This window comes from Condylostylus longicornis, unplaced genomic scaffold, assembly GCF_029603195.1.
Source record: "Condylostylus longicornis isolate FDR11 unplaced genomic scaffold, ASM2960319v2 ptg000135l, whole genome shotgun sequence".
In the NCBI taxonomy this organism is placed as follows: Eukaryota; Metazoa; Arthropoda; class Insecta; order Diptera; family Dolichopodidae; genus Condylostylus; species Condylostylus longicornis.
Window position 1 is genome coordinate 2,879,373 of NW_026578103.1, and position 72,089 is coordinate 2,951,461.

A 72,089-nucleotide genomic window follows, 5' to 3' on the forward strand; every position below is an offset into this window, starting at 1 on the left:
TCAAAATCGTTCAAAGAGTTTTAACGTGTTTAAAATAATTCTCTAAAAATTCGGAAGCCAAAAAAAACAATTTGATATTGTGAATTTAATATAGTGAATTGTTTTCCCTTTTTTAATTTAAACTAAATATATATTTTATTTCCATTTTTGTATTTTAATATTAAAAATAAGTAATTCAAAAGTTATTAATAATAAAAATATTTTATTTCTTTTTTTCTTAAAGATAAAAAATAAAACAAGTAATTGTTGTTGTTTCAAGAATTAATTAGAGTTAAAGCAAAAAAAGGAAGTATTTAAAGAAAGAAATTTCTTTAATTTTTAACACAAAATAATTAAATTTAATTATTTAATTGCACCTTTGTTTTATTTTTTTTAATATATTACACTGAACAATAAATATATAGTAATTGTTTTATTAATATTATATTTTTTTCTGTTTTTTTAAAAACTTTGCTTCTCAGAACTCTTATTTATATGCCACACATAGAATCTTAATTGAGCCATCTTAAAATAAAAACCTTTAAAAACAAGATAATTCGTTCTAAAATTTTATAAAATTACAAAATCAAGTTATTTAACAAAATTTATAATTAATTTTTGTAATTATTTCAAAATTGTCAGACATTGTATATTTTATACATTTGTGTATATATGTTATGAACTAAAAGTCTTCATTTTTTAAATCATCTCTAATTAATAATTATTTTCAGTAGTTATTCATTATGCATAGGAAAGTACATAAATATACTTTTTTACTCCAAATATCATAATTTGCGTACGGCTTTAGAACATTTATTTATCTAAAATGCAAATTATTCAAGATGTACTTTATTGAGCAATACAAAATTTATTAAGAATAATTCGCCTGTTGAGAAATAAAACAGTGTATGATTCATATACTGTTTCATTTCTCAACAGGCAAATTGTCAAATTCGCATTAAGCCCGTGTTTTGATAGACGAACTTTGATATTAAAAGGCTCAATTAATATCAGGATTCTTTCAATTTGCTTATATTTTAGCTTTAAAAAATAAATTAAAAATATTGTAATTTCATTTTAAAATTAAATAATGTATTCAATCTATTGAAATATTCGTGAAGTGTCTAAATAAAATAATATAATTGAAGACTTTAATCAATGTATCCATCAGAAACAATGTTCATCAGATATAAAGTGATGCATGAATTAATAAAAAAAATTATAGTTAATTGTGCCAAAAATCGATATGAGGTAATTCTAAAGGAGTATGTATTCTTCATTTTTAATATTTAACAATATCTATAATGCCGTTATTTCAGAAAAATACATATAATTTCATCAGTATTTTTATTAAACATTATAATTTTAAACATAAAGTTAAATTCTCTAAATGTATATATGTATATGTCTGTTGAGTTTATCCAGCCTGGCGGCTAGATATCCCGGTTGAAATATAGTGGATTGCTTCTTCTACAACGGCATACTATATTTAAACTTTAAGAAAACAAGATAGCCGTTAAAATTTTGCGTTATTTAAAATCCGGTTTTTCCAAATTTTTTATATCGTTCTTCTTTTAGACCCCAAGTTGTGAAAGCCTTTAACAGCTTTTAGACTTTAATAAATAGTTAATTTCATTAGAAGAAAAGTTTTTTTTTTTCATTTCCACACCCTTTCAAGTTATCGCCTCTCGAAATTTGTAAAATTTAAATATTTGGCACCCTATACTTGCTAACAGTAAATTCCATGCCATTAAAAATTATAATTATTTTTCTCAACTCACGCAATTAACACTTAAAATCGAGCATGATGTTAACCTATCCTTTAATTTATTTTTGCTTTATTTTAAGACTGCACAAATCGTTCATCCTAAATGTATACAATCCTAGAAAATAATTTTAATAGTGTAGCCAGGGATGGCAAACCTTTATCGGAGTGCGTGCCAAAAATAATTATTTTAGAAAAATAAAAATACTCGCGTGCCTTAAAATAAACAAAATATATTTGTCATTTACACAAATATGTCGATTTATTTATAACTGACATAATCTTATTTATACATACATTATAAATATAGAATTTATGAGATTTTTGTTGTTGAATTGCTGCCGCTAAGTCATCAATATCAGAATGATAATTAGTTGCTTTTAAAGAAATACAGGCTTCACAAGCTTCACTTATTAGAGCGTGCCAGGGAAAGTAGAGACGAGTGCCACCTTGGGCACGCCTGCCTTAAGTTTGCCATCCATGAGCCAGTAAAGCAGTAGTGTTTTTAAAAGCAGTAATTTCACTTGTTGAAGGGAAAAGGGCTACAATACAAACCATTGGTTTGATCCAACTTTATATTATTTATTATTTTTTTTTTTAATCCAAATCATTTAATCCAAAAAATATAAGATCAAATCAAAACTACAAAGTCTGGTTTTTTCTAGTCAATCAAAACGAAAGTGAGGTTGTTTTTCCGTTGGCTAAAAGAAAAACTTAAAAACAAATTTTAAATTAATTTCAAACGAAAAATCAATAGAAATCAAATTGAATAGTTTTTTAGGTTACACGAAAAGTTCCTAAAACAAGAATCCTTAAAAAAAATACATGAAATTTTTAATTTTATTTCAGATCAATTTTTTTTAATTAACTTATTTAAATATAAAGGTAGCGCGAGCTATTAGTCGTTAATTCAAAATTATTATTATAATTTCATTTGGCAAACTACTATTTTAGTTGTTTTTGATTTTAATTTTCAATATTTTTTAAGTACTTAATATACAGTTTTAAAAACTCCAGAAAGTAATCGTGAGTGGATTAAATAGCATACGAAAACTTTAAATTGCGAAATACATGTATGTATATACTCAAACACAGTATATACATAAATTATCAGTAAAAATGTTAATTTGTAAGAGTATGGTCTAATGTAGCATAACGGAAAATCTTATTATTGTTGGTTCTTTTACAAAATCTAAGCTCATTTCCTTTACACTTTAATTTATACAAATAAAATAAATGCAATTGTTACATAAAAGCAAAATTTATTTATATAATAAAAATTTGGTTGTTACACTTGTTTAGTTACTATATTCATACATTCACACTTTCGTTGCTTTTTAGGGTTTTTTTTCATTAATATCAAGTAATAAATATTAGTGTATGCAATTCTATGCTTTTAATCCCACCTGTTTGTGGCTACGCTAAAAATATACATGCATACATTTAAATGTATGTATATTTATTTATAATAATATTTAATTAAAATTAATATTATACCACATCGATTTGTACAGTTAATATTTCGATAAACTTTTCTTAATTTTGTATATTTATTGGAGACTGATCTTTGGTTTGCATCAATCAAATCATCTTTCTACAATTGCGGAAAACAACAAGCAAACTTGGATAGTGGATATATGTATATACTATATGTATAGATGTATAGTGGCTTAATACATAATAAAACAGAATACTATAATAGTGGCTTAATACTTATATTGACTTTTGTTGACTCCACAAAGTATGTTTTCACTGTAGCTTTAATATTTTAAAAGTTATATTTAACTTTTGTATAATATAACGTTAGTTTTGAAAGGTTTTGTCTTTCTGCCACAAAATTCTGTAGGAGCGAATGCAGAATCTACATAGTATGATTTTATTGAAGTTTTAAGAATTGTTAATAGAATAAATGAATTGATATTTTTTATTTTTACTAGTTACCCTAGAAATATTATCAAACCTATAAATTAAACTTTTTTTATTAGAAATTCTTGTAAGGCAGTTCCTTCTTACTTACAATATATTTTCATCCTTTTTCTCAAATAAGGCACTATTGTTCTGAAGATTCATACTGGTTTAAAAAATTTAAAAATAAATTAAAAAATTAATTAAATTTATTGATAAATTATGAATAAAGTAATCTTGCATTCAAAATAAATAATCAAAACTATGAAAAAAAATTGCAATTAAAAAATTAAAATTTGCAAAAATCTATTCTTCTATAGTAATTAAATTTTATTATTGGGGAATGAAATTATTTTTATAAAATAATTATAATGTCATTTTGCTTTATTATTGAATCTAGTAATTTTCATAAAAAATCAAAAAAAAAAAAAATAAAAATGTCCTTTACAGTTCTTAGTGTTGTACATCATATTTGAATCCCTTTAAGCAATGCGGCAAAATCTCTATTTGCATTTCTCTTTTATTTTATTCTTTTTTTTTGATTATTGATTTCTTTATTTAAAGGTTAAAATTTAGTCATTTTTATTAGTTTTTTTCGTAATATTTTTTAGTATAACTATGTACTAAAGAACATACATACATATATGTATGTACAATTCCATAAAGATAGATAGCCATTCCAAATAAATGTTTTTGTTTCTTCTATCATAATCTTCCTTCAAAAATATTAATTTATCGTCCTTGAAATTTTCAAGGTCTCTTTGAATTGCGAAATTAAATTCGCCTTGTTTACTCCAGCCATTTTATTTTGTTCTTTTAATTAGGGGTGAAAGTTATATGGCGCCTGTATAAAAATCAAAATATTCTGTCTTCTAGAGGTAATGTAAAGTGAGGAAGTACTTTGGTCATGTTTCGGAAACCTTTGGTAACATTATTAAAAAAAACACTTAAAATTAAATAAAAAGAAAAGAATAATTTGTTGTTTTTGTTTGTGAAAAAACTTGTGCTATAAAATTAATAAAGAGATTTTGCTAATCTATTTTTAGGCTGCTTTGTTTTTTATGACAATATTTCTCTTATATTTTCTTAAACTCGTGTCAAATGAGATATCATCTGGAAATCACTTACTTGTTCAAGAGTACTTATGTCAAATTAAATATTTAATTGGAACATTTGAAAACTTACACATGAAGAAAAACGCATACACAAACATGTATCGTTTATTATTCATTTGTTGAAATTGTAGATTTACACTCACTATTAATTTTATTTTCAAATTGAAAAACAATAAAGGATTTTGAATAAGGATGTTTATTGCAACACATGAAATATACATATTTTTTTTAAATGTTTAAAAGACACATGTGTTAATACATGTATACATAGTTATATGCATATGAAAGTTTAATTTTTAAACTTAATATGGAAATCTGTATAATAAGTTGCGTATGCTATTCGACTTAAGATGCAAAAGAGAAACGTTTAATAATACATTAATTTACTTAATCGCCAAAAAGTTATTCTCAAAATATTCGCAAATATACATGCGACTCTGGGTACAAATTAATTTCAAATGTAGTTCATAAAAATGGGTTGTCAATTAAAGAGAGCGACTTTTTTTAACTCTTTTTAACTTTCAAAAAAATTTTACTTACTTGCTCTAAAAGTTACGTGCCTCCCGAAGTCACTAAAAATGTTATATTTTTAGAATTAACAAAGATTTACATCTTTACTTCAAAGATTTGCATCTTCTGCTGTGAAATATATAATTTTAATAATTTATAGAATCTCTTTTTATCTTCGATCAGAAATTGAAAATCAAAATTTATTTTTCTGAAATCAAATTAAATTATATCATCACCGAAATAATCGTTGAATTCGATCATTATATGCTTACCACTGTTGGCAGGTGAGATTTAGTTGAAAAATCGTACAAATTTGAAATAAATAAAGTTGAACCCAACCAAACCAACAAGTGAAAATAGTGCTTTTAAAAACAGTCTAATTATGTACTACGTTATTAAAATTACTTTTATTCGCATACGAAAATATTTCAAAGATTGAATTTATTTAGGATGATCAATGCAGGATTGGTCATCCTAAATGTATGCAAGCATTAAGGGGTTATTGCGTTTATAAAGAAAAATAATTGTATTTTTTAACGCCATGAATTTTATTGTTACCCTTTTGCATTTATAAAAATTCGGAAAAACTTGCAGTTTCAAAAATATAAGGTTTCGAGAATTAAAATTTTTCAAATTTCGGGGTGGGGATAACTAGAGAGCGAGTTGAGATGGAAAAAATTTTTTTCTAACGAAATGAACAATTTAGTAGTGTCTAAAAATCTGCTAATTTCAGACTTCTACAACGAGCCGTAATATTTTGGTATTATTTTGAAAAATAATATCAAAAATTTGAAAAAATAACGGATTTTAGATAAAGGAAAATTTTAAATGGAATTTTTTTTTTTTAAAGTTGAAATATGGTGCGCGGGGATAGAAGAAGCCAGCCGTTACTTTTCATTAAAGTTAAAAAATGCTTATATAACCATAAGTAATTATATGCTTAAAAACTTCTATCATTCTTGTTTGTTTTTGTTTTGGTCTATTTATTTTCAATTTTTTGACAACTCCTTTAGTTTCAAAATTACACTTTTGGGACGATTATACATCATCGACTTTTATATATTTTTTTAGTATGATATCAAAATTACAAAAAATATGGTTTTTATAATTCACAAAAAATTATCTCCAAAAAAATTGTCAAAATTCGGTCAGAAATTTAACAAAAAATGCAACTAAAATTAAAAATAGTAATTGCTATGAAAAAACGTGTAAATGAACATAAAATAAAGATGCTAACGTCTCCTTTAATTCTAGATCTTATCCGCAAACTATATACAACAATTGTTGGATGATATGATTTCGGTATGTATGTTAATGGTAAATTTGATTTGAATCATTGCTTCGATCCAAATTTAGTTGATACATATATTATTTTAACAAAAGTTCGAAATAATTTTTGTCTCATGTTCGCAAATGCAAAAAAGTAGCAAAAATAACAGCCGCTTTTTCTACTGCGAACAGCATATTATTGCAATAGATGGGTAACGAATTGAAATTCATGATTATCTTGAACTCGTTTTTTTATAGGATCGATTTTCTTTTAGACATTAAGTTGAGAAAGTGCTTTACTAGTTTAGTTAAGTGTTCTCAGTATCATTTTTCATTCCCTAGTAAATTCAAATTTAATATTAAATGTTTATGTGCTGAAAAATATTTACAAATTTACTCAGTTTGACATCATTTCGTTTTTTTTTTCTACAGTTCTATTAAATTGTTTTGAAATTAAAATTAGTATTGAGACTGTACAAAAACGTTTATTCTTTTTAATTTACGCTCTTCTTTCGAAATTTCCCAATTTATGTTGTATGTGTTAAATAAGCATGTCTTTTATTAGGAATCTAATTAGGAATCGAAAGCGTGTTGTATGGTTCTGGTCTAAATAGAATCAAATTATTTTTTATGTTAGCTGTTTTAAACTTATTTCCAGAAATTAAAATATTTTGCATATGTTGTAAAAATAAATACACAATTACAGTTTTCCATACATACAACATTAATATTATCAACTGTTTATTGTTAATTTATATGTATACATATTTAATATATGTTATGAACGTGTTATATGAATGAAAATAAATTAAGCTTTAAAATATTTTAATAAAAAATCAATCATCTTCCTTATTTTTTTTTGTTTTTGAAAAAATGTTTGCCAATGTATAAACATAAATTTATATAGTTGAACTTATACATAGTATTTAAAAAAAAATACAAAGACCACTAATAGCTAAGAGGTTAGAGCAAATTTGAAGAAATATGTAGATCTTTCCTTTCCTGTTATATTGATGTTTAAGCAAAGAAAAATAAATATAAAGAAAATTAGTGATAATGGCATTGACCTGAGGATACATCATGGTATTTACAATCATATGTACAAATGTGATGTATACACGTATATAGTATACATATAAACCTATGTACATACATTTCAATTACGAAACTTTATCGTTCATTTCTTTAAATAAAATTTTAGGGGTTTTGTTTTTGTGCCTGTTTTTATATTTTAGGTATATATACTTCTGTTCATTTTGTTTCCACGTAATTTAATACAAGATTAATACAATATGATTGTTTTTACAGTTTTAGTTTTTTCACACATTTAATAGACGTTTAATACTTATGCATGCATATTCACATGTTATGTACCTATACATAATCATAATAACGCAATGATTGCTCACTTTGGTATTTCATCTTTTTATTACAACTTAAGCCTATTTATCTTTTTTGTCTATGATGATCAACAGCTGTTTTGTTATTAGTAGTTGTAGGTATTTTCTTTGTTTATAAGGAGTGCTGATGGTAACTTAATTTAAACATTTTGACAAATATTTGTTAGGTGTTTAGATTTGACTTTCGATCAATTCGTTTAATTCCATCTGTGCCAAAACTAAAAACAAACGTTATGCACATACATACATACTTGTGTTTCAACCTTAATGTTATGAACAAATACTTGTAAACAAATGGTAATAGCACTAATATTTATAATCTTCAAGTACCTATACAATTAGGCTAATGTTTCACAGTTACCTTAATCTAATTAAAATAATACGTCGCTGATAAAATATCAAAAAGAATCTATAGAAGCACGTGAACAGAACATTATTATTATATATTTTCTTCTTTAAAACGTCATATTTTGTTTGCACACAGGTTTTTTTCTACATTGACTTAATATATACGCGCATATGAACATATACTCGTACTCGTATACTTACACATATAAAAATAAACAAATTTTTGTGTAAAAATATGGGAAACATTTTTTGGTACAGTCCCCTAAATATAGAAAGAATGTGAAATAAAAATGCCGTTAAAATAGCAAAATATGATTATTTTCATAAGAAATTAATCACGATTTATATAGAAAAGAAAAAATTGGAAAAAAGTTTCTTTTTCTACCGATTAGATTTTTTAAGATCGTATACACACACGCACATGCAATAATTAAACCAACCGGCATTAATAAAACCGGCAACTTTACTACACATGCTCACGCATACATATGAATTATATGTTACCGGTATATTTTTATATTCAATAATTTATCGTGGCGTTCAAAAACTTATAGGTCCTGAAATTTACATACATAAGCGTTTATGTTTAGCGCCTCATTTGCACTTTGATTGTATGAATTGTAATAACGATAAAATCTGCTACTCTTGCATTTCAGTTTTGATCTAATGGACCAAATAAAGTTTCTGTTTCTCTTAAAGTTTTGAATTTTAATCTTGTTTGTTAGGAAAACGAACCTGTTTTGTTTGGCAGCAGGACATTCATTAGAAAAATTTGTTTGGGAAAAATAGTTTATCAATTTTCTCCAAATTTTGTATTTCAGATTAATTTATTGGGAAAGAAGAATTAAAACTTCTTGGGGAAATAGGACCGCAGAAACCAAATGAATGACTAAGTAATTTTCTTGAAATCAAAACAAAATTTATATAACATTTTGCAATATCTTAGGAACTCTTTCACTAGTTTAACGCACGTTCATTATATATGTACATATATGTATACAGTGTATATGAATTTTATTTACATAAATCTAAAAATTTAAAATATTCTTCGTTAACACTAGACTTTTAAAGAAAAATAATTTAAAATAAATAAAAGGTTTCTTCTATTTTTAGTGCCATTTACTCATTTACATTATATTTAATTTTTATGCTCTCCTCATTTTTAAATAATGTCCAGGTTAGATAAACATTGTGTGGTCACGACAGCAATTCTTATGTATATATACTAAATGTATGTGTTAATTGACGAGAATATTTTAATTCATTTAAATATTGAGGAGCTTTGAATCTTTATATATTTTTGCTTATAACAAAAAATTTTTATTTCGGTTTTTTGTGTCTTCTTGTAGTGTGTTATTAAGACTGGATGATTAAGAGTTTTAAAATTTATGAAGAAAAAATTAAATGTGTCAATAACTTCAGAATTTATGACTTAAATGTGCTTATAAAAACGTTCTTGAGTATATACTTACATATGTATATAAACATGTGGGTTTTGTGTGAAAAAATGTACATAATGTACGTATAAATATAAAGGCACATTATAGAAAATGCTAAATGGGATTATTTTAGAAATAAGAAAATTAGCGACAAGACAAAATCAAAATATAATCACATGCATACATAAGTACATATGGTTATAATTAGCTGCTGTATATTTATGCAATCATTAAATTGTTTTTTATAAAGGTGGTAACTAAATTATCTAAAAAAGACAGTACCTACTAATATACATCTTATATTTTGTATATGCACATTTCGCCTTAAAAAATACCGCGTCTATTTAAAGGAAAAACAGGTTGTAAATAAAAATTGTTAAAAAAATGGACAAACATGCAATATAAATACAATCCTTCTAAATTAAGTTTTTTTTCTTAATTATTATGCATAATACGAGTAATGCTTGTTTTTTGATTCTTTTTTAAATTAAAATTTTGCAAATAAACAACATTTTAGTCGCAAAAATTTAAAAGCTCTTTTTCTACTTTAAATAACCCTTATAAAATAATTAGATTTGTTGTTGCTTTAATGTCAAAGCCATTCAAAAAAAAACATAATAATTTAATTTTTAATTATAAAAATAATAAGGAATTTTCGCCAAAAATAAAAATCTTCACCTGTTGGTAAAATATTATCGTCTTGTATTTTCAGAAGTATACTCGTATATACATGTACATGATTGCATTATTTCTTAAATGTTTTGTAAAAAACTGCAAAGTGCAAAAGAGACATAAAAATTAATATTTTATTTATAGGTACCTACATAATATAAAATTATTATTGAATGTTATTTATATTCTACTAAACTATATGGAGTTCTACAAGTTTGAAGATATAAGAAAATATTTTATAAAGATTCAAGTATTGAAATTATTAATGTAATAAAAAATTATTATTAAACATGTCCAAACAACAGACTGGTGAATAATGGAAAACAGAATGCAAAAGTAATAATGAAACAAATTAGTAATTGTGTCTTTTAATTAAATTGATCACAGTTATTATAATGTTGTCGTAAATAAAGTCTACAACTAATTCATTTGTATTTAGGCATGAGAATCAGGAATTCGGGATATGGCAGTTGTTCTTTTCGGAATTTAAGACTATTTTTATTTATTACACTTTTAAACACTTTTATTTTTTTATTTTATTTTTTATTATATTTTTATAATTGAAAATTTAAAAGCAAACTCCCTGGCTTAAAAATTTCAGTTATACTGCAATTTTGAAGACACATATTCGTTTATTAACACATTTCGTAGGCATACGCAAATTTACATAAATTAAAATATTTATTTAACTTATTATTATATTAAATAGTTTATAAAAAATAGAAGTTTCATAGACACGTACATATGTACATATGTACGTGTCTCAGTGTGTTTTTATGTATTTGCACTACATACTTCAATCTAAATAACTAAAAATATATATTACCGATAATTAAGAAAAGAAAAACGTACTTAAAGAAGACTGTAATTTTTTTGTATTTCAATATTTCTGCTTATTATCAAAAAGTCTTAATAATACACTCATTCATACAAAACATGCATAAGTATATAACAACAATTCTTTGCTTAAACACAAGAACTAAAGTAAAAATAGGAAAAAAATTAACTAAAATTTACTACAAATTTTTTCTTGCATTCTTAACATTTCAATTCATAAATTTTTTACTTCTCTTATCTCCTTTTTATTGTTCTATATAACTTCTATAATATTAAAGTCCTAGAATTAAAAAAAGCAAAATAAGAAAAGTACAAAATTTTTTAAACTAGGTACATTAAAGTCAAAACGAAAATTAAAAAAATTCCTACCTGTAAAAAGAGAAGATATTTGTATCATCCCGTCATATTGCGCTAGCTACATACATATACTTACATATTTTTATTTATAAGATTTATTATACTGAAAAAAAGAATGTATATAGTTATCCTCGGTTCTCTCACAGGTGTAAATGCAACAGGAATTTTACGTTGCCCATGTAGTTATGCTTGTTCAACATACATAATAAAATAATTTTATAAATGTCTACGTTTTCGAATAAAAAAGTTCAAAGAAAGAATCAAGAATAACGAATATACGTTTAGTTGTTCTTTGCTCTTTCGTCTGGCGTGACATTGGTAACTTTTGAACAATATTAAAGAAACAAAAGATAAACGTGAAAAAACGCAGCATAAAATTTTACTTGTGAAATAAAAAAAAAATTATTGTAGATTTTCTTTAAAAAAATCTATACATAATTTATTATTTTTTTTTCTTTTTTAAATTTTTATATACAATTAAAGTGTATAAATAATTTTAATTGCAAAATACATACATACATAAAAAACAATTTATTTTTATATAATGATCTTAAACAGTATTAGTGAAACTAACAATAAAATTGAAATTGAAATTAATAAAAGTATTATGTGTAATACAACAGCATTATCTACAATTCGAACGGATATAATTCGTAATAATAATTTGAATAATATAAATAATAATATTAATCATAATAATGTAGCGAGCATAAATTCAGAACATATTGCTGTTGATGTAATTGAAAGCGCGCCAACAATTATGGTGAAGCCATCAGCACAAAAAACAAAAAATGAAAATAATAATATGCGTGATATTATAGAGAAAGCAATTAAAATTCAAGAAAATGTCGATGATAGTAATGATATTAAAACAACAAATATAAATGAAAAATGTACTACAGGAGGACTTATAACATCTCCTTATAAAGGAGTTACAATAAATACAAAAGGTATATACATAATATATTATGCTGAAACAATAAAAAAAACAAGAAAAATAAATGTATATACATATCCGTGTATATATGTATATACATATGTATATTATATATACATATATAAAATATTTAAACTTATGATATCTTCGTTAATTTTTTTATTCCTTTTTGTTTTTAATAATGTCTCCTTCTCTGTGCATTGATCTACCCTTGCAATAATTATAATATTTAGCTTTAAGTACTTTATATACTTAAATGTCTATGATAACAGAAGGAATAGTAAATAAAATAAAATTTTGTTAAAATTAAAAAGTATTAATTAATTAATACTAGTTTCTATTTATGCATATTTATACAAAAGGTTAAAATTGTACAGCTCTCTTTTTAAATTAAATATTAAATTAATACTTTTATTTCCTTCAAATTATGTTTACCTATCCTACATGATGTATACATATATACAATAGGTCGTTAGAAAGTTGAAATACTATATGGTACAAAAATGAAGGAAGGACTTATTATTATAATACAAAATTATAATTTTTATGTTCATATGTATAGTTATAAATATTTTTATATGTAAATGTGTACATAAAACCATAAAGACAACGTAATATCTACAACAGACAACAGAATATATTTATAGGAACTATACATAAAATTTACTTTTGAATTATTTATTAATTTTTCTAAATATAACTATCTATACACCTATCCATATTATGCTTTTGTATATATGTATGTGTTCAAATATAATATATACATGTGAATAATGTATATATTATATTATGTTCATAATATTGCTGTATTAAAACATGCGACTGTACGTAAATATAAATAAATAATTATATTATACATATAAATTTTATAGTTTTAATTTATATGAGTTGTAATTCTTATAAAATTCAAGCACTAATTATGTTTTTTTAAATAATTTCAATGATTATTGTCCTGTTCTTGTGATATAAAAATGCTCATTAAAATTTTTATTACTACAAATTTCTTACTCAACTCTTTCTTTTTTGTTTATTTTCTTTAATGTTAAATATAAATTTAACGCGAACATAGGTGTATTTTCATGTGTTACAATTTATATTTAATTGTATACAATTAAATAGAGAAGCACGTTTTCGCGTTTGTGTCACTTTGATTTTTAAATTATATAGAAAAAAAAATTATTTTTCTTTAATATTATGCCAGTCTGCTTTGGAAAGAAAAAATTTTATTCAATCCTTTTTAGCACTTTTTCAAAAAATTTTCGAAAAAAAGTGCTTATTAGTTTCACTCTTTCCGTCCATCCGTCCGTCCGTCCGTAGACACTTTTTGTGTTTACAAAACCTCTACACCCTTGAAGATAGAAAGCTGAAATACGTACATAGATCTTTACTAGAAACTTATTTCCGTAGAACAAAATTTTTACCTATCTCCCACCCCCCCCCCTTAAGTTATACTACACCAAAACCCTAAAAATGGCCTTTTTTTAACTATTTGTTGTAATGAAACCAAAGGCATTTTTGAAATTTTGCAAACGCAGAAAAACAGTGGCTTGCTTCCTCTAGCGCAGTATACTTTAGTTAAACTTTAGAAAAATAAAATGGCCGTTCAAATTTACCGTTATCTAAAGTCCTTTTTTTCCAAATTTTTTATGTCATTTTTCTTCTAGATCCCAGCCTGTAGAAGCCTGAAATTTTAGGAGCTTTTAGACATTAACAAATAGTTCATTTTGCTGAAGAAAATTTTTTTCCATCTCCACCCCCTCTCAAGTTATCGCCTCTTGAAATTTGTAAAATTTGATTTTTTGACACCTTATATTTCCGAAACCGCAAGTTTTTTCAAATTTCTATAAACGCAAAGAGCTAACGGTAAATTCCATGACATTAAAAAATATAATTATTTTTCTTAACTCACACAATCAAACTTTAAAATCGAGCATTATGTTAACCCCACTTTATATTAATTTTTGCTTTATTTCAAAGACTGCATATATGCATCATCCTAAATATATGCAATCCTAGAAATAGTTTTGTATATGAATGAAAATAATTTTAATAGTATGATAGGTGTACATAGACTGTATTTAAAAGCAGAATTTTCACTTGTTGAAGGGAAAAGTACAGTACAAACAATTGATTTGACCCAACTTTATTTGATTAGGGTTCATTTAGTTATTTGCACATGTACTTTAATATGCGCTATACATATTATACAAGTAAATGGAGTTTTATTTAAAATTTCGTTTTGCAGTTTATATTTTGAAAATCCCAAAATTAATATAATAAGCAGCAAAATATAGTTATACATGTAATTTAATTAAGCACATTTTATTTCATTAAGTCAAAAGGTATTTTTATGTTTTTATTTATTTTTTATTAACCTCACAGATAAGTCACAAGGACATATTCAATATATTCCGTTTTTAATAAATATCCTTTTTTATGAAAGTTGTGACTCAAATAGCAACAAAAAACAAAAATAAACATTAGAAAGTTGAAATTAAATACTGATTTTGGTAGTTCTAAGGTTAGTAAGTAGCTAAATTCGTAATTTGTTGCATTCTACGAGTGGAATTCATGATAGGGCTGATTACCACCGTAGGTCAAATAATTTTTATTGGTGATAAAATTTTAAAACTACATCGTTTTATCGTTTACACATTAATCATTATTTATGAATTCTGTTTAAATTGTTGAAAATTTGATTAAATTGGATATGTAAACGTCTGCAAATCCATTTTGGTAAAAAAAATTTAAAAACGTCATGCAGTTCTAATCAAGAAATTCAATGAACAGTGTTTGATATGTAAATGCTGAGTAATAATGAGCTTATTAAAAATTTTTGCTTAAAAAATTGTATGCTTCTTCAGTGGAATTGATTATAAATTAAAATTATTTATATTTATATACGAGTATTTGACAACAATATCTTTTTATAGGATATAATATGTATAGCATTCTCAATATATGTATATAGCATTTTTAAATTCTAATACATACTTACTTTTAATTTACAATTATGTCTTGCCTGTTAATAGCAATATTTAATTCATTAAATATAACAGTATAACTTTTTATTTTAACAATCACACATAATTCGCATTCAGTTTTTATTTAAAAACTAAATGAAAAATAAATATCATTTTGTTGACAAAATTTGTTTATACCAGAATTTATTTTAGCTACTTTTGTATCTATATATGTATGCATGTATTTATGGTTAAGTGGGAAAAACAATTAAAGTACATAAAATAAGAATCCGTATATACTAACATACGTACATATATAAGTGATATCAATATTGTATGCACATCTAAATATAACAGTCGTTTTATTAAACAACTGTTCTAATTTAACAGTTTAAAAAGAAAATTATATGTTCCTCTGTGCAGTGCATACATTTAGAGAATTGTAGAGAATAAATTCTAATATTAAAATCTTGATGTTATTTAGATAGTAATGTTTAACGAACTCCATTAAATAAAATTTCTATAAATTGAAGCTTTTCATGAGAATATTATACTTATATAAAAGGAGCCTTTCATCAGATTTGAGTTACGAGCGTTGAATTCTTTTAAACGATTTTAACATAAGATTTTAACATAAGATCATGTTTATACCCGTACGAATGTATGTTCGAAGGGTATACTAAATTTGCTTTACCGTTCGTAACGCTTAGAAATAATGGTTTGAGATATACACTCAAGTGTATATTTTTGATCAGCGCCGAATTTTGAGTTGATTAAGCTTTGTCTGTCCGTCCGTGCGTCCGCTTCGGGGATTGGTTCGGGGAGCTAGCATACAACTTCAAAATTTATTTGATTATATCTTAGAAACTAAAAAAGCTATGGTGTTGAAATTTGAAACAAGAAAGTATATTAGTAGGATCAATGTGTTTGATGAAAGTTGTTGAAATTGCTTGGGTCTTTAAGGGAGCTGTCATACAACTTCAAAAGCAGTTTGGCCATATCTTAGAAAATATTGAACACACAGTACTGAATTTTGCATAAACTAATATAGTAATATGACAACTTAAAGTCATAGTCTGTCCCATAGTCATCTATGGCATATTTAGGATAACAAATTCGTATGGGTATCAACACGGTCAACTCTATTTTTGCTCTTTTTATTATGTATACAATATTACGTAGTATGATAAGCTGAAATAATATCCAATAAACTCATTTAATTATTATATGTAACTATATATATATACATATTAAAGAGGGTTTAAAAAAAAGTCAGCTTACTGAAATTTGACTCAAAAGACATACATATATTTTATATTTTATTTAATTACATGTTATATTGTCTTTTAATTGAACTAAATATTTTTAATTATTTCTTAATATTTTTAGCATTTTATTATCGGAGTTTAGAAGATATAGAAATCGATTTTATTTGCTTTGTTTTTACTATAATGCGAATTCAAAATATTTATCTGCGATTTATTATTTTCGCATAAAACAGTAATAAAAGTATAAAATATCATATTCTATATAAAATATTTACATATTTTTTATGTGATCCTAACTTCGTCCAATTCTTTTAATATTAAATTTTATAATTTACAAATAATCTGATTCAGGTGTAAGATTAATAACAGTGGTTAATTAAAGTATATATGAACTTTAGTAATGTATATATACATACTTGTATACATTATTTATTTTTAAAATAAATTATTATTGTGCAAATTCATGCTTTTGCTTTGAAAACGCGCACAATTTATCTTAAATAAAAGAAATATTTCAAATTAGAAATCACATAAGAAATTAAACTCTAACTGTAAAAGCGCAAAAAAAGAGTGATAGAAAAACTTGATAAAAGCTTTGATTTCATAATATAATAGTTAATTTGATCTCACATCTATTATACAAACATAATCATTATAGAGCTTTCCAATTGTTATACATAAATTTTAATTTTTTTTTTAAATTTCCGAACATCTTTTAGCGAAATCATTTTTCTCCTAATTTTTTATAGATATTTTTTCTTTTTTTATTTGAAATGAATACAAAGTAAGGTTCAAAAAACTTGCCATATATTTCTTTTTGTAAAAAAAAAAATGTGCAAAAATATTTAATTTTTTACTTGCAGAAATGGAAATTATTCCCCAAGGAAAGCATTTTCGATTGGTCGATGATTCCGAGCTTCCAGAAATAATGAATATTTTAGGTCGATATCTTCCTGAATCCCTAAAGGTAAAATTCAAGAAAAACAAAAAAAAAAACAAAAATTAAAAACAAATTTTCTTTAATTTGTAATAAAGGGTTTTGTTATCATTCCGGTTGACTTTTACCAAAAGCTTTCACTCTGGTACATTTGATTTTGTAAACAAAAATTCTTACCTTTGTGACTTTGGCTACTAAATTAATATGCATCATGGTAAAATTCAAAAGACTCTTTAAAATGTTAAAGAGCACTAATTATAATGACAGGGTGTAATGACCTTATAGTTATGTGCTTTTATGTCTCGTTTGTTTTTCTTATCTGTATTGATTCATTCGTTATTTTGTATTTTCAAAATTTTTTAATTTCAAAATCTTTTTATCTTAAATATTTTAAAAGCGTATTCCTTTTGCTTTTGAAAAAAGCTGACGTACGTAATATATATGCCAGTAAAAACTTATAATTAGATGTTTGAAATTGGACGTTGTATTTACTAATATATAAATATATTTTTATGTTTTATTATTTCAATTAAAAGGAGAACTTAGATATATTTAAGCTCTTTGTCCATATTTATTATATTACAAAATGAGTAAGCTGACTTCAACAAACCCAATATTTCTCTTCCAAACTTGGGACATCTTTCACTTTAGTTCAAATAATATTTTTATACTAATAATAAAATGATAATCATGGCTTATTACTAAATGTAATTAAAATATTTAGTAAAGTTCATCATCGTTTTCGGAACTTTTGAGAATCTCTGATATGAAACATTATCATGTAGCACGATACTGTTATATGTATTATAGTTCCTATTGCATATAACTTTTTTAATATAACCTTAATTTCTTATAAAAACGAAATTGATCTATTATTGCTTGTTCGATTTATTAGAATTGTAGAAGAAAATTATGGCTAAGTGTAATACAAAAAATTTAGAATAAGTTGTACTTTCCTATTCATGTATCAATTAAGTAATAAAAATGTGTTTTTTTTTTCTATAAAAGAAATGAAGTTAAATTCAACCAAATATTTTGAACATTCTTTTCTGTTTTTCAACATTCCTCTTTGAGAATAAAACATATTTATTTATATTTAAATGGATAGAAAACAATTTTGAATAGGTAACATACATATATATATATATATATATATATATAACAACTTAATATTTTAAGTTTTAACATCTGCAAACTATAGGAAAAACAGTTTAGTTTGTTAATACCAAAAAAATAAAATAAATATACTTATTTCAATAATTATTTTTATCTCAATACATTATTTGATTTAATTTTTAATTCAATTCATATTTCAGTTTCATGAAACAATCAAGACGTACCTGAACGACCGAGTATGGCAGTTTTACTTTTATGTTTCTAATAAATGGCCTGAAGAACCAATATGCTTACATTTCCCTGGTTGCACGCTTACGGTAAATTTAAAAAGTAATTTTAACATATCTCCACAACTTATAACATATTTATTATAGCCCAACAACAATATATACGAAAGCATTGCGATATTCTGTCCTACTAGTCATATACAATGCATAGATTTACTTGAAGATGAAAATTTAATCGATTGGAAAAAACCATTGTACCTGAACTATACTCATAAAGAAATTATGGAACGCGTTGATCTTTTCTATAAAAAAAAAGGAACAATGGATTTATTGGGTGGAGACATATATGTATTTAAAAATATAAATAGCATAAGTACAGAAGAGTAAGTATATCATATTAGCAAGAGCGAGCGATTTTAATTTTCAGTAATATAAATTGCAATCATGTATATTGGATTACTTGCATCAATATATTGATTGTGTATCAATGCATTAATTGCGCATTAATATATTGATTATATAACGATTCAATTAAATTACTATTTTTCCCAACTATTAATAATACTAATCTTGGATTTATTTTTTGATTAAAATTATCCGCTTTTCAATTAAATGTTGAAATTAGTATAAATTAAAAAATTTAATGCTATAAATCCGAGACCGACTTACCCAATCTTAATTTCACAGGCAATTTACCTTGCATATTGTCGTCAACCGAAATAATTTACTTTAAACACTATTAAAAATATTTTAATGCAAATTATATTGGCTCTATACTTTACTAATATATTTATTATTAATCTATTTATGAAAAAATAGTCTTCCTTCCAACGAAGTGGAAATGAGAGCATTAACAGTAGATAATGTAAAAACTATACATGATTTGTATCCAGCCAGTGAAATTGAATGTGTAGAAGTTTTTGAAAAACTCGTACAGACCCTTCCTGGTGTTGGAATATTTGTAAAAAATACTGATGAATTAGTTGCATGGATGGTACATTCATATTATGGTGCAATGTTTTCAATGCAAACAAAACCCGAATTTCGGCGTAAAGGGTAAGACAATTATCAAATAATTATTATTGAAATCGAAAAATCTTAAATACCTGGACAAATAAACATTTTTAGTTATTTATATTTTTGTTTAAAATTTGAATTGAATAAAAAGTGAAAGAAATTTAACATCTTAGTTTTTTAATCTTACTTGATTAGCAGTTTCAATTAATTAGCAAGTAAAGCTTTAAGGAAGATTTTAGAGCACATTTACAGCCTGAACGTTTATCTCGTTTTTTTATTCACATTTTATTTACTTTCAAATCAGAATTCTTAGTTTTTTCTAATGGATATTTTACTTTTCCAATAAGATTACTCATTTTTTCAATTGGATTTATACGTTTTTTCTAAAATTATGAACTGAACGTGTCACTTTCAAAAATAAAGCGAATAAATTTTGTATAATACAAGTAGTTATCCGAGTAAAAAAGCGAGATAAACGATCAGGCCTTTAATTTTTGTTTGTTTAAGAGGATTTTAGTTTTACTGCATATAAGTACATAAATGTTGTTAGTTATTATTTCCCTAAATACGTAATTCATTAAGAATGCAGAAATAATATATATTTTAAAGTATCAAAAAATTTGATTTTAAAGTAACTATTTTCTTTTATATCTACTTTAAGTTATGGAATTCATTTGGCACGAAGCTTAACACAACTTGTAATTAAGAGAGGTTATTCGCCCTTTGTGATTATAAGACCAGAAAATGATGCTTCCAGAAATTTATATATCAAATTAGGTTTTGAGAAAGTATACGAAACCGTACGAGCAAAATTAAATCCATTTATAGTTGCTGATAATGGTGATGATGGTGATGGTGAACATAATTGTAAAAATAATAGGGACCTTAAGAATGATGATAATATTAATGAAATATTTGAAAAAAAATGTAAAGTGAATGAAGAATAAAAACGACCTTCTTTTGCTTTTAAATGTCGTTTTTAGAATGCGAAAGATGCCTTTTTTGAAAATATTATAAAAAAATCACGTAATTTAAATTATAAAATAAAAAAAAATAAAAAAAAAACTGGTTATCATTTCCGCAAAAGTTGAATAAAAATTACAAAGAAAAAACATAAAAAATACATTAATTAATTAATCTATATTATAGATAAACAGTAAAATAAATGAGAACATTTTTTGTTCTTTAAACTTTACATTGGAATTTGTTTTTAAATTGAAAATATATACATATATTATACTGAAAGTAGGATATGTACTGTGTCTATTTACTTGGCAGATGTAACAGAAGTAGAAGATGCGAAAATTCAAAATTTATTCCTGATGAAAGTTCAATATTTTTGTCTAGTTTATAGAATTCGGATATAAAATTAAATGCTAAACTATGTGAACATTTTACAAATTTATGAATATGATAATACCCATAAAAAAATATATATTTTAATACTTTTTAATTTTATTTCTGTAAAATTCAATTTAAATATGTGTTTTAAAATAGTTCAAACTAAATAATTGTGAAAATAATTTTTTTATTATTGAAACTTTTAAATTATAACTATGGCTTTAATAACAATGTCATCAATACCAAATTTGAAGGGAGATAAAATGATCTATTTTCGCAATTAATTTTTTAAAGTTTAATATTTTTTTAACTTATTTTGAATGTGATACTTCGCTATAGTATTGAAAGATTTTATTAAAAAATGTATTTCTAATCAATGAAAATTTTATAATGTCCTTTGAAATTATTTCAACTTTCAATAATTAAATGATGAAGTTCTGTGAAGTTTCGCCTGTTCTATTATGTTACAGTTGTCGTTTAAGAAAATACACTATACATATCATATTTTTATTATATTTGATATAAAACAATTATAAATTAAAACATAAAAATTAAATGAAAAAAAAAAAAACACTTTTGTAGCTTTGCAATTTCGTGATAAATTTATTTTTGTAGATTCCTTTTAAATCGTTTTTGGACAATTATTAATTAAAATGAAAAAAATCTTTTATTTTATTACATTTTCTAATAATTATAAACAAATATCTTTAAGCTAAATAAATATTATGCTAGCAAATTGACTTCTCTTTATTATTATCAACACGCTTACTACATATATTTTTAAAATGTGGAATGGAAGTTTTGTTTTTAAATTGCGCCTATTAATAGATTTAAGAAGATGAATATAAATAATTCTTCAACAGTTTAACTTGTTGTTGTCAGAATTTCAAAAGAAAATTAGCCATGCTTATGGAGAAATTGGCTAGCAATATTTGATTATTTGGTGGCAAATGATTTCGGGAATGATTCTTTGATCAATTTCCAGCAAAAAATTGAAGGGGAGGGGCTGCAAGTATAACTGAGAGTCACTTCCCACAAAAATGTCATTCGGCCCTTTAAAGTTAAACGGCTGAATGGTATTTTTGTGGGAAGTGGGAAATTTTCAACAATATACTCAATCGACTTTAATTAAAATGTTAAAAAAATTGGAATACTATGTGGTCTATTGAAAAATGTCTTTACAAACATTTTTCATCCGATGGCGTTCACGAATTTTCCTAAGTTTGTTTATTTGACACTTTAACTAACTAATTGATTAACTTGACTACAAAAAGATAGGTGGCGGCTTTTGAAATAGCAGAAAATGGTATGTGTACATAATTTCGTTAGCCAAGTCAACAAATTTTTAAATATTGCAAAAAAAGTTTCAACTGAAAAAATTTTTCTAGAATAATTTATCAATATTGTTTTTGGGTCTAACTGAGAAACAATTGTTTTTAGGTCTAACTGAGAAACAAAATCGGAACCAAAATGCAAAAAATCGCACAAATTTTAAAATCGGAGCCAAACGATTATTGAACATTTCGAAAGTCTTATCTAGTAGTACTTTTGGTCAATAACAAAGAATTAGAATTAACTACACGCAACATTATAGTGACAGGCTCGTTCCTGTGATAATTAGTTCCATTGCAGCGAAAATTAAACAACTTAACTGACGTTAGACTCCTTACATTATCCTTGAAGAAAGCTCGCCCTAAGAATGAATTTTGCGATATAGGACACAATCGTAGTGACTGCAAGTCGATTAAGATATGAGTTAAACCTATATGGATAACGCCAAGCAAATGCCCTAAAAGCAAACAGTTAAAACGTTTTTGGAACAGTATCAATCCACGAAACAGTCATGGGATAATAGGGCGTTTGAACCTGACAAGCAAATTACAAAACCGACCTTGTGATTGAAAGAAGATATATACAAATGGGATCATTTGCATATTGTAATTAATTCCGCACTATTATTACATATTACATGACAATTTCCTGCTATTTCGACTTCAACTTTCAGCTCATTGTTCCTTCAATTAGTGTTATTCTTTTATTGTTATTCTATTACTATAGAGAATTTCGTGAATTGTGAAAAAGCAAAAACACTATTAGATATTTTTTAATAACAAAAAAATTGTGAACAAACCAAAAAGGAACATAATTGTGAATATGGGGAATTTGTAATGTTGATTGAGATTGAAAATTGTTGATGGAAAGTTTAAATGATTCCTAGTATATCAATAAAATAAATGTATCGAAGCTAACTCAACACATATTTTATTGACATTTCATTTTTCTGTTTTTAACAAAAAATAAAAGTAAAAAAATTTTGAGTGAAAATGTTATGTACTTTATAATAAATATTAATATTATTAAGTTGGTGAAATAATCAAAAAGAAATTATATAAAAGTCTATTAGCACGAAGAAAATATTTGTCATAATATAATTTTATGGGAGATTAATAGAAAAGGTAATCTAGGAAAGGATTAATAGTGTGCAGTGGCCTAAGTCAAATTGTTATCATAAAATTTTTAAAAGAGACTTTTTTATAAATCTTTAAAAAAAATAATTAAATACTTAAGTTGAAATATTCAACAGAGTAAATAACCTTTATGTTCTTGCATTCGATCTAGATCCAAAGATAAATTTCTTGCTTGTATTTTCAAATTTTCATGTAATTTCTTTTTATCTGAAGAAATCGATAGGGGAGGGAACCACTTAACCCTCGATGAATGAGTTTACTGAAAAAAATGTATTTAAGAAGATTTGGAATCTTTATGTATTTAAAAAAAACTTGTGTTGTATTATATTTAAAATATTGAATACTTTTGTATAGAATATTTGTTTAAAATCATTCCTTGAGTCTAATTTCACAAAATTGTTAAAAATTTAATACACCAGTTGGGTGGAGTAGTAGAGGGTGGTTGAAAATTATTTTGTATGAATAATTTTCTACTACATTACTATTGCATTTACGCAAATCCTTAAATCATTGAGGTTTTATCACGAAAAGAAATAAAAGAGTCATTTTTATGAATACTTATGATTTTATTAGTTTTACCAACCCACATACATATGTACTAGCTGATTAATTAAGAGAATGAAAAATTTTCTTTCTGAAATTCATAGAAATTGTTGAGAATTGGTCTTTTATTTAGTTTTGTAAATAGTTTGTGAAAGAAATTCTAATATTAATTTTGAACATTATAGCAACTGTGAATTTCTAAGTTTTTACTGTCGTAAAATAGTATACATAATAAATTGAAAATTTTTTCATATAACCACTCTTTTTGTTAACTTGTCAAAAGTTATTCATTGTTTCAAAAAAATATTAATGATGATGTTTTTAGATTTATACTCTTAATTTCAGATATGAATTCATCAGCTGATGTTTGGGTTATCACCCCAAAAGAAAAGGAAAAATATGTTCAACAATTTAACGCTCTTAAACCGCAAAATGGAATCGTTACGGGGGGTCAAGCGAAGGGCTTTTTCCTTCAATCGCAACTACCACCAATTGTTCTTGGTCAAATATGGTAAAAAACTATAAATAAACATAGGTTTATATTTATATTCTAATATAATATATAGACATATGTACAATAAAAATGATTGCGTTCATTTGTATGTCCATATTGTAACATATACGAATATTATATGCATTATTATTAAAGTTAAAAAAAATTTATTTAGGGCTTTGGCCGATACAGATTCTGACGGAAAAATGGATATTAATGAGTTCAGTCTGGCCTGTAAGTTAATTCATTTAAAACTGCGAGGATTTGATATTCCCCAAACATTGCCACCATCATTATTAGCTTCATTACAACCTGGAACAATTCAGACAACGTCGCCACCCAATGCTATGAGACCTATAAGTACTGTTAAACCAGTTGTAAATGAGCTTCCACAAAGTGTTGTTTTGCCTAAGCCACCAATAGGTGTAGTTCCATATGTTGCACCTCCAGCACCTATTTCACAAGTAGGAAATATGCCAGTTGCATCAATGGCGCCCCACGGCGTTCCAATGACAGCTCCTGCAGTAAGTGTACCCATTGCTGGAACCGTACCAATCACAACCAAACCTGCAGCTGTCAGTGTCTTGCCATATGCAGTGCAAGCTGGGGCAATCCCTACAACTGCTGTTCCAGTAGCAGCTGTCTCTGGGACTATAATGCAAGGAAATGGCGCTCCGGTAGCAGGAATAGTTCCAAATGTTGCTACTGCGGCTCCAAATGGGAGTTCAGTTCAAATGGTTCAATTGCAAATGGGAGCCATTGCGCAAGGTATTGCTTTTTGTTAAAATATACGATGAACGAATTTTGTTAAAATATAACTCAAATTTCCTAAAATAAATGTATTTTAGGAGTACCACCAATTAATGGAAATTATGTTCAATCAATACCAAATAATCAAATAAACGAGGTTGTGGCAACCCAGAATATTGCGCCTGTATTAAGCACTGAACCAAAAAAAACCGAGGATGTAGTTTCTCCAATCCCAATAAGCTCGCCACCCAGTCAAATCGTAGCTTCTGATAGGTATTTTTGATTATTTTTTGGTTTAATTTTTATTGGTAATAAATTAAAAATTTTAGTGGTGAATGGGGCATTAAAGGATCGGTAAAATTAAAGTACACACAAGTTTTTAATACAGCTGATAGAAATCGAACTGGTTATCTAACTGGTGCACAAGCTCGAAACATTTTGGTCCAAAGTAAACTTCCACAATCTATTCTTGCGCAAGTTTGGGCTCTATCAGATTTAGATTCGGATGGTAAATTGAGTTGCGATGAATTTGTATTAGCTATGTATTTGTGTGACAGAGCAATAGCGGGTGAAAAAATTCCCATTGAATTGCCAATAGATTTAATACCACCGACATTTAGAAAAATACGTTCAAGACACAGTTCTATATCTAAAACACCACAAAGTTCATTACCTGCATCACGGCATGCATCCATTTCATCTCAGGGTGGTATAAGTGATATTGACCCAGCGGCTGGCTTACCGCAGAGTAATTTGATAATAGTTTTATTTTTAAAATTTTTTGTAACTCTATTGAAAACATTTTAGCTTCGTTTGAGGACAAAAGAAAAGAAAACTTCGACAAAGGGCAAGCTGAATTAGAAAGAAGGCGCAAATTGTTGCAAGAACAGCAGAAAAAGGAACAAGAGGAACGTGAAAGAAAAGAACGGGAAGAAGCGGAAAAAAAAGAGAAAGCTCGCCTCGAAATGGAGAAAAAAATGCAAGAGGAACTAGAAGAGCAAATGAGAATTCAACGAGAAAAAGAACTAGAAATGGAAGAGCAGAGAAAACGAGCAATCGAAGCTAAGGAAACCGCTAAAAGGTAATTTTGACTCAACCAAAGATGTTGTTGTTATATTTGTAATTTTAGAGAGCTAGAAAAACAGAGGCAAATTGAGTGGGAAAATCAAAAAATATCCGAAATGCAATTGATTCGAAACCGCGAACAAGAAAAAGTTTTGAAATGTAAATCTCAAAACCAAACATTAACAATCGAATTAGACACACTTAATAATAGGGTTAGTTAAAATTTTAAAATTTCTGTGCTCTATTACATTAATTTTTATTATGTTTGAAGATTAAGGAGCTCTCTCAAAAAATTTGTGAAACAAGAGCAAACGTGACCAATGTTAAGACATTTATTGATGGAATGAGATCGACGCGAGATGCACAAATGAGCGAAATGGCACAGCTCAAAGCTAAAATCAAAGAACAAAACCAAAAACTTCTTCAGCTAACACAAGAAAAAATTAAATGGGATGCTAAAGCTAAAAATGCTGCATTAAATGAAGCCAATCAGGCACAGAATAATGCTGCATTCGCTAATAAACAAGTACACTAATTTTTTTTATTTCAAATTTTCTATTTAATTTTGAATTTAAATATTTTTAGCTCATAATTAAGCAGCTTAAAGACAAAATCGAAAATATTAAAAATGACATAGAGAATAAAAAAACTGATATTAATTCAAATGACATTCAGTTGGATGAAATCAAAGATGAACTAAAAACCTTAATAGGAAAATGTGATGAATTATATATTTCATATGATACTCAAAGAAATCAAGTTCTTGAATTGAAAAATAATAAGGCTAATTCCAATCTTAATTATTCGGTCGATAATTACGGTACTGACACATTAAATCAATCAGCTTGGGCAACTGATGACAATATTAACCAAATTCAAGTTTCTTCTACTGATTGCATTAAATATAGAGCTCTTTATGAATTTATTGCTAGAACTGAAGATGAAATATCGTTTCAACCGGGTGATATTGTATTGGTTTCAAATGAAGCAGGTGAACCTGGCTGGTTTAAAGGGTGTATTAATGAACATTGGGGCTGGTTTCCGGAAAATTATGTGGAAAAATATGATGAAACTATGGTAAATGAAAACTATTCAACCTATGATACTTATAGTGCTGCAACAACTGCTGTAGATAATTGGTAAAGAAAATTATTTTTTTTAAATTCTATATATAAAATTTATTAACTTTTTTTTTAAATGGTAGTGCGATTCAAGAGCCAGACGTTGAGGCTACTACGGAGCAACAGATACCTAACGGTGGTGAAAATGAGTATTATATCGCTGCCTATCCTTATGATTCTTCCGAGCCTGATGATTTAAAATTCAATGCTGGAGAGATAATAATAGTGACGAAAAAGGATGGTGACTGGTGGACTGGAAGAATAGGAGAACGTGTTGGTTTATTTCCATCCAATTATGTTGAAAAGGCAGATATTGGTAGCGGAGATAAAGTAAGTTTTTGATGAATATATTGTTTTGATGAATAATTTGTTTTGATTTTCAATAACAAAACAATATTGTTTTTATTGACTTTAGAATGTTATAAAGTCTGAAGTTATACAAAATGATATGACGACAAATGAAATTCAAAATGTAACAGCAATCCAACAAAATGAAGAATCTCGAACGCAAGAAGAGCTAGATACTGAAGTTTCACAAATCAATACCCAAAAAAATATTGAAAATCAAGGATCGTACAGTAGACCAATGTCTCGTACTTCCTCTATGACACCCGTAATATATTTATTACTTAAATATGAAAAATATGTTCATGAGTAAATTATATTTTAAGGGAATGCGTGGTAAAAAAGGTGAAATAGCTCAAGTATTGGCTCCTTATGAAGCCACAAGTTCGGAACAACTTTCTTTAGTAAGAGGGCAGTTAATTATGATTCGCAAAAAAACGGATTCTGGTTGGTGGGAGGGTGAATTGCAAGCAAAAGGACGTCGTCGTCAAATAGGTTGGTTCCCGGCGTCGTATGTTAAAGTTTTGCAAGGAGGACGTAACAGTGGTAGAAACACTCCTTTATCTGGCAGTAAAATTGAAATGAACGAGACCATACTGGGTTTGACTCAATTTTTCAAATTCAGAATTTGAAGATTGAAATTAATAAAATTTTAATCAATTACAGATAAAGTCATAGCCCTCTACCCATATAAGGCACAAAATGATGATGAACTTTCTTTTGAAAAAGATGATATTATCAGTGTCATGGGAAGAGATGAACCTGAATGGTGGCGTGGGGAATTGAATGGTTTAACCGGACTTTTCCCTAGTAATTACGTTGGTCCATTTGTTACATCAGGTAAAAGTTTTTGTTTTTTAACAAATGTTTACAGCATTTTTATATAAGCTTTTAAATGTTTTTCAGGAAACGTTTAATCATTCTACATTCTAGAAAATTGAATTATTAAAAAAACTATATAATATAAATAAAATATAAATATAAAATACATTTTCAGCAATAGAAAATTTTGTGCAAATATTCACTACATATTAGTTAATCATATTATAGCAAGAATGTTAATGTTATGTATTATTGAATATATTATTATTATGTTTAGTTGTACCTGTATAATATAAACGCAAATTAAAATATAATATTCTTCAAATTTACTATGTTTCAAAATTGAATTATGTTTATTCATTAATTTAAGACCTAAGTAAACTTCGTTCTTATAATATTATTGTATTAAATATAAATAATGATAATAATAACATAAAAAAAACAAAAAACTCAATAAATAAAAGGCTCTTATATGTTACGATTTAATCCTGAATTAATTTTTTGTGTTTTATTTCATTTTCCAAAGCAATAAATGACTAAATTAACAAGTTTTTTAATAAGAAAAACCACAGCATATCAATTACAAAACCTTTTTTTATTTGTCAATTATATGCACATTTACTATAAAGGGGAATTTAATGGAAAGGAATTACACCAAGCGCAGTTATCCTGTTTTGTTTTGAGTAGAATTATATTTTATAAGAAGCGGTATTTCGCATTAGTGTTGAAATCTTAAAAGAAAAAACAAAAAGCGGATGCCAAAAATTCTAGAGATGAAATATGTATGAATTATTGAAAAAAAATTAGAAAATTCAATTGAAAATATAATAATGAGTAATCAATCTTATTTGAAAATTGGATGTCTAAGTAAAAAAGTGAGAATTTTAATTTGAAAAGGGCGATTGATTAAGTGCGATACAGAATGAGACTTCATTGCATTATCGAAAATATATTGCATTGTCGGATTTAATTCGAAATGCAATTAATTTACGACCTTTTTTATTGATAATAGTATATAACTTGACTCAACAATGTACTATATGTAAATACGAGTATTACTTCAATTTTTTATTTTTAAGTACATAATTACACTTTTAAATTTTTTAACTTCCAATTTTATATCTTAGCTCTTCAGTTTTTCTAATAATAAAGTAAATAATCCAATCGATTCTTTAAAATTTGTATTTTAATTAACAATTTGTATGACTGTACAAAAACAATTAGAAAATTATTTGCCAACCTCCATAGTGCACGAAAAAACTTATTTTGCATTTAATGCATAACAAAAAAGTGCATTTATTTTATAATTTTTTTGTTTCGTGCAATACATATTATATACATACATGCAAGAAAAGGAATATGCAGGGCAAAACTTTGTATCTTCTTTTTTAATCTTCAAATTGTGTCAATATAACTTTTATTTATTTAAATAATTGTGCCAAACGGGAATTAATAAATTTTCTAATATCAAGTTCGTTAGTTTTATCAGGGGCAGACTCTTTGTAAATTTTAATTGCAAAGTTTGTTATTTGTAAAAGTTTATAATTTTTCACTCACAAGTGGCTTCCAAAGTTGCAGAAGATAATTAAGATAAAAGGTCATAAAAATTGAAGAAATAATGCAAAAACCTAAGCAAATTGTCAGTAGCATAATGTAAATGATGCAAGACATACAAAAAATTGACGAAATGAGATTAACTATTATGGAGAATAGATATACTAAGGTATATCTGGCAACCCAAAAGCGACATCTGAAAAATGTCAGTAAGCAAAATACGTATTGGTATGTGGAACGCTAATGGTGTTGCAAGTAGAAAGCACGAATTGGAGGTTTTTCTTAGAGATAGAAATATCGATGTATGTCTGTTGAAACACGCTTGGGGAAGGATTTGAATGTTAATGAATGCTGTGTAATGGAAGGATTTGAAGGTTGAAGAACCCACCCTGGTAGCCATTCAAGAGGGGGTAGTGCTATTTTAATTAAGAAAACCATAAAGCATAATAAATAATCTAAAATAAAGACGGAGAAAGTTCAACTTGGTTAAAATTGAACCATGCGGAACTCCAATGTTGGTTCAGTATATGATCTACCGCAATGTAACACAAGAAAAATATATTTTTAGGGATCTCCTTTGCGCAGGTGGAAATAGATTTTTACTGGGAGGGAGGTGACTAAAATGCCAAACATATGGATTGGCGTTCCAGAATGACCTTAACTAAAGGCAGAGAATTTAGGAAAGCTATTCGGGTTGGGATGTTCCTATCATTCTACTGGCAGTCCTATTCTGGATCCTATGTTATATATTCTTTATACAAGTGATTTGCCGGATTTACGAGGATGAAATAGCAATATTGGCAACAGGATTTAATGTTGAAGAATCAACAAAAAAGTTGCAAGGAGCAAGTAGCAATATAAGTAAATGGACAAATAATTGGAAAATAAAGCTAAATGAAAATGAATCTGTACATGTAAATTTCAAAAACCAAAAATTTAGCAAACCTACCGAAATTGCATTAGAATGCGGTGACAAATATAGAGAAAACTATTGTTTCCCACGTTGTAGATTTAAATTGGCTCCATGCTACAGAAGAACAAGAAACTGTGTCATGGAACATAGAGTGCGTTTGGAACAGTATGTAAATGTTTTCGACTTATAGGAGAGAGGATGAGGACGAAAAGACTCAAGCGAACGAGACGAGAAAGACTGAAGTGTTAAGACAGTCTTCCTTCACAGAAAGTGGAAACAAAAACGCGATAGAGCAAAACTAATAGCCAGTCAGTTTGACTAGTTTTGGAAGTTTCTGACACTCCAAGTGCGTTTTAGTTTGGGTTAAAGTCCCCCATTATTGATAGGTCTGACGACTTTGGGTCCGCCTATCTTAATTGTCTTTAGATGATTTTTAATACCTGTATTAAAAAAAAAATGTGAATTGTAAATAAAACAAATTTTTTAATTTCGCTTACATAAACTTTTCACTTTTATTTTGTATATAATTTTTTTTTCATTATAATAAAATGATTTTTTATCGATTTATCAAAAAAATTTATAATAAACATTTATAAATTATATAGAAGTTACATTAAATTATAATATGAAGAATTTACAGTATTTGAGTTAAAATTAAATTTTAATTATGGACGCTGTATATTCATTTCATGGTGATGGTTTTTAGATTTTTTTTTGTTTTAATTTTTTTTAACTTAACTATTCTTCTTATCGGAAAATGGCTAAATTTAACGTTTTTCATCGGCAATATCCATTTTGAATAAAGAATTATTTAAAAAAAAATGGCAATTAAAAATAATAACTTTTTTTTTTATCTAAAATTCGATTTCGGGAGCAAGGTCAAATCTTGGAGGGAAAGCCATTCCATCAAGTTGGGGCCGAACTGATGCCCGAGGCTGTAAAGGTAAAAAACAAAATTTGTTACTGATTTATATTTTTGTGAAAAAACTGAGCATAGTTTATTACTTATAAAATTAGGATTAATTTCAACCCACCACATATAATTATAATGTGTAAATTTGTATGATTTAGAACAAATTTGATTTTTTTGTGCTTTTAATTTAAGGATTCTTTTATAAATTGGCAATTGAAAATTAAGAGTGTAAAATTATCATTCATTTTTGGTAACTCTCAGTTTTCAATTGCTAATTACGTTAAATTACTATAAAATCATTTAATAAATCAGTATATTACATATATCTATAGAAATATATATTTTTAAAATTTCAGCACACCGGGATTTCCATAATAGAACATGCAATTCTCTCAGGTATTATTTCAAGAAGTTCATCGAGTAATTGTCGAATAAAATATACTTTGAATAAACTTTGTTTTTTAAAAGTATTCATTTTAAAAAAATTTAACAATATTATGTTGAAATTTAAAAAAAATCAAATAATAAATGATATTTTTATATATCGGTTTTTATTATGAGTGTGTGTATGTTTCAACATTATGTTGATTAAAAGTAAATAAGGCAAAGAGTTAACCGTAATTATTATTAAAATATTTATTTTACATAGAAATATTAATCGCTAAATTATTATTGTTATTTAACAAAACTATATTTATTAACAATATTTTAATAATATATTGTGTAATTATAAAAACCAATTTATAAGAAAATATCAAACACGAAATTTTGAACAACGCAACATTATTTTTTTTAGAAATTTTTTTCAGTGTCTAGAATTCAGAATATTGTTATTGCTACATTACATATGTATGATTATCACTGCAGCAAATACATAATATTGTAAAACCCATATAATAATTTTAATAGTGTAAATTGTTTTTCGAACTTATTATATTCAATAATTATTTCCAATAATATTTGGTTAATTTATTGAATTTCATTTTTTATTTTTGAATTGCATGCTGTTTAAAAATGAATCAAAATATCAAATATAATTTTGTATATGTGAGGAACAATAAAATGATGGTAACTAACAATAAAATGGTAACAAGACGAAACGAAAACACAATACGGACAGATTTCTCATTTTATATTTTTGGGTCTTAGCACTTACAAGCTATGGTATTTTTATTGCTCCAGCGCTCCACTCTTTTTGGTGGCTTTAGGCGTCGCTGCCTAATTAAAATTTATTTCTGATTTAATTTAATTATAATTTTTGATTAATACAGTGTGAATATATAGTTATGACTATTTTATTCAATTTATATGTATAAATTGTATAAAACAGCACGTTTTATCCATATATAAAGTAATGTATTATATATATATATATATATATTATATAAAATACTACTTAAATATATATATATACATATATATATATGTAAAGATCAGCATATTTATATATGTATATACATGCATAAATATAAAAAAAGGAAAGTAGTATGAGCTTCTATATACATATATACATATTAAAAAAATTTGATTGTAAATAAAACAAAAAAGAGCATTTTCAAATACTTACTGCAGGACTGGCACCTCTGCCTATTGAACCGGCTCTACCTTTTGCACGAAATTTGCTAATTGCTTGTTCGGCCATGTCAGCACGTTCTTCAGCCTCTTCAAGTTCTTGTTGAGCTTTGCGGAATTTAGCTAAGTTAAGTGCTGCAATTTCTTCAGCTTCCTCTATTTGCCTCTTGTATGTCTTGATCTTTTGTTGTAATTTGTCAACTAAGTCTTGCATACGTTCATGATTCTTACGGTCTTCTTCAGATTGGAAGGTCAATTCTTTGACGCGACGTTCTGATTTGCGGAGATTCTTTTGGGCATCAGCGTGTCTTCTTTGTTCACCGTCTAATTCATTTTCTAATTCACGTACACGTTGCTCTAATTTTTGGATAGCCTTCTTGCCACCTTTAAGGGCATTAGCCTCAGCTTCATCTAACCTAACTTGCAATTCTTTGATTTGTTGTTCAAGAGCTTTTCTAAGTTTCTCTTGTGTTTGGGCATGATCTTGTTCAGCACGGAGTTCATCAGCTAATCTGGCAGCATCAACCATGGCTTTCTTGGCTTTTTCTTCTGAATTCTTAGCTTCATTCAACAATTCATCTAAATCAGCATGAAGGGTTTGTAATTCTGATTCCAACTTCCTCTTGGCAGCTGAAATTGAAGCATTTTGTGCTGCAATTTCGTTAAGTTGTTCATGGGCATCAGCCAATTCTTGTTCAGCTTGTCTGCGTCCACGATCGGCTTGTTCAAGGAGTGTACGAGATTCTTCGAGCTCATTTTGGAGAGCATTAGCACGACGTTCTGAAATACCTAACTGTTCACGGGCATCATCACGAGCACGTTGTTCTTCTTCCAATGCGGTTTGTAAGTCTTTGAGTTGTTGTTGGTAACGTTTAATGTTCTTTTGAGCTTCAGCGTTGGCCTAATTTTATATAAAAATATTTTTATATTATTTTAATGCCAAATTTTTTAATCAAAATAAATTTAATTTCAAAATATTTCATTATTTGTTTTTTCTAATTCTTTTTCAAAAATGTAATTTGCAATAATGTTGCACATGTTTCTATCTATTTTAAATTTCAATATTAAATTTATATGACCCAAATAATTTCAATAATCATTTGCACGAAAAATATTTTCATACATATCTTTATATTTTTGTATGTATGCAGCTGTTTTTTTGTTTTTTTTCTTTCAATGTGTACATATAATAATTTATTTTTAGAAACAGTGCGAACTTAATGGGTTTGAAAAAATATTGAAGGATATGAAATGCTTCTTAATTTAGAAACATTAATTTCTTTTCGTAACGCTTGCTTTATGTGTTTGTGTATATAGACATGAATCATGAGAAATTTTTTATTGCTAAACCCGTTTGTACCGTAAAAAATACTATTTTTTTTATTTTTATTAATTACCTTGTTAGCATGATCCAAGGCGATTTCCAATTCATTGATATCGGCTTCCAACTTCTTCTTCATACGTAAAGCTTCAGCTTTTCCTTTAGCTTCAGCTTCTAATGAAGCTTGCATGGAGTCCAAGGCACGTTGGTGATTCTTGCGTGTATTTTCGAATTCTTCTTCTTTCTCTTGGATACGTCTGTCAATTTCTTGTCTGACTTGTGACAATTCTAATTGAGCACGCAATACTTTGTTTTCTTCTTGTTCTAAAGCAGCTTCAGCTTCTTCAAGAGCTGCTTGGAGTTCATCTTTTTCGGCTTCTAAGCGTTTTCTTGCTTTTTCAATTTCATGAATGTTACGGCCACCTTCACCAATTTGGTCTAATAAGTCTTTAACTTCATCGGCTAAGTTCTTGTTTTCACGGCGTACGGCTTCTAATTGTTCTTGACCTTCTTCATATGCACCCTTAAGACGGAATAATTCAGTGGAATAATTACGGCATTCTTTTTGTGAGGCATCTAATTCAGCAGCTAAATCATCAACTTTAAGTTTCCATTCGCCAATAATTTTGTCGAAGGCTTTTTGTTTCTTTTCAGCAGCATTGGCAATGGCATTAGCACGGTCGACTTCGAGTTGAAGATCTTCAACTTCAGTTGTTAAACGTTGTTTAGTCTTTTCAAGAGCAACACATTTTTGATTCAATGATTCAATTGTTTCTTCAGCTTCAGCTAAACGAGCTTGAAGTTTTCTCTTAGCTTCTTCTAATTCTTCTGAGCGTGCAACACCATCTGATTCGTATTTTGATCTCCATACTTGAGCTTCAGCGTTAGCTTTGCTGAGTTGTCTTTGTAAATCAGCTTTACCTTCAGCTTCTTCTTCAACTTGTTCTCTCAAGTTGTCTAAGTCGTGTTCTAAATTACGGAATTTACCTAAGAGTGTAGCACGTTCACGAGCTTCTTCATCAGCCAAACGTTTGGTGTCTTCCAATTGTGTTGTAAGTGAAATCTTAACTTTAGATAATTGTGAAACCTGTGATTCAGCTTCTTCCAATTGACGGAGAAGATCTGAATTTTCAATTGAAAGTTTCTTCTTGGCGGCATCGAAGTCGTTGAGGGTTCTATTGGTTTCATCCAATTTACCTGTAGCTTCATTCAATTGATGTTGTAATTGTTTAGCAATCTTTTCTTGTGCAGCCTGTCATTTTATAATTAAAAATATTTTATATTAGTTTTATTTTTATTTTTATTATCTGAAGTATTTTCAACATAATTATTAAAAGCAGACACAAAAAAGTTAGCAAGTCTAGTGCTGGCATACAGTGAATGTTTTTTTTATGTTTTGTTATATTTACAGGAGTGTTTTTTAAATTACTGAGCTGTGCTGAAGCCATTGGTCCTTGATAACATCTTTCATATACATACATAATTATTTTTTTGTTTTTTTGTATATATATATTTTTTTATACATATTGTCAAAATGAATTTAAAAAAAGCATAAATCTATAAGCATTTATTTATTTTTACAGCTTAGCTTTTTTTCATATTTATAACTTGATCTCGCATTGCTTGGCAAAATCATGATAAAAATAAATACCTTTTCGTTGCCAAGGTGGTCAACACTAGCTCTGAGGTCATTTAATTCACCAAAGTATTGGGCCTTCTCCTTTTCAGCCCTAAGAGTAAATTGTGTTTCAAAATATTAGATACAATAATTGGGTGTATTAAAAATTATTAATTAAATAAAGAAATAAAAAAAATGTTACATATTATTAAAGTCGTTTTTGAATTTTTAATTTTGTTTTATTCAAATGTTGGGATGATCAACAACATTGTGCGTTGTAAGTATACATTTAAGACAATTAAAATTGATTAAAAAATTATTCGACACTTCTTGTATTTCTGTAGTTTGTATATATATTTTTTTGTGTACGTTTTATGTGTATATTTATTGCAAGAAACACTTTTAAAATAAACGTATAAATTATTTGAGACAAAGGACATCACAGTTGAACCAAATTGTCATGATTCCATATATGACAAAATATGGTTTTTTTGATACAATAATTCAACGATTCACTTTACCTTATCACGCGCAAGTTGGTCGCAAACTCCGCGTGTTTGATTAAGCTCATTATGTGCACTTTGGCGATCATGTTCAGCTCTTTATTATATGTAAAATTAATAAATTATATTTAATTAAATGCATTTATCTAAAGTAACAAAATTTTGATTTCGAATAAGTATATAAAAAAAGAAAGTTAATAATAAAGTTACCAAAACCAACTATATGTGACCTAACTTTTAAGTTACAAAATTTATTTTTTCATTCATTTTTTTTCAGATAATTTTGTTTTTACACTTTTTTTAAAAAAGTTCTAAAATAAGCTGAATCTATTTTTAAATTGAAATTATGTTCTAGATATGCTGTTTGTGTTTATGTGATTTTTTATTCAGTTTTTAAAATTCATTCGTAAGGTGTAAATAGAAATTCGTAAAGAGCCTTCGTATGATGGTGAGATCATAGATCTAAAGTTTTATTTTTATGTTTGTATATAAAAAATATAACAAAAATTATTTGAAATTTTTCATGTTAGCTAGGTGATTCATTTTTTTTTTAAAATGTGAAATATTTTCAAATTTTCAAAAATTTAATTGAAAATGTATGACAATATTTAAATTTTATGTAATTGAAAATATTTAATTATATATACGTATGTATATATTAAGCGAAATAAAAAAAAAAAACAAAATTATTATTATTTTTGTATATATACCTACACGCTTAATTTAAAATTAAAGTTTTCTTATTGCTATTTGGCAACATTCCAAAAAAATATTTAGAATTTTTCTACTGATCATTTGAACACTATTCATCCCAAATCGAAACGTTTTTATTTTTTCGAAAAAACAATTTTCAGTACACATGTTGAATGTACATAAGTGTGTACACATCATTTACATTATGTACATAATTATTATGTATATAATGCAGGTTTGTTATATTTGTCTGATATAAATATTTTATTATGCATAATTATATCATAATAATAAAATATTTATTAAAATATTAATGATGTAAATTATAAAATATATTTTATATTATATATAATAAATATATGTATATATACATATGAAATGAAAAAAGAGAGTAAATAAAAAATCAACTTACTTAGCCTTCAATTTATTGAGTTGATCAACTTGTTCAGCCATTTCAGCAACAGCATCATTGTGTTTCTTGCGGAGGTTAGCTAATGTAGCTTCATGTTGAATGTTGGCTTCTTCTAAGTCACGTCTAAGCTTGCTAAGTTCAGCTTCACGTTTCTTATTAAGTTCAATTTGAGCTGAGGTTGCACCACCAGCTTCTTCAAGACGTTCACCCAATTCCTCCAATTCACGGGCCAAATCAGCTCTTTGTTTTTCAGCTTTAGCACGTGCTTGGCGTTCAGCTTCAACTTCTTCTTCGAGTTCTTCAATTCTTGATTGTAATTCTTTAACTTGTTTTTGTGATTTACCAACAACTGATTGTTCATCTTCTAATTTGGCAGTCAATGATGAAATTTCCTTATCTTTACGTTGAATTGTTTGTTCCAACTCTTTTTTGTTACGTTCTAAGTCTGATACAGCCTCTTGTGTCAATTTAAGATCACCTTCTACTTTTCTTTTTGATTTTTCAACATCACCACGTAATTTCTTTTCACGTTCTAAAGAATCTTCTAATTCGTCGAGTGTTTGTTCTAATTTAGCTTTAACTTTGTTAAGGTGGTTGATTTTATCTTCGGCTGCTTGTAATTCTTCACCAGTTTTTTGGTTTGTTTCACCTTGCATTTTCTTTTCTTTATTCAATTTGTTGATGAGTTCGTCTTGGTGAGCGATTTCATCGTTCAAATTGCGGATTTGATGATCTTTTGTGGCTTTATCTTGTTCAGCCTTTTGTACAGCCAATTCCATATCTTCAATGTCTTTCTTGAGTCCTGAGATTTCTTGATCGGCTTTCTTCTTTTGTTGGAATAATTGATTGCGGGCATCTTCCTCTTGTGACAAACGATCTTGAATGTCCTATTAAAATTAAAAAAAAATTATTTATATTCACTTGTAATTTTTTAACTCATTATTTAAAATTTGTTTGCATTTTAAACGAATATTAAAATTGCAGAATACATTGCCATGTGCCTTATGCACAAACGAAAACAAAATTATTTTTATATTTGTTACTTAAATTAAATTTTGCACTAATGATACACTAGTGTGTTTTTAAATACGTCATGCATTCTGAATTTGTTTGTTTTTCAATTTACCAAAGTTCTTCTTTAATACTTACGCGAAGTTGGTTTTCTAAATCACTCTTTTGTGCTTGTAATTTAGCGGTTTTTTCTTGGAATTCTTGGATTGAACCTTTTTCACCAGCCAAAGAATCCAAAAGAGCGTTCTTTTCTGCCAATAATTTAGCATTTACAGCTTCCAATTCTTTTCTTACTTTTTCTTCTTTAGCAAAAGCTTCTTCAGCTTTCTTAGCTTTCTCTTCAAGTCTCTGAAATTTAGAATGAATATCATCAGAATCATTTAAGATCATTGATTGTGCGACAGCAATATCAGATAGATCTTCAGCAGGTGCGGCAGGCACAGCAGGTGCATCAGGTTTTGGTTCAGTTGGATTTTCAGGTGGACCAGGCTCAGCAGCTGGTGCAGGTTCAGGATTTGCTGGCCCTGTTTCTCCATTTTGTGGTGGAGACGCTGCTTCAGGTGCAGTATCTTTTTTTGCCTCTTTCTTTTTCTTACCCTTACCGGCAGCTTTAGAATCATCAACAGCTTTAGTTTCGGCTTCCGCATCCATTTTTGTAGGTTTTTTTAGTTATTATTTTTCGTTTTGTATGTTTAGTATATTAAAAATTTCAATAACTAATCGTTCGTTTAATATTTAAAATACTTTTATTCTGTTCTTTATTTTTTTTTCTTTTCTTTTATCAATCCCGATAATTCGATTTTAATTTAAAAAATAATTTAAATTTTTTAATCAGGATTGTATCAAAATAAAAACAAAACTAAATTTTATTTTCAATGTTTGCAATTTTATTTGCAAAACGAAAGAACTGAAAGCCGAATAATTAAAAAAAAACCGAAAATTCAAATGAAATTTCTATATATACTTCAGGACTTTGATGTTACGATTAGTGATTCTAAAATGAATCCATTCCAATATTTCGTATCAAATCGTTTAGAACTATCATAAATAATCATCCCTCCCAAATCAAATCTATATTTAATAACCATAATTTATATTAATATCCAGAAATAGAGGAATAATTTAATACATTTTCACTTTATTTAATTATAGGAAATTTTTCGCCCTACTCCTAAAAATTTTCATTATAAATTTTTTATTTATTAAATATTCATAATTGAAAATTATTATCATTCCCACTCAATTTTCATTTGGCATTTCGTAAGTATTGGTAAAATTGTTTGAATCATAGAAATAAAAACGAAAAAAAAAACAAAAAGGAAAAATTTAAAAAATGAGAACTTTTTAATATCCCCACTTAAATACTTTTTCCTATAATAATTTATTATTTTATGTATCAAAATAAGGTACGATTTTATACAAGAAATAATGTAAAAATATGAAGTGGGATCAAAAAGTTTTAAAGGCAAAACATTTTTTTTTAAATCAGGTGAAATTTTTTTAATATTTCGTTTTTCCTTGTACCTATGTATGTAATAAATTGTATATATAAATATAAAATTCTGTTTCTGATCTTTATATTTTTTCAGGTGTAAGTGACACATAATTAAAATAAATTTTCTAATTTCATTTATTTTTATTTTTAGTGATCAAAATATCATAAAAATTGGAATTGAATTTTTTTTGGATTGTTTCTAAATCTTTTCGCATTATTAATCTTTTTTTGAAAGTGCATATTTATAATTTTCGAATAAAATTGATATTCGAATATATTATCGGTGATTTAGGATATAAAAATAAACATTTTAAGTAGAAAGCAAAAAAAAAATAATAAAAATAGCAAATTAAAAATATATTAAATTTTTCTGCATGTATATGTATAAGTAGATTTGCCTCTTTAATGAGTAGGAGTCAAAATTAAAAAAAAAGATATTTAAATATTTATATTAAAAATATTAAAAAAAAATTAATTATGAATGTGCAAATGAGTCTATTAGAAATTTTCATGTTGTTGGTATCCAAGTCAAGAAAAATCAACAAATCAATCAAGGACAATGTAAAACAATTTTTTTGTGAATAATTTGAAAGATAATTCATATTACGTACTAATAATACACATGAATAATAACAAATATATGTATATAAGTTTGTTTTAATGAACATTCCTATCTATATTCATATCAAGAAGCAAAAGAAATGAAAACTATAAATAAATCATAATGAAAAGCTTATCGATAACCGGCATGGAGAATTTCGCAATTAAGTTCAGATATTAATATTTTCCTTTCAAAATAAAAAAAAATTATTCAAAAGTAAAATATTTTTTTTTTAACACTCTGCTGTCGCATAATATTTTCTGCTGAAGATCTTTCATCTTTGTATTATGATAGGAAGAAAATAAATAATATTATGTTTAGGTATACATATATATAAAATAAATTCAAGAACTCATGGCTTGTATACATACTCATGTACCTCAATAATAATAAATAAAAATAAATATAAATTAAAATGTGAAATTCGAAAATAATTAAGAAATACGAAAAGGTATTTGAAATACCATTTAAAAATATTTTCTTGAATTTAATTTATATTTATACGTATATCATTTATGTAATTTATATTATATAATATAATTATAGAAATATACATATGTGTAATCTATGTGTAACTGTATTATATACTTACGGCAATTTCATCTTCAACACGTGTGACGTTAAGAAGAGGTTTAACTTTTTGCCACAATTTCCACCATGGCCATGTACGTAATTGAAGGTATTTGCGCAAGTTTCTTTGTACAACTTGTAAGGCAATACGTTGTTCTTGTAATTTCTTGAATCCTTTACGGGCCAAGTAACCACGAGCCCAAGCTTGCATCCATGACATAATTTTACCTAAGCGTTCATCACGCAATTCTTCCATCTGACCCAAGACACCAGCTCTGAAGAATACCTATTTTTTGCGTTTAAATTTTATGTGTGTTTGTAGTAAAAATTCGATGTACATGCATATATAAAAATATATATGTGCGCATAAAATTCGGAAAGTTATTAAAAAACAAATATAATAAAAAAATTTTTTATTAATACGAGTATAAATATAAAAAAAATGTCGAATAAAAGTAAATAGCAAATTAAATTTTGTTTTTTTTGGTAAGCGTTCGATTCATTAGATATTAAAATTGTTAAGATTTCGAAATTAAATTAATAAATGCTTAATATTTGTATAAAATGAACTTATATTTGTATAAATTGCAACTTGAAATTTTTAATATCAAATGAATCGAATTTTGCAGAAACATTGAATAAAAAATAAAGAAAACTTTATTTCTAAGGTAAACAGTTACAAAAAGGTGAATAAGTATAGGAAGAAAATAAATCACAATGAAAACAATTAATAAAAGTGTACTTATAAATGTACGTAAAAATATTCAAAAAACCAAAAAAAAAGGTAGAAATAAATTAAAAATTAAAACCAGTAAAAATTAACAACAATATTTTGAAATATTTAAGGTTAGTTTCTTATCGTAATACACAATTTACTATATATATATATTTGTATTATGTATGTTGATGGTTAAGTGTAATAATTTTATATATTAATGCTTTGTTAGCGTGTATGTGTATAAAATTTTGTTTTCCCAATTATTTGTTTTTCTTTTATTAATTAATTTATTAATTAATTAAGGTTAGTAGTGTGTGTTATACCTTTGTTTTACCCAAACGGTATGTGTCATCGGGCAAGCTTATAGAATCGAGTATAATTTGTGCCGCTTTATCAGGTTTAACTGGTTCATGTTTTGCAAGTTCTTTAACGCAAAGAATTTTGTATCTGTTTTTTTTTTTGTTATAATATTCACAAAAAAATTTTGTTACAAATCAACGAGTTATTAGTATGTTGGTATTTAATTAAAAAATTTTGAAATAAAAATAATTAATTTGTATATTGTGTAATCAATTATTAAACGATAAAATTGTGTATTTGTGTATATATATATAAATAAAAACAATAAACAAAACAGTGTGTAATTAATATTTAAAAAAAAATATACATATATAAAAAAAAGGTTACTGTCTTTTTACATGTATATATGTATATATAAATATTTGCATATACATATTGCAGTGAAGTAAAATTTGAATATGTATATGACAAATATAAATGACAGATGTCATAATGTGTCATTATATAATCTATATTGTGTTTTATTGCCTTAATTTCTAATTAACTCTAAAATAATTTGGTTAATTTTGAATTATAATAAAAAGTGTCCCTGTTTTTTAAAGGGATTCCATGATTTATATGAAATTATTATGTGAGCCTTATAAAATAATTTCTCTAATTTATTTAGAGTTTTTTTCTAATTTAATATTAATATTTCTTATTCCAAAATAAATTATCCAACAAGTTTTATAAGGTTGGTTGTTTAATGTTAGTTTTTTTGTATATGAATTTTCGCATAATTCAACAACTTTACGTATCAGTTTTAAATTGTTGATTAAAAAAAAACATATATTTATCATTCTTTTCCCCCAATCTCAATCTTTATACAGAATATTATACAATAAAATTAAAATTATAGAATCATTATCATTAAAAGAAATTAATTGTAAAATATATATTTAATATTGTGTGTACTCGTATAAAACATATAGAGAAAATTTACATAAAAAAAAATAAAAAAAAAAATTATATAATTAAGAGAAATATTTCAGCATTGAAATAAAATATAGCCTTAGCTGCGCCGCGCAATATGTACATTTTTTTTTTGTTTTTGCAGTATACACAGAAAATTTAAATTGTATTGAAAAAATATATCATGCCTTTGTGTTACCCATACGATAAAGATCTGAATCGAGATTGGTGTTTTCCAAAATGAGTGGGGCACATTTCTTGGGATCAGGTGTTGCAGTAACTGCTTTAGGGTTAAGGATTTTGTACCTAGATGATGAATATATTTAATAAAATGTAAAAGAAACCATAACGAAATTTTTTCGAAACTCACATAAAACAATTAATTCATATATCAAGTATTTTTTTTAATTTCGAATTTAAAAATTAAAATATTTTTCTAAATAAAATTTTAATTAACATTAGATTCAAAAGACTAATTTGTTTTTATCAATACACTAAAAAATATTTTGTGCAATAATTATAAATTTATATACTCAAACTACATTGAAACTTTAATTAAAAAAAAAAATAAAACTAAATTAAACCAATTACATATGTAAGTTTCTTCTTCTCATATCATATGAGTATTTCAATTATTTTTATATTTTCTAATATCATTTTTCCAAGTATTTGTAGAATTTAAATATTAATTATTTAAAAAAAAATTTTTATATATTACGTATAATATCGGTATACATATAGTGTGAAATGTATATATATATATGTATATATATTGTATAAAACATGTTTACTTAACAAATAAATAGATTAATTACTTTTCTACTAGTCCCAACGTTTTAAAAGAAAAAACAATATTGGATGTGTAGGTATTAAACTACAACGTGCAAGGGATTTTGTGTAAAAAAATATCATGAATATTTTTTGATTGCATTCACATTAAGTTTCACTATTGGGAATCAAAACAAAAACTGTATTTTATTTCATGTTTTAATTACTTAATTCCAATAATTAATTTAAAATTCAAATGTAGATAAAATACAGTTAAAGGTAAAAGAATACAAAATGTAATGAAAATAAATAAAAAATTATGGTAATACTTTGTTTTGTAATATTTAAACTAGGAATAAGGATTACTATTGGAATCATTATAATAAAAACTAAAATTTAATGGCCTGCCTTAGTATGTCCAATACGGTAATTATCAGGATCCAAACCAACAGATTCAAGACATTTAGCAGCTGCATTTTTAGGATTTTTTTCAGCTGTCATAATTGCAGGCGCCAAAATCATGTAACTATATATTCATAATTGACATTAAAAATTGTATCGAAAAAATTAACGAATAATAATAAAGAATTAGTTTTAAAATATTAATTTACTTTTTAAATGTATTTAAAAGAAAATAAATTGCGATAAATGAAATAAATTGTTTCAATTTTGATTGTATATTGATGAGAAGAATTAAATATTCCTAAAAAAGTTTTATAATATTCCTTGATTCCATTAAATTTAAAAATTGAATTCCCTTTTCTTATATTCATGTATCTATGATACTATCATAATATGAATTTGATATTGTATTATAAATACTATGTATAATAACAATAATAAATACTTACCGCAATTTGAAGTCTGGGTATACCATTCTGTTGGGGAAACCTTTACGACAAATACGGATACCTTCAAGTACACCGTTACAGGTCAATTGATGCATTACCAAGTGTGAATCAATGACACCGGGTTGTTTCAATTCATTTGGAATGATACAACGTACAAAGTGAGGTTGTGTTGATCTCAAAGTTGTCATCAAATTATTCAATTGTTCTCTGTAGGCTGAAGATACAGTAGCGAAACCACCACCTTTCTTACCACGACCACCTTTACCACCAGTATCTTGACCACCAGATTGACCTGGATGATCAGCGAAGATTTCTATCAACAATTTGTTGGATGATTTTTTGAATTGGTCGACAACAGTGTCGTTCAAGGGATCCTTGTTCTTTTCCAACCAACCGGTGATATTATAGGCTACAACACCAGCATAATGGCCAATGGCAAAGTGAGCAGCTTGTTGACCTGGCTTTGGTGGTTTTGGTTTTTGGAAGGGTGCTGATTTACCCAAGTGAGTTGAGTTCAATTTTTCAGTGAAAGTTTGATCAGTAGCTTTCGGGAACATAGATTCTTCTTCAAGGATGGACAAGATACCCATAGGCTGTAGTTATTTAAATTTTTTATTTTTGATTACAAAAATAAAGGTATAAAAATATTGAAATTAATAAAATTGATATTTCAAAGAATTGAAAAATTATTATTTTTAGAATAAAAAACATAAAAGTGATTAACAAAAATTAGGTGGTTTTTACTTGTTAACTAAATACGCACTGCTTATAAATATGCATCAGTTTAACGCTGTTAGTTAATAAATATTGTTAAATGAAGAAAGATATGAAGGAGTTATTACTTTGAATAAGCTGAAAAAATTAAATTAAAAAATTTTTAATATTAAAAAAAGTGTAAAACTTTTTTTTTTGAATTTACAGTGCAGCAATTTTATTGAAAGGTTACCAATTTCTAAATGGTTTTACCTTTTCAATCAATTCAATACATTGTTGAAGATCCATGCCAAAATCAATGAAGGTCCATTCAATACCTTCACGTTGGTATTCTTCTTGTTCTAAGACGAACATGTGATGATTGAAGAATTGTTGCAATTTTTCGTTAGTGAAATTGATACACAATTGTTCGAAACCGTTATACTGTGGGATGGAAAATTAGTTTTTGTTTTAAAGAAAAAAGGGTTTGTTACAAAATGTTTTTGTTAGAACATATTTTTTTATATGCCTTTTATTTAACGTTGAATTCTAGTATTTATTCTAAAAATTAGGATTTTCCGTATATTTTAGTTAATTTTGTGAATATACGGACATAGTATACAAGGGAAAAATATTTTCAAAATGATGGTATCGATCTTTTGTTCGGTCTTATAATACGCATGTATATATAGAGTAGATATTATTCTATATATGTATAGATGTAATATCAATAGGAAAACAAAGAAATTTCACCCAACACATAATCCATTATGACAGATGATTACTAATGCGAATCATTGAGATCCGTAAAAATACCTTTTCAATAAGATCAATACAGGCCAACAAGTCCATACCAAAATCAATGAAATCCCAATTAATACCTTCTTTTTTGTATTCTTCTTGTTCCAATACAAACATGTGATGGTTAAAGAATTGTTGCAATTTCTCATTGGTAAAGTTGATACACAATTGTTCAAAGCCGTTGTACTAAAGATTTTTCATTATTTTTTTTTATTATTTTTTGTGTATAAAATCAATATTTTTTTTGGAAATGAATTAAAATTTTATGGAATGGGGATGAAATTAAAGAAAAATAATTTAATTTTTTTTCATAGTTTTTAGTGTTTTTGTTGTTTGATTTTTTTATGCAGTAAGAAATTTCCAATTGAAAAATTTAAACTACATCGTATATGTATGTGGAAATTTTTTTGTTTATCAACATAAACCAGAAAATTCTGTACACGGAAGAAGAATATTTAAAAAATTTAATTTTAGATTTTTAAAGATTTTAGAAGGACAAAATATAAACAAAATAAAAAATAATTAATTAATCTTGCGCGGAAGTAAATACCATAATATTACATTGAAGAAAAATACATCCAAAATTAAGTTAATTATAAATTATGCACTTATGCAAAATAAAATTGCACGTCATGAAATGGAATTTGCCAAAAATTTTTTGTTTTTCTTTTTTGAATAATTTGCGATGCAATTTCATTTTCTTCATCTATTATTAGAAAAAAAGAAAGTTATTTCGTAAAAAAACAAAATTACGTAGAACTGCTGATTTAACAAATTCCCATACATATAAAATGTACATAAATTTGTATTCCAATATAATAATGTATAAAAAATTCGATATTCCAATAAGTAGGTATTCGCATCTGTACGGTTTATGTTTAAAATATGTTCCCTTGTTAATAAAAATTTGAATGTTTATTCATAATCGAAAATTTCGACTCTGAATAAACATTCAATCGAATAAATCTTACATCGAAAATTTCGAAACCAGCAATATCCAGTACACCAATGAAATGTTGACGTTTTTGTTTTGTGTCCAAAGTTTCGTTACATTTTTTGACCAACCATTTGAAGAGACGATCAAAGGTACCCTTACATAAAGCACCAACTGAGTTATTGACTTGTACAACATTACGACCTTGTGTGACGAATTCTGTACCGACTTTAATACGGGGTTTCAATAAGTTAGTGTAAAGTTGTGCTGTGTCACAACCCAATAATTTGGCAACACGTTCACCATCATCTGTACCATCAGCTTCAGCCTGTTCTTCGCGACCTCTTTGTTTGAATTTCATACCACCCATGTGCATGACAGCGGCGGTGATTTTGTATACATTTTCTTTTTCTTCTTTGGTGAAACCCAAGACATCAAAGGCTTGCTATATGTACATATATGTATGTATATACATATATTTGTAAATATATAGAAAATATAAAGGAAAATATTATAATTAGTATCATAATTTTACTGTTTATTATTTCAATGTTAAACATAAAAAACAATTGAAATTGCAATGAAAATAAACACAAAATTTTGTATATGCTTAAGCATTATATTAAATTAAAGAGCGCATTTTAAATATTTTCTATTATTAATTTTATATTTTCGTATTGATATTTTATTATAATGATATTTTTAAATAAGATTTTTTATTAATAAAAATTGCTTATATAAAAATATTTACAGTGTATATTAATATTAAGAAATTTTACAAAATTTAATTCTCTGGTTTCAATAATATAAAATTATTTTTACGTACTCAAATGCATGATGCATCCTTACTTAGTTTAATATGTTTTCATTCTTTTTTTGTTTTTACTTAACAATAGAGTTGTTTAGAAGAATATAAATTTTGTGTATACAAATGTAAATTAAAAAGTCTGACTTAAAGTAAGACTATAAAAGCAAAAAAAAAATTGCTAGAATACATAAGGTATGAGTGCATCATATTCCAGCATAAAGATGTGGAGGGTAATTGTCTTTGTACCTGTTGATCTTTTTTTCTGTAAATTTCAACTTAAAAGTAATATTTTACATGTTCGTTTATTAAAATACTGTTTCAGACAGTTTTCTTTTTGTTTGTTTTGTTATTCAATCTATAAAAGTAATTATGTGTATGTACATTGATTATGTATCTATGTTTTTTATTGTTTTTTTTTTTTTAAGAAAACATGTTTATATAATGTGTTCAATACATAAAATTTGTATGATTTTTATATGCTAAAACATTTCATAATATCCTTATGTACGACACATTACACATTTTTGAAAACATACAGACATAACTTTTTTTTTTGAATGAAATTCTTAAACTTACATCTGTAAGTGCAAATTCCTCGCCGTCATCCATATTTGGAATTGTAACTTTACCTTGTGATACATTTACGTAATCGTAGATGTTGTCAGAAAGGAAACACATTGCTAAATTAAGTATTAAATACAATAAAATACAAAATTTTTAATATTTTTTCCACGTTTTTTTTTCAAACTATTTTGTTTTACTAAGTGTTTATTTAAACCGAAATGTGTACTTAAAAATTTTTTATTGTTATATATATTTTGTTTTCTACATATGAATCTATTTGTGTATGCAAAAATTTTTGTTTTTTTTTTTTAATTTTGATCATTCCAATTATATGTTTAATATTCTGAGTAAACGAAAAAACCTTTAATATCCAAAGTCGAAGATTTTTGTTGGACGAACATAATTCAGACTTCAGGAGTATATAATATTTAAAAATAAACATAGAAAAAGTTATAGTAAAAAGTTAAAATAATAAAATTTAAAAACATAACCTTCAATTAGTCTATTATTATGAAGGTTGAAGCTAATTTATATATACATATAGGGTGTTTTCTAATTTTATTTACAATTATTAGATATTTATTTTCATAGATAGCGATTTAAATTTAAAGAAATCATAAATGGTTTTTTTTTATTTTCATTTTAATTAATTAAAATTAATTCTAGGTAATTTTTTTAAATTTATTGCGTGAATTAATTATCATTTATCAAAGGATTGTTATATTTGATTTACATATACATAATAAAAATATAAAAAGCTATAATTTTGATATTTAAATATTCAATATATAAGCAAATAATAATAAATACTATATAATAATATGATTGAAAGCAGCAAAATAATTTAAATAAAGTTAAAAACAAAATGGGAGCATATAATTATAATAAAAGCATAAATAAAAATTTTACAAAACACAATTACATTATTGTCAAATGAAAAAAAAAAACAAGAAAAACAAATAAACAAACAAAATACTTCAGTAATTTCGAACTCCTCGGCATCATTAATACTAGGAACAGTTGTAACACCTTGTGATACAATACGATAGTCGTGAACATCGTTTGTTAACATACAATATTCTGTTTGTGCGTATTTATGTGTACGTATTTTCAAAATATTTGTATGCATTTTTTTTAATGTGTGTACAAAACCAAATGAAAAATAAAATACAATCACAAATTTTAATATCAACGATCAACTTTGATATTAAGTATATTTTATAAATAATTATTAATAAATTTTATGAATATTACAAATAAAAACTGAAAATGTAATTAAATGTAAATTATGACGTGTAAACAAAAATAAAAAATTATGTTTTTTAATGAATACCAATTCCTTGTTATATATAAGGTTTTTGTTTTGGTATATACATATATAAAACGTGGTAAAATAAAATAAAAAAAAATAATATGTAATAAAAAAGTTTAAAAATTTTCAACAAATGAATTGATGACGAAACAAACGAAACAGTAAAATGAACAAAGAAACAAATTCAATTCTACTGGAAATTTTACATTGTCATATCAAATGCAAAATATTCCCAAAAGTTTATAACTTTTTTTTTTGAAAAAAATTTCAAACAATTCTTTTTGTGTTTTAACAAAAGTGAAAAGCAAACAGAGAATTAATAAAAACAATCATTTCTATATTAATTACATCAGTCAAAGTGAATTCTTCACCATCATCTACACTAGGAATAGTTGTTTTGCCTTGTGATACAATTCTGTAATCATAGATGTCGTTCGAGAGCAAACAAGCCTCTACGTATTATAAGTACAAAGTATTAGTAAAAAGGTACAAAATGTGACAAAATAAATTATATTTGTATAATTTTATTTTTGGAATGCATTAACTGTATAAAAAGAAGGTTTTAATAAAAAAAATCTCAAAATCTCGATATGTGTTGCAATGTATATCGAGTAGATTTTGAATTAACATATTTTCCATATGTTATACATGATTTTGATGAAAATTGTACATAACTAGTTTTATATATGTAGGTACAATTAAAAAAAAATATTAAAAAAACGTTTAACTTCCTTTCATATTTTTTTCATTACTACATGTATGAATTTGACGTAATGTCATTCGTTTAGTGAAATTGTAAATAAGTCTTAAAATAAATACACAATTTCAATAGCTTAATGTAACGATATATATATATATATATATATAGTATATTTCTGTATATACACATATAGTTTAGAAAAATTAGAGGGACGAAAAAAAACACAAACATAACTGGGAATGGAAGGAATTATCAACATAAGATTGTATTATAAATTCAGACCTAATACAATTAAATAAACGAGTTTCCTTAATCTGAATTAATACTTCTACTAAATTTTTCTACTAATAAATATACTAAAATCAAAAACTTTCGGACTTTGAACTATCGTACTACGGGAACATAATCATATTTGTTTGTATGTTTCAACATACAATAATACTGAAAGAGAAACGTATGTAGACGTGCGGGAGATCCAAAAAAATTGTATTAAGTTCATATTTTAATACAATTACAAAAAAATTTGAAAATATTATGATTTTATTCTAAAGATACTTAATACACTTATTATTGAATGCAATAGAACAATAGTGATTGATGTCTTTTTATATAAAATAAATAATAAAAATTATTATTGCTGTTCGTATACAAATTTTTTCCAATTTCAATGACAATTGATCCGACGAATTCAATAATAAGCATTATTATTTAAAAAAGGGAATAGAATCAAAAAAGTTTGATTACGTCGGTGTATTGAAATTCCTCGGCATCATCATAATTTGGAATTGTGATCTGGCCTTGTGAAATATTGTAATAATCCATAATGTTGTCTGTCAGACAACAAGAGTCTGGTTTCATATTGTAATTTTTTCGTTTGTTGATAATTTTGTTTAATTTTTTTTGTTTTGTTTCAATTTTGAGTTCAAATTAGATATAATGAATAAAGTTCCGATAAAAAAATTAAAAATAATTTAAATAATTTTGAAAAGTAAAAAATTTAATAAAAATGTAATATTAAAAAAATTTGTTTTTTCCATATACGATTAAAAAATTTTTATGGCAATGTAAATATATTTCTAATGAACTGAAAATGATATTATGAAAATTAAGAGTAAATCATATAAAATATACCTTTAACTCCAGCTACAGAGCCGGACATAATTTGGTAGAAAATGTGGTATGACCGTTCCAAAGATTGTTGAGAAATGACACGAGCCTTTTCTAATAGATCTGTATTTTATTAATAAACAAAATAGGCATGTGATCAATATATAATATTTAAACTATAATTTTCATTGATTATATATTATCGAATCTGCAATAATATGTTTGAAAATAAATTAAAACTTACAAGTTTCAATATCAGCACCAGCAAGTTTACCAGTTGGGCCGAAATGAATACGGATGAATTTACCCTATTTTAGTTGTAATGAAATAGAAAAAAAATTTTAGTCTTACTTCTATAACAAAAATCATAAAAAGAATTAAAATTTATTAAGTTTAAAATTTTACTTACGAAACGAGAAGAGTTATCGTTACGGACGGTCTTAGCGTTACCAAAAGCTTCAAGTACAGGGTTAGTTTGTACGACTTGATCTTCAAGTGAACCCTTCTTTTCAGCAGCTGCATCTTTTTTGGTTGAAGCGCCAACGGTGGCGAAATACGCAATTACTTTTTTCGTGTTCTCAGTCTTACCAGCACCAGATTCACCAGTAATCAACATAGATTGATTTTGATGATTTGTTAACATTTCAACGTAGGCACCGTCAGAAATGGCGAAAATATGTGGTGGCATTTCATTACGACGTTTACCACGGTACATTTTAGCACAGCGGTTAGTGTATACGGGGAAACGTTTGTATGGATTGATAGCGATACAGAAAAGACCAGAATAAGTCTGTATATATGAAAAAATGCGAAAAAATTCATATTAGAACATTTAATATACATAAATGTAAGAAATTTTTGCTTTTTATAAAAATATTGAAAATTTTGTTTTTTGTTTTGTAAAAAATTAAGAAAAAACACAATTTGCGTATAAGAAAAAAGTCTTGTCTGTTTTTTATTTCTTTACACAAAATGTAAGAACAGATAAATAAAATTCAATTCAAAAAATCTACTGTTATCTTCTTATAAATACAAATACATACATTTTTTATTCAATTTAAACATAAAAGTCACCTTATAACACAAGAAAACCAAATTAAATTATATGACACATAATAACGCTTATGTTTACTGCATTTTTGTATTTGCTATAATCCTGTTTGAGTTTTGTTTGTTATTTTACCTCATAAGGTCCGGATTTCGGCGTTTCTGGCCGATTTGTTGGTTCCTTATAAGTAATGTAAGCATTTTTGTTATGAGTTATGAGTTTTTATTGTTGTATGATTAAAAATGTTTTCAAGTAATTGTTAATAATGTTTAGTTTAGCTTTTATATGATAAATTTAGTTAACGAGGAAAAAAATTTTTAAGGTTTTAAAAAAATGTACAATTTTAAATAAATTTTGATTAGCCAAAATGATTTTTAAATGTTATAAACATTTTGTATGTTTGTTTGTTTTAGAAAATTTTGAAAATTTGAAACTAACGTTTATGAAAGAGTATATAAAGCACATAAAAAATCAAAAATTGACGAAAAAAAAATAAAATGAAACAAATTAGCAAACGAAATACTTACGTAAATAAGTTTATTGTAGTATCTCTGCTTCAAGTTATGAAGTACAGAGGCATCGTTTAAATATGTCAAATTAGACATATCTTCGGTTTTCTCATACTTTGGAGGATTGACTTGTGTGACAAGATCTTTTTTGAAATCTTTTGTCTATATTTTATATTATTATGTTCGTAAATTTGTCAGTCATTTTCAGTCAATTTTTTGTTTTCGTACATAATTTATAAAGTGTAAAAAAGAAAAAGAGAAAAAAAATCTAATTAATATTTGTTGGCATTTTTTAACTTACATAAATTAATTTCGAGTAGTATCGTTGCTTTAAATTATGTAGTACTGAGGCGTCGCTAAGATAAGTCAAATCAGACATATCTTCCACTTTTTCGAATTTCGGGGGGTTAACTTGACTAAGTTGATTTTGTTTAAAATTTTTTGTCTAAATTATGGTTTTTATATTCAATTTTTTGCAATTGTAAAAAAAGAAAATATATAATAATTTAATTATAATTCATATATGTATTAAAATATATGTTTCGAATAAATTTTCTTTAATTCATTAAATTAATAAGGCAATTTGTATCAGATTTTCAATATTTTATGTTATAGAAAATATAATAGAATAATATAACAGTTTTAATCTAATAATTTACGTTTAATTTGACATGAACCATATATAAATTCCAAATTGAGTATTATTCTTCTGTTTTCTACATTATAATATTGTAAATCTTAATTATGCATATTAATTTTTTTCTTTGGAAAATATTTGCATAGAAGATAGATAAAGCAAATTATTTTAGTTCTAAAGTTAAGTTAATGGCCACTTTGATATTAATTTTTTTTTCTTTTTCGTTTGCAGCAGAGCATTCGTTTTAATTAAGGCAAAAAGTTAAGCGCATATCTTTTATTCGAAATTTATATATTAATTATTTATTTCAATATCTTTTGATTTCTGTTGGCGAAAAACTTAAATCTAGTTTGTTTTTCATTCCATTACAATTTTAGACAACATTTAAATATTATTCATATATAGGTTATGTAATATAGCGAGATATTTTTAAATTCGCATTTGAACATTCATTAAATTTTGAGCATTTTACATCAAAAATTAAAAAAAAAATAAAAAAATCTTTTTCGAAACAAGCAAAGTACTACGCCGCAATTATTGTTTTTGTTTTAAAATGAATTTTGTTAAGTGGAATATTTTGCATTTCAAAGCAAAATTTTTATATAATTTTTATTTTATATTATGTTTAATGTATTATATATGTGTATTATAAATATATATAAAAAATGTGTATAAGTATTTGTTTTTAATATAATTTTACTGTTATTCTAGAAGAATGTTTTCATTTTTATAAGCTATAAATATTTGAAGTAATTAAATGAATAATAAATTATTACTATTATCTATTACATAAGAGATAATAATAAAAATTTGCGATTTTTGTATATTATTTCGCATTTTATTCATTTAATTTTACTTTTGCATATTCCTTTATTTTATTTCATATTATATTACCTCTCCTCCTGGGAGGCCAACAGAGACAATGTCTCCTTTGGTAGCCTTAATTTCACCTAATAGGTAGCCTTCTTTTTCGTCTGGTACCCAACATGATTTCTTTGAATCGTAAGGCTTAGATTGATCAATTCTTCTCTGTTCCAAAGAGACGAAAAGATATGGGGTTGGGTCAGCATCTTCGTCTTGTGGTTGTGGTTTAGGCATATTGTGTTTTCAATTAAATATATTCGAGAGGGCTACAGACAGGTCAATTAATATTTCTTATTTTATTTTTAAAGCCCGAAATAGCTTCCCTAAAAATGTTAAAAAAAATAAATAAAAATTATTATTTTTATTGCTATTAAGTTTGTTTTTTATTTGAATATTCTGGAATTTATTTTACTAAAATTAAAAAATTAAAAAAGGAAAATTAAGCAAAAAAAAAATAAAATTTAAAATAAAAAAAAAATAATTTTTTAGATTTTCAAAAAAATTTTTTTTTTTAAACCACAGAATTTTAGTTTTTTTTTGCTTTTCTTTTAATTTTTTTTATTGCGATCTATTTTTGGTACGATTTAAATTTTTTTTGTTTTTAAAGTGTAACTAGATATTTTTAAATTCTTTTTTTTTCCTTCCTTTGATTTTTTTTTTAATTTTCATATGTGAACATATAAGTGATATTGTGTGTGTATTAGTCAACATATTTCAATTCTTAATTTGAAAATTTCTAATTATTAATGTGTATGTTTGTTCCACTATTACAGTTTGTTGCAGTTGAACGCTTGTATATGTTTCCAATATTAGAAGAGAAAGTATATACTAAATATGTGTGTAAAGGAAATATTTCGATGGTAAAAATAGAAAATTATTTCAAATACTAAAAATTTTCATAAAGTAATAAAAAAGCACATAAGGAACACTTTATTTTGTATTATATATGAATACAAAAATATATAAGTATTAATACAATGTACAAATTCGTATCAAATATTTTTTTTTTAAATTCCAAAATTTAAATTTTAAAAATGATCACTTAATTTAATATTTAATTTTATTTTGTGGTTTAATTGTTCAGTTTTTATTTGTTCTATTTCAATCAATTGCGATTATTATGAGTCAAATCAAAGTGATTATCAAAGTTCATATAATATAATGGAACGAAATAGTTGTTATGCAACAAAATTAAATTTGGTAAAAATAAAAAATATAGAAAAAAAATAAATATTTGTGATTTAAATTTAATTTCTATACTTTTTTGTATTTATTTTTTTTTTATTTTTTAAAATTTTTAAAACAGTCCGTTCTTTTTACAAAAAAAAACAATATCAGTATTTATTAATTAAATTTGAATTTATTTTATTTATATTAAAATCTTAATCACTTTTAAAGTATAATTAAAAAAAAGTTAATTATAAATTTTAAATTATTTTTCTTTTTTCCTTTTATTGCAATTCTTTCTCAAAATATTAATCCATTAATTGAACCCAGAAAATTAATCCTTATTGATTTTTTTAATTTTCTTTTTTTTTCTTTTTTTTTGTTTAATTTTTTTTGTTCATTAAAAATTTTAATGTTCACTTTTATTGAATGTATAGCTGAAGTAGGTGGGTGAAGTTTTAATCCACTCTTTCGTACCAAAAATGATTTGAAATATTTTTTTAATTTTTTTTTCGTTATTTTTAGACAAAAAATGTATATGCGAAAACAAGCATCACTTACGCGTTCGAGAGCCGTTCTGAACAACAGAACCGGTAATGTTCCTTTTTATATGGCGCAATTTGATACCATTCGTTTCAACGAAATTTAGTTATACGTTCGGGTGGATAAACTCTCGTTCCCCGGGTTGGGCTCCCTTTTTAGGTACACACAATGAAAGTATTTAATATATGTGAAAGCATTCGGGTTTTTTAAATGTATTAAATGTAGATTCGTGTAATACAAAGATAAAATTTGTTTTATTTTCTTATTTTTCTTTTTTTTTTCTATTTCAATATTAGAATTCAGGATGATGATATTGATGATAATGATGTCGATATTCAGTAAAAATAAAAAAAAATTAAAACTAAAAAGAAAAATAATGTGCACGTGTGTGTATGTGTCTTATGTTTGCCAGTAAATTGAAAATAAAGTAAAAATTTCCTTGAAGATTTTGATGTTTTGCTATTCAATTCTAAAGAAATAGAGAGTGATGCCAGATAAAATTTTGAAAATTAATGAAAAAAAAATTTTTTTTGAATTATGATTCTTTTCAATTATTTTTAAATAGCTATTAGTTAATATTTTTTAATATTTGAACCAACAAATGTGTTGAAAATACAAATTGCATAAAAATAGGGTAATTAATTTTTGTTAGGTATTTTAATTTTCATTATTAAATGAAAATTAAATTAAGTTTCATAAATGTTTCTTCAAAATTCTCATATACTAACAGAAATTAATATATTAAACAGAAACTATTATTAAACAAATTTAATTACTATTTTAAATTTGTAGACTACTGTAAGTAATATAAAACAAAGTAAAGAAATAAAATACAAAAATGAATAAAAAATATAAATATTAATATTAATATAGCTAGCTAATTTTTATATAACTTCTTGTTAGCTACTATTTGTTATTATAAAACAAAAAATGCCTTAACCATAAATTGAACTAAAATAAAATTAAAAAAATGAAGCTTTAGCTAAATAATTATCCAAAGCAGTTGCCTAGAAATGTTTCATAATAGCTTCAAGATTATTTTACTATTTACGTATAGTTTACAATCAAACACCCAAAAGTTTCTCATTGATAATGGGTTTTTGATATGTGGGCCATATGGCGGGGGCAAAATTTTGGAGGAAGAGCATTAATATTGTAAGATGCAATAACCTTAGTTAATCTTTAAATATAATAGTGCATTTTCTGATAACAAAATATGTATCCATACCTGTTTGTTTCAGTTTCATAGAAGTATGGTGAAGCTTATATCTTCAATGAAATGAGATCATTTTGAGAGGTGTTAGGTAACCAGGGAAATCATGTATTAATGCCTATTTATTCGTCATATAATATTCAGCTTTTACCTATTAATTAAAATAAAAGAATAAATTCGATTTTAACCAATATTTTATAGAGTAGCAATGTTTTATAGAGTTTCTCTTGAACTAATCAAAATACATTTTTCAAAAAGCAATTTTCTACTTAAGTTATTGTCATTTAAGTACTAAGATTATATTATGAAAAAACCTGATTTTCTTGCATATATTTAGGATAAAAAAAATAAAAAAAATTTTCTTAATTAGGTGAGTTAATATAACTGAATTTGATGAAAGAAATTTGTTATTATAAGGTGCGAAAATTGGAAGAAGGGGAAGGTTGTTTGAAAATTGGAAGAAGGGGAATAAGTTTTGTTCCAAAATAGGAAATGTTTCATAACGTTCTTTGTACATAAAGTACAACACGTTAAAACGTTCTTGTACATAAAGTACAAGATTTCTTCAAATCGATTAAAGAAAACTCTTGATTTCAACGGCCATTTTCCTATTATGACGTTTCTCTATGCTTTTTAACGGCGGCAGAAGCAAAAACACTCTCTTTAAAATGTAATTTTCGTTCTGATGCAGACATTTTAGAGATTTGCAAGGAATGTTACTTTCAGCGATGAAGAGGAAAGTAAAAATATTTTACTCTGAAGGAATAAGTAAAATTTGGAGTGTAAATTTCTTTTTCTTTGTTCTAAAACATAAAAAGAATAACAAAATTTTAAGAAAAGGTTTAAGAAAATAATAAGTTGTTTTAACAACATTTTTAAAATCTGAATTTTTAAGAATAATTTTACTTAACAACAAAATATAAAGGCATGCTTTCTGTACATGTTTTCTGTTAACATAGTACAAGAAGTGTTCCAAATAGTTTTATAACTATGTTATGGCAACAATTTTAAAAATTTAATTTATATAAAATCCAATCGCCCAGTTTTAAATGAAAAATCATTTTATTATAATAAGCAAAATTAAAGTATAAACATTATATGTATATAATTTAATATTATATTAAAAGAATATATTACTAAATTTAAAAATGTATGTAGGATACGAATTAAAACAGCACCATTATATACATATTATTATATCTATAAATAAATAAAATTTCATTTTGTAAAGGTGTATTATATTTTAAATTAAGAAACAAAATAACAAAATATTTATGTTTCTTATAGAAGCAAAAGTGTATAATGTGGCAAAAGATTTTTAAATACTTTCTCGCAATTTTTTCAAAGTTATTTAAAATTCTCTTTTTTTTAGTATTTTATGCATACGTGAAGGTGTTCTTATAAAATATTTATATATAATGTTCAAACATATAATACATATGTGCACATATATTGCATACATAAAAATTAAATAAGAAATATAGTTAATTCATCTCTTCTGTAAGGTATAATGAGTTAGGATTGTTTTCTATTTTGTCTGTCTTTTTTTTCATTTTGTTTCTGTTCGTATGGATTTTTGGTATCCAAAATTAGTTCAATTGTAAAATTAAAGAATTCAAACATTCGCATTATTTTCGTTTCCGACACACCATACAAACGAAAAAAAAACAGAAAAACAAAAAAAATAACGCAAGACAAAAAAAGAAAAACCACCGACGACGTCACCCATGGTTAATGTTCTGTTTATTTTTAGATGAAGAAAAAAAAATACGAGCACGAGATTTGCGGACTAAAATTGCTAAACAATTTATTTAACATTTTTTTTTATTCTGTATTTCAGTATTTTTTAAAACAAATATTTAAAAAAGTTAAAAGAAAAAATAAAAATTTTTAGCTTTTATTTTAAATATATAATTTTGCTAGTGTATGTGTATTTTCTTAAATATGTGTATATATAGAATTTTATGTGTATGTATATTTGTCTTTTCAATATGAAGTATGACTATGACTTTTAGTTTTTCTATATGATGTGAGGATTATTTCTAACCTTTTAGTGTTGGGCGAAATTCGGTTCTGAGAGCAAAATGATTGTGACTTCAGATTTCCACTAAATATTTGCAAATAAAATTCTGTAGAATAAGTAATAGGAAAAAACAAAATATGAAAAGAAAAATAACAGAACGAAAAAATGTTATTTGAATATTTTTTAATAAATTTCACAGTTTTTTTTATATAAATTGAATTAATTTTTTATTTTATATTGTGTATAAACATATTGTATATGTATATATGTATATGTTGAACATTTATTGACAAATTTTCATTAAAAGACCAAACAACTTTTTAAAATTCCCTAAAGAATATTTGTTTTTTTTTTTTATTTGCTTCTGCTTTCTTTTTGCAGCACTCTGTCATATGTTTTTATACATGTACCAAAATCCTCACAGTATTTTATAAACACATAATAAATTCAAATTCGTATATTATATTATTACCTATATAATGTGATAAAGGTACAAAATTAAATATTACATGAAATTGTACGTTATATATTATTATTATTAATGGCTATTACATGAAATTGTTGTAATTTACTATACAATTGTAATATAATTTTTATATTACAAATAGTCATAATAAAATTATATACAATAAAATTATTTGTAATTTTTCTACACTGTTTCGTTAATTCGGAAATTTTTCAAGTATCATTTTACAGGCGCTTTGGCAACATCATACATTGGCAAAACCGAACTTCAAATTTATCTATAACCAGACTCCTTTTTGAAGTTGTGTGAAAATACCAAAACAACACCCATTTTCAGGCATATTAAAATTAACTATATAACACTGCTTTCTTTTTAATAAACCCTTTGACGTTTTTCCTTGCAAGTTATATATTTTTTTTTTCTTGGCATATTCATATACATATATTATTGTGGTATACACACAAATCTTTACATATTTTTCTTATTTTTTACATATTTTTGTATTTGAATTTATAATTATATATAAGTATATAATAAATATATACTTATAATTTAATTTATTGGGTCATTAATTTCAAAATAACATAAATTGTAAAAGATGATTCCGGTGCTATATATATAATATTATATAAACATTCTATACCCTACTGTATATATATCTGCAGATGCACATCAATAAAATACAAAAACAATAGGTTATTGATACCGGAAAATTCTTTGCAATGCCTTATTTTATTAAAAATATTTATGAAATGAAAAAATTAATCGATTTATAAAACTTTGGTTTACATAGAGCAACTTTAGGAAAAATTTTAATGTAGATTGCGATATTTAATTCTAGCATTTTAGTTCATTAAATGAGTGAAAATTCTGTAATGTTTATATCTGTCTATTAGAGATGACCATGAAAGTAAATAAGACTTTTAACATTTTACATTTTTACCTTTACCTTTACCCTGGTCAATATAACCTTAACATTTATGCTAAAAATATCTAAACCTTAACATAATATAGAAGATAAAAAATAATACAAAGAAACAAAAAAAAACTTTTAACTGCACAAAATATTTAACAAGTTTGAATTTTAATTTTAAACTTTTAATTGAAGATAACTTCGAAGATAATTTTGATTTTAAGATAATCCAGTATACTGTAGGCATTTAAAAATACATATGTACATACATATATTTAAAATTATTCATCTATACTACTTTTCATTTGCATTTGTTTTGCATTTTATATTTGATTTAGATATTGGTTGTTTTCATATGTGATTTTTTGTTTGTACATAGGTTTTGTACATGTTCACATTTATTAAAAACAAAATAATTTCTATTTTAAAATCAATTTTTTTTATTAAAAATTAAAATTTTCTAATTAATTTTCATTAATAAATTAAAAGAATATGAGATGTCAAAATGGCTTCCAAAACGAATTTGTGATATTAAAATTTCCATCACAAAAATACCATTTACCGGCATGCTTATTGAACAAAAGTAATCAACTCAATTAAGTGGCTATTTGATTAAAAATCAAAATCAATTAAATAAGTGATTGCAATTAAGGGTTTGTTGAATTAATGGTTTTATTTTAAAGCTAACTGAAATCGGACAATATTAGGATGGACTTTAATGTACAAGATATGACTAAATTAACAAAAAACTTAATTAAGTATTAGTCTTTATTTGCTTTGTATACAGTGTAACAATTTCCTTTTGGCTTTTAATTAATTCCACTGTCAAGGTATTTTATAAACTTAATATTAAAATTTTGTAAAATATTAAATTTTCGTATTGTAATGCACTTACGTATGTATGTATATAAGGATTTGTATATGTAAGTAAATTGAGAAAATGTGCAAACGGAAAGAAATAATCAAAATTTAAAAATTTGATTTCCATTCAAAAATTTCAATTATTCTCATCTATTAAATACATATATTTATACATATTATTATGTACATTCATTTTATATACATACATATAATGACAATTAAATTATTATATTCTAAAAATAATTTCGTAGCTTTTTTTTGTCTTCAAAGCCTTATTCCGTAGCTATGTACAAACTTACAAAAAATAATTCGAAAAAATGTAACAATATAATATCTATATATGTATATGCACAGTTCAATTGAATTCAATTGAATCGAAGACAGAAGACATCTGGCTCCTTAGTTGGTTTAAAAAAATTTTCTTCATACATTTGATTTTTTATTGTTTTTATTTTTGGCACATCAAAAATAAAAAAGAAAACTATTAATAATATCAAATTGCAATAAATAGAAATTTTGTATTTGTTTAACTTATTAAAATTACCAAAAATAAACTTGATGATTTTCCTTGCTTCGAAGTTATTTGATGCACCAAGATATTACGATGACTTGGTTTTTATCTTGTTTAAACAATAAATAATTTTTAGAATTAATAAAGTTGAATCAAATAAATGGTAGAATCTTTTCATTTGACTCTGAAAATAATGCCTTTAAAAGAAATCTACTGCATTATTGAAGTTACTTTCATTCATATATCAAAATATGTATATCAAATATTAGCATACTCGTACATGAAGGATGAGCACAAAAAAATTGAATGAAGCGCCAACATATGTAATGGTCGAATTCAACGATTAAGCAAGCGGGTAAAAATAAATGATTTTATTGTTTGACAGTATGACATTTACAATAAGCTTTTTGCTTTTATAGAAATATGGAAAAGTATGCAGTTTCGGAAATATAAGATGCTGAAAATTTAAATTTTACAGATTTCGAGGGCAAAAACTGGGTAGGCGGTGGAGGAAGGAAAAATTTTTTATGTATATAAAAATAAACCATGTATTAGTGCCAAAAATTTTAAAATGCTACAACTCACCATCTTGAAAGAGAGCGATATCGAAAATTTCGAAAAACCCGATTACAAATAATGACAGCCACTTTGCAATTTTAATTATTAGATTATACTGTGCGTGGTAGAAGAAGCCACCTTCATATGCTTGTGAAGAATTAAAAAAAGTTCCCGGTTAAATATTAGATTAAGGGAAGATAAATATTTTCTTCGCGAGAAATGAGTGTGTAGTAGAGAAATGTTTTTGTATCCAAAATTTTAGCTTATCTTGAAAAATGTAGAAGTTTTGCAAACAAATACACGGACAGACGGACGCATCGACGAACATAGTGAAATTAATAAACACTCTCACTTAAATGATTACCAGTTTGTTCGTTACTAAGTAAATAAATAGTTAATATAACTTTGACTAAGCTACTATCTTAATATTTCATATTTCTTAAGAATTTTGTTGCAAAAAACTACTGCTATGCCAACTAATTAAAATGGTCCGCAGTATGAATTGTTAAGCCAGATTTTCTTTTCGAAAATTATTTTTAATTTTTTGAAGACTAAATTGAATCCTATTAATCCACAATTTTAGAAGTTTCATGTGCGGTGTCAAGCATAAAATACAGTGGTAATATTGATTTCATTCTCTTGGTGTCTAAAAGCAATGTTATGTTGTAAATATTAATAAAATGTTCAAATCAAATGATTTTTTACAAATAAATATATTTATACAGTAGTATAAAATGGTATTTAATTATGGGATCGTCAGCCACAATATTTAATAGTGCAATGGTTTAGTTTTAAGTTAATAAAACTTAATTGAAGTTAAAAACGATTGAATTTAAGTTAATAATTTAAATATAAATGTACAAAAAATTTAAAAAAAATGGCGAATTTCATATATAAATTATGAAATCTTTACATATAAATTTAAGAGAATCGTTAACTGGAAAAAAATAAAAAAAAAATAAATCGAAATATCCAACTTAAAAAAAGGCAATAACAACAAAAACAAATGAAATTTAAAATAAATGTTATAAGTGACGATCTTGTAATTATTTGCATATAATAAACATAATACAGTTGAAATATATATGTATATATGAAAATAAATATATTTATATTAAATTAAGCATCAGAAGTACCATACCAAATTGAAGATGAAGAAAAGGATTATTTTAAGTAAATCAATACGGCTCTTTTGTGAAGTTAATGTGAAGACCATTATTCCTCAAATCAAGCGTTTTCAAAAGCTGGCCAACAGTAAATAGTGACGCAAAGTTTCAGCCTAACATTCGCCTTGAACGGTGCTGAAAACCGTTATACTGGTTTTCAAAAATTCTTCATTTGGGTGTATTCTATCTTCCTGCTTCAAGAGTACCATCTTGTCTCGAACACTCAATGTACAAACGTTTTACAAAAATATATTTTAAAGTGAGTTTTAAAAATTCTCTATCTCTTTTAGAGAATTGTACCTTTAAAATGCAACAAGAAATTTTTTTCTTTCCATCAATAATGCTATAACGTGACAAAGTATAAGTGTTTGCTACAAAAGCCATATAATTTTTTGAATTCGCTTAATTTAGCATCAAAAATGAAAATACAACGTGAGAGAAAGGAAAACTTTATTTATATAAAAACATTGTCCAGAAATTTATTTAATTTCAATGATAATAACAAAAATAATTTTTAAATTAGAACTTTCGTAGTCTTCCTTACAATTTATAAACTTCAATCTCCATGATTAAATATTGTTCCCTTCGTACGAATAAAGTATATATAAAATGTTCTTGAAAATATTTAATTCGCATTATTAAAATTTTTATTAGTAAAAATAAATAAAATTAAAATAACAAAAAAGAAAAATTACTTACCAAGTGTAGGAGAAATCTTTTTGTAAATATTTGTGGCTTCCTATCATTCCAATACATACAATCCTCTACGCCAAAATCACAAAATCCATCAGACATTCATATATACATAAGATATTGAAAAGTGTATACAATCGATTAATTGAACCTCCGCAAAAAAGATGTTAAGATTTATTGAAATATTATTCATAATTTATAAGTTCAACATAAAAAGTAAAATTATTTAATAATTAATTTTGGCACGAAAAATTATTTTCGTTGACTCATTCTGCTATTACTTTAAAAAAATTATTTCATTTAATTTGAAATTGACATAGAGGAGCATTTGTAAAAATGATTATTTTGCTGCGGGTCAATTTAATTTTCCTTAATGGTAAACAAAAGATTGTTTGACACAAGAATACTGATGGTATGAGTGCAAATATTTATAATAGAATTTCAGTTGAATTTAAATTTAAAGGGGCATGATGAACCTGATGAATTAGCAAGAAGGGCCTTATTACAAACTATAAACCAAGAACTCTGAATTTATCACAATAACACGAAATTCTATTAAAAAAATTATACGAGAGGAGCAAAAGTTGTAACGGGATAAATTAAATATAATAATAAATTAACTAATATAATAATATAAAATTAAATACATAATAAAAGCTTTAAATTAAAAAAACTGTAAAATCAATTTAAGAAATAATTCAGTTGTTACGATATAACTAGACTTCGCATAGGGCATACTAAACTTATACACTTATTTGTTAATAACTGTTTTATTTTTAAATAACCTATAATATGTCAACCTTTCTGTCAATGTAATCAAAGTTTTTCTTTAGCAATTACATATATTTTTAATTCATATGTGGAAAGTGCATATAAATCACACAAAAATGATCAAGTTTGTCAAAATTTAATATATAATTTTATACATATAACTATTTTAAAAGCTGTTACTAATATTGGAAAAATATTAAATAAAATTTTTGTGCAGTATTTCAATATTTTATCAAAACTCGTTACTGATGGCAAATTTCGTAAATTGAACATATAAACCTATCTGTAAGTTGATAGCCCTGTAATTAAAAATTCATTATAAATAAATAATAAAATCTGGTACATGCATTACTCGTATTGTCTGCATGTAAGGTTACAACAGTGTTTTTAGGAATATTAAATTGGTTTTCATAGAAAATATTTTTCTTTAAAAAAAATAAATTACAAAAACACTGGATTTCTGTTTTGCTTTCATATATGCAAGACGGTATGCAATACGGAATGAGCGGCCAAATAGTTTGGAAAATAGCAAGTTTCGCTTTAACAAATTAAGCTTAAAACTGGATTAAGTTTTATCAGATATGAGCGTGTACTTTGAAATAAAAGGACAGTTACTTTTACCTCTTTGTTTTTTACGGAAGCAGATTGTTTGGGAGCAACTCAAGGGACGGAGACTAAGTACCTCTTTGCTATAGTATTTTACCTTACTGTTATCAATGTGTACAAACTGGTAAAATTTAACGGTTTGTACCCGATAACGGTTAATTCGAAGTTTCGATTTAACAAGCTGATATTTGTTTATGGATTTCTTACGATGGAAGAAAAAATTTCTAATATTTCTAAATTTGACTCAAAAAAAGACGTTTACAGAATATGCAAGTTAGTTTATATAAGTGAAATATAGTTTGTGACCTGCCTTTTTACAAGGAAAAGATGAAGAGACAGCCTAAAACTTGCGGCCATATCTTCGCAATGCCATATATGAAATTTTTTATTATTTTTAAATGCATATTGCAGTAGGAATATTTCGAATTAGTGGACTATAATAAATAAGAAATAAGCTTTGCAATAATATTCATAACTAAAAAATTATTATCATTATTTAGAAGAGATTTTAAAGAGATTTTCCATTTATAATTTCTTTATTAATTTTTGTTTGACAATTTGTAGTTTGTAATTTAATATAACTTTACCTGTCATTTAGTATGAAACATTGCTTGTTATAATCTAAAGAAAAAAATTAAATAAATGTCGAATTGAATATTTTTATTTATACTTTTAACACCTTGCACAAAATTTAAAGAAAAACTATCAATACATATAAGAAATTTTTCTTCAATGAAAGAAATTTTTTAATGCACGAAAAATATTTTTGTAATTTTTGTCATTTAAGTACTTTTTTTACCCCCTGCACCTTTGTGAAGGTATATTAATTTTGCTATGGAGTTTGTAACCACTTGAAGGAGTCACCTCCTTTATGGACATTTATATTCCTGCTCAGCACATGAAAATTGTGCGTTGATTTAGACATGCCCGTCCGTTCATCCATGCGATCGCACAAACTCAAAAACGAATAATGCAATCGATACCAAACTTTCACAAGTTGTTTCATTTCTGCCAAGGACGGCTTCTATTGTAAATGGACCAATTCGGGCAAAGAGTTTGGGTAGGTGCCATACAACTCAAAGAAGTTTTTTTAAATATTTTAAAAATTAATTGAGATATTAATATCAAATTTTGTAAATCTGTGTCCAATTGCATTTTACATATATTCTAAAAATTTTAATGGAATGGCTACCTTGGCTCAGGTATAGCTGTCATACAACTCCAAAAGTTAATTCTATATATTTATAGGAAAGTAATAAAGTTAGATTTACGAAACTTGGCAGTCATGTACCCAATGTAGGTCACATATATCCTTGAAGTTTTGTTGGAATGACTAGACAGGTTAGGAATAGCAGCTACCCTAGGTCCTACATAAGGTTAGGTATGACAGCTACCCTAGATCCTACATAGGGTAGCTGCCATACAATTTCAAAAGGTAATTTTAATTATTTGGTAAAATAATAAAGTTAGATTCATGAAATTTGGTAGTTGTGTGTCGAATTTAAATTCACATATATATCAGAAGTTTTGATGAAATAGTTTGACTGGTTTGGGTAACTGCCATACATCTCCAAAAACAAATTTTAAATATTTCGGAAAATAATAAAGTTAGATTCATGAAACATAGCAGTTGTGTGTCCAATTATAGGTCAAACATATCCGCGCTGTTTCTATAGATTTGTTTCTATTGGTTTGATGAGTTCGAGTACTTGGTATACAACAATGAAAGCTAATTCTATATATTTCAAAAACAAGTTCTTGAACTCAGATTATCAAGGTGCCGGGTATACTTCGATCAATTTATATCGACTAAACGTTTTTTTCTTATTTTTTCTTATTTGTTGTTTATTTTTACTTTAATCAAAGATATTTTTTGTCTTTGGCAAGCATTACAAAATAAACTAAATGAAAATAACATGCTATGCTGAAATATTACCATTATAACAACAACGTAAACAACAACAACATAATGTGTTATTATGTTGTTGTGATTATATTATAACAATTTAAATGAAAATGCATCTACATATAAATATAAATATTTGAGGCATTTAAGTTGATGATATTTCTGAAATTGACGGTGTTTTTGACTAATTCGAAATAAGTATTGTGTATGTGACTTATTTACGATTTTTTTAGTGCAATCTAATATCATATAAAATTGTTTTTCAAATAAATGTAAAAATTGGCATATTCTTGTTTCTATTTCTTGACTAGCTTTCATTATTTTATTTTTGTTATTTTTAATTTCCTAAATAAATTATTAAAATTTAAAAATGCAAAGTATATAAAAATCAGAAGAAAATAGAAAATTTAGTTTTCATAATAGAATTTCAGCAGCAGAATTTTTTGCTGTAGGTGATATTTATTTTAAGATATTGAGGATATCAATTTCTCTTTTATTTTTTGTTAAATATTGCTAATAATTTGCTATTTCGTAACTATATTTGTAAATTTTCTATTTACATTATTTATATTATTAAGTTATTGAATTTAATTAATATTTAGGTTAATTATTTGAATTTCATATAGTTATTTAAATATACACTTTTGATTGGGCGGCTTTAAAATTTAACTTTCTCGTCAGTCTGATAGATTTTTTTTAATCGGCTTCTTATGAATTTACATTTATTAAAATTTACATTTTATTAAAATGTTGTAGTAAATTAAATACCTTGTAATTGTTTGTTGTATTTACGATTCATTTTACTATAAGCATATCCTATAGGTGCAAACTGAAATTTTATATAAAACACATTTCGACTTAAAGTAAATATCGAAAAAAATGGAAAACATTCGGGTTTTTGTTACAGATTTAATAAAATTCTAAAATCGCATTGTATACATGTCGTTTATGTGTTTAAACTATATATGAATTTATGTATTTATTTGAATTCGGTTATTTATTCTTAATATTTTAAGTGATGTTACATAACACTTTTTACCGACCGTATTGTGTATACAATAGGTAGGTTATTTGATGGCAACAAATTTTGCATATCGAGTTTTCGGCGGAAATGCACTGCACCATGGTAGAGAAGTGTAAATAAACTACTTTTAGCAACCTGCCGGTCTGTCTGTGCACGCGTGTCAATCAGACGTCAGCAACTGGACTTTTACTACTGGCCAAATATACATTTTTGCGTATATAAAGAGAAACAGTCAACCAATTTTTAATATTTAAATTCTCCGTATTAAAACAATGAACATATAAATTTTTTTGAAACATCAGACCTCGAAAACTGATCTGCGGGCCGATTTTACATTTTTCACCATATCTACGGAACGAATTGATGCAGTTTCTTGATATTTGAATTCTGGTTGCTACCCAAACTAACTGGCGAACATTTCAGGGAATTCGGGTAGACAAAGCGAAACTCTACTGGGAAATTAAGCTTGCAAATGTCTGTAAAATTGGAAAGAAGTATTTTACAGACATTTTTATAATATTCTGTAACACTTTCACTTAACTAGACAATACACATTGTGGTCGTTTATATGCTGATCACATCAGAATATTTTTAATACGGTATATTAAATTTTGTATGTTTCTGTCATGAAAGATTGGAAGTTAAAATTATTGTTGAAAAATTAAGATTTGGTTTACTAAAATTATAAAAAACAAAATTCATACAATTTTTTATTATGATTTTTGTATTACTAACATAAATTTAACTTAACATATTGAAATTTCTAAATTAAAATTATCGCACGTATATGAATAATATTCACTGTATTTATGCTGTGAAAATTTATTTTTTATCGAAAATTGCAAATTTGTTTTTAAATAAAATTTCACTTTAAATATTAGTAGTAGTCGAAAAAACTGAATTCTAATGTTAAACTTTATCGTATTTTTTTATTAACTTTTCCATATAGTAAAAGGCAGAATCGACTTAGTAAAAGATCACTTTTTGAGCCCTGAAAATCTTGAAAATTTATTATTTCCTTATTTTTTGGAAAACAAATTTTAGATTAAGTGTTAGAAGCATAGCTTTTTCGAAAAGTTTGCTGATTTGTCCTGTTGTAAAGAAGAGTTTATATATAAAAATTCAAGAAATTTTTTATTATTTTCTTTAAAATTATAAAAAACGTAAAAGAAGCTCACGACCAAACCGAAATCTCTTTAAAAAAAGCTTATCTTCGTTTTTCTCACATTGATAAATTCATTTCTATTAGACATTAGAGAATCGAAATGAATATTTGAATTCTTTAGTAACCAAGTTACATATGCTATGGAAACGTTTTTCAGAAGATTTTTTACGGAAGTTACTGTTACAATATCAAAGTCTCAAATCGTCATTTATTTGACATTTAATTTCTATTAATATCTTATATTATATTCAAGATATCAGCTAATGATAACTAAAAAGCTATCAGGAAATTAAGTTATTAACGGTATGACTGGTCAAAAATTCAAAAAGCGAACGCAGTATTCTATATAACAGTTTGTTAAATAGTAACTTTTTTTCCTTTTACATTCCTTAATAATAATATAATATAATTATAGAATAAATAAAATAATTATTTGAATTTACGCTATTATTTGTTTTTTCGTAAAATAAATTTATTACAATATTTTTTGTCTAAAAATATATAAACGTGCAAATATTTCTCGAATTATCCCCTTTTTTTTATTCATTTTCATATACTTTAAATGACCTAGAACAACAAACTAAAAATGTGTTAAATTTTAATTAAAATAAAATATAGCTATTTTGTATTTCAAAAAAACAAAAATACAAAAATGATTTTAGTTTAAAATGCAATAATAATATTGAATCAAATAATTTTGTTTTGTGCACATTGTATTTACATGCATCCAAGGAAATTTTTAAATTTGAATGA

The 72,089-nt window shown here is 25.4% G+C and overlaps 3 protein-coding genes across 14 annotated transcripts; 2 read left to right on the plus strand and 1 right to left on the minus strand.

Annotated features, from left to right (window-relative positions):
- Positions 1 to 12,154: 12,154 nt before the first annotated feature.
- Positions 12,155 to 22,140, plus strand: LOC129615482 (uncharacterized). The gene is made up of 6 exons (XM_055530727.1): positions 12,155 to 12,546; positions 17,628 to 17,731; positions 19,018 to 19,134; positions 19,192 to 19,427; positions 19,864 to 20,100; positions 20,723 to 22,140. Exons 1-6 carry the CDS (start codon positions 12,204 to 12,206, stop codon positions 21,006 to 21,008), a joined length of 1,323 nt encoding a protein of 440 aa, XP_055386702.1. The 5' UTR covers positions 12,155 to 12,203; the 3' UTR covers positions 21,009 to 22,140.
- Positions 22,141 to 23,699: 1,559 nt separating this feature from the next.
- On the plus strand, positions 23,700 to 29,398 carry LOC129615010 (intersectin-1). The gene is made up of 14 exons (XM_055530048.1): positions 23,700 to 23,858; positions 24,759 to 24,924; positions 25,082 to 25,674; positions 25,755 to 25,929; positions 25,986 to 26,404; positions 26,464 to 26,737; positions 26,786 to 26,933; positions 26,993 to 27,247; positions 27,307 to 27,860; positions 27,926 to 28,172; positions 28,258 to 28,455; positions 28,514 to 28,787; positions 28,854 to 29,027; positions 29,094 to 29,398. The coding sequence occupies exons 2-14, from the start codon at positions 24,761 to 24,763 to the stop codon at positions 29,102 to 29,104; spliced, it is 3,486 nt and encodes a 1,161-aa protein (XP_055386023.1). The 5' UTR covers positions 23,700 to 23,858; positions 24,759 to 24,760; the 3' UTR covers positions 29,105 to 29,398.
- Positions 29,399 to 32,135: 2,737 nt separating this feature from the next.
- LOC129614985 (myosin heavy chain, muscle) lies at positions 32,136 to 57,497 on the minus strand. 12 transcript variants are annotated; one of them, XM_055530004.1, is made up of 19 exons: positions 57,479 to 57,497; positions 55,781 to 56,073; positions 54,268 to 54,411; positions 53,102 to 53,482; positions 52,937 to 53,000; positions 52,717 to 52,815; positions 49,586 to 49,689; positions 48,239 to 48,646; positions 47,283 to 47,453; positions 45,774 to 46,366; positions 45,331 to 45,448; positions 42,208 to 42,471; positions 39,658 to 39,867; positions 38,509 to 39,395; positions 37,422 to 37,500; positions 35,359 to 36,534; positions 33,957 to 34,862; positions 33,546 to 33,607; positions 32,136 to 32,411 (listed from the first exon to the last, which is right to left on the minus strand). In XM_055530004.1, the coding sequence occupies exons 2-18, from the start codon at positions 55,982 to 55,984 to the stop codon at positions 33,560 to 33,562; spliced, it is 5,856 nt and encodes a 1,951-aa protein (XP_055385979.1). In that variant the 5' UTR covers positions 55,985 to 56,073; positions 57,479 to 57,497; the 3' UTR covers positions 32,136 to 32,411; positions 33,546 to 33,559. The 12 variants fall into 12 exon arrangements, 11 of the variants coding, with proteins under 11 accessions (XP_055385979.1, XP_055385977.1, XP_055385971.1 ...); XR_008697422.1 differs by having other exon boundaries at positions 32,291 to 32,411; positions 33,546 to 33,624; XM_055530002.1 differs by lacking the exons at positions 33,546 to 33,607; positions 45,331 to 45,448; positions 47,283 to 47,453 and adding exons at positions 44,343 to 44,460; positions 46,740 to 46,910.
- Positions 57,498 to 72,089: the final 14,592 nt, after the last annotated feature.

Coding starts and splice junctions, on each gene's coding strand:
- LOC129615010 (XM_055530048.1), top strand. CDS start 24,761: ATGAATTCATCAGCTGATGTTTGGGTTATCACCCCAAAAGAAAAGGAA. Junction 26,934..26,992: donor TAGACACACTTAATAATAGG/GTTAGTTAAAAT, acceptor TTATGTTTGAAG/ATTAAGGAGCTCTCTCAAAA. Junction 28,173..28,257: donor ATATTGGTAGCGGAGATAAA/GTAAGTTTTTGA, acceptor TATTGACTTTAG/AATGTTATAAAGTCTGAAGT.
- LOC129615482 (XM_055530727.1), top strand. CDS start 12,204: ATGTGTAATACAACAGCATTATCTACAATTCGAACGGATATAATTCGT. Junction 12,547..17,627: donor AGTTACAATAAATACAAAAG/GTATATACATAA, acceptor TTTTACTTGCAG/AAATGGAAATTATTCCCCAA. Junction 19,428..19,863: donor AATAGCATAAGTACAGAAGA/GTAAGTATATCA, acceptor ATGAAAAAATAG/TCTTCCTTCCAACGAAGTGG.
- LOC129614985 (XM_055530002.1), bottom strand. CDS start 55,984: ATGCCTAAACCACAACCACAAGACGAAGATGCTGACCCAACCCCATAT. Junction 54,412..55,780: donor TTGGCCTCCCAGGAGGAGAG/GTAATATAATAT, acceptor TATAAAATATAG/ACAAAAGATTTCAAAAAAGA. Junction 49,690..52,716: donor CTCTGTAGCTGGAGTTAAAG/GTATATTTTATA, acceptor TACTTAATTTAG/CAATGTGTTTCCTTTCTGAC.